This window comes from Triticum urartu, chromosome 7A (assembly GCF_056163025.1).
Source record: "Triticum urartu cultivar PI428250 chromosome 7A, HENAU_Tu73, whole genome shotgun sequence".
In the NCBI taxonomy this organism is placed as follows: Eukaryota; Viridiplantae; Streptophyta; class Magnoliopsida; order Poales; family Poaceae; genus Triticum; species Triticum urartu.
The window spans coordinates 271,061,478-271,133,566 of NC_141879.1; positions in this window are offsets into that span (position 1 = coordinate 271,061,478).

The following is a 72,089-nucleotide window of genomic DNA, read 5'->3' on the forward strand; positions in this document are numbered from 1 at the left end:
ATCCAAAACAGATAATATAATAGCATGGAACAATAAAAAATTATAGATACATTGGAGACGTATCAGTAACTAGTGATGCTCGATGGCGACACAGAATTTGGTAGATGTAACACCCTGGATTTTGCCCTTTTCTTTTTTTGATGATTTTCTTGGATTTCTTGTTTTGAATTGCTTTTTCCATGGCTATGTGGTTCTGAAACGTGGGAAGATCATGTCTTCCTAGGTTTTATAGTGGCTTGCTATCCTCATCATCATCCCAAGATCATCTCATTTTCATCCTTAACCTAATCCATTATTCTTTTTCTTGGGAATATTCCTTTTCTATTAAAGGAATAACCCAATTTGATCTAGGTTGGGAAGAAACCTATCTTTCTATCACTCCATAAATCCCCAAATAATTATCATAATTTTTTGGGTCCTATCTTTCTCAAATATGACAAAATATTTCATTGCCATGTTCATAAATCATCTTCCATTAATTATTTTCCTATTCTACCCGAAATGGAACTTTGTGAAGCAAGTGCTATTTATATTTGCTTGATTGACTCCAAACTTTTTGGAAACCTTTTCCTGTCCAAATAATGGCCTCATGCAAATTTTCATACTCTTTTGCCTAGTAAATATTTCTCAGCAATTTTCCAAAGTTTCTGTCCACGAAGGAACTTTGTGAAAGAAGTATTCTAGGCATGTCCAAATGCGACAAAACTTTGCCACATCCTTCATTTGGTCAAATCATGCCTCTCCACCAAAATTGAGCTCATGTAACTCATCGATATGAGCCCAGCTTCAAATCTTGGTTTCTGGTCAGATTTTCACTTTGTGAAGCAACCATATTTTATATTGCTTCATTTAAGCTGAAAATTTTCTAGGACATTCTTCCATCCGTACAACTTCCTCCACCAAGTTTTGGCTCATTTGATCAATCCATTTGCCCTTTGCAATTTTTCCAAATTTCTATCCGGGGAGATGCTTTATGAAGCAAGTGCTAGTTTAGTTCATCCAAATGGCATTAAACTTTTTGGGCATCTTCATATCTTCAAATTATTGGGCCATGCCCATTTTCAGCTCATTTCACGCACATAAGTGAGTGCTACTTCATCATCTCTTAATCTGGCCATTTTGGCACTTTCTACAGCAAGTACCCTCTAAACCTCTCCTCTTAAGCTAATTTTTGGTAATCAACATCATCTTAGTGCTTGATCACTGTGTGCCAAAGCTCTGAGTCTAACTCTAGACATGTGAACCACAACAGGCATCAAATACCTTGCTGGTCATCTCCAAACCTGCAAGCTGGAGTCACCTCTTGAGCCCCTATGCTTGTTTCTTTCCTCCTACCATTCTCCTTGATGTGACCTATCGTGCAGACATGGTCGGCTGACCCGAGTGCAACCGCGTGCGCCAGTTCATGCGGTGACCACGGGGCTGGCAAACCAAATAGTGCACTTTGACCGACTGCGTCGCTATGTTTGTCTGCTCTCTCCTGCCTCTCGCGTCCAAATCATGTCCTGGAGCTCCCCCGTGATCGTCTGCATCGTTCTGCATCGTTGCCCCGCCCTGAATCGCCGTGGTTTGGTCACTGTCGTCGCGCCCCATGCCACTACGAGCTCATGTCCTCCATTAGAGCGCAGCTCGAGCTCGCTCGTGCGCTCTAGAGGCTTCTCCCGCGCCTATATAAGCTGCCCCGAGGTCCTCCGCTCCTGATCCACTACCCCAAGTTCCTCTACCGACCACCGGAGTGCCTCATCTCACCGTTTCCTCCTCGACTGCAACGGTGGTCGCCGGAGTTCGAGCTACCTCGGCCACCACAGGCCCCCTCTCCTCCTCCCGAGCCCTCCTCCGAGTCCTCCACCTCCCCGCGACTCGCCCCACCTCCTTGCCCCTCGCCAGAGTTGGCCATCCCACCGAGCTCCTCCACCACCGCCCACCTCCTATCCTCCTCCTAGTGCAGCCCACCACCGCTCCTCCACCCCACCCGGTGCCTCCCACCGCCGAGGACGGGACCGCCTTGCCGCCACACACCCGCCGGTGCGCTCGACCGGTTCGGAGCTGGCCTGGGCCGACCGCCCTCCCCTCGCCGGACTTCCCCCTATCCTTCTCTACCTCACGTGAGGAATAGAGGGAGGAGGAATGCGATGCCCCCGATCTGCCCCTCCCTGCCCCTGGGCCCCACGCGCCCCGCCACGTCATGTAAGTGGAAACATATTTTCCAAGAATATGTTTTCTTCTTCTGAAAGCGTATTTCTACTTTTCTTTTATCGAAAGTACGTTTTCACTTCTAGAAAGCGTATTCCGGTCTACTGCAGCCTAGTATACGCTTTCTCTTTCAAAAAACGTATTCAGCCCGAAGGCACTTTCAGTTGTTCCGCCCAGGGACTTGTTTGTAGTAACTTTTATTACAAATTAGTCCCTCTCCTTCATCACCTCGTATGTTCGCGACCGTAACTCCGATCGAGGTGAAACCAATGCCCACTTCTTCGTCTCGTTGAGATCTTTATGTCGGTACCATTTTCACTAGGTGGTCCCACTGTGAAAATGACCAGTTTGCCCTTGCTTCTAATCATCCCCCTCCGAGAGAGAACCGTCCGGTGTTTCATTCCGCGGCTTCGCCACACTTCTTCCCGGAGTCTCCGTCACCCCCAGGCAAGCCACAACAGCCACTTGCATGATAGCGATGTAGTAGCCATGGTTTATACTTGAATATTTAATAAATGTTTGCCCATTAACTGCCTGCTTGTTTGCTACTACTGTCATTGTTTCGGTTATTCTCATGGCTTCATGTTCATCTTCATGCTAAGCTTCGATGTTTCTTGTTATCTTGTACTACTTGCTAGTATCATGGTCACATGTCATGCTTGGTAGTAGTAGTACACGCTGGTAGTAGTGATGTTCAGTCTTATGCATCTTTACTGTATGTTATCCAGTACCGTTGCTATTGTCGGCGTTCAGGGAACGGGGGTCCCCAGACTTGCCCGCCTGCGGCCCGCGGCGTGGCTCAAAGGGGGCCCCAGTGCAGCCCATCTTCACCAACACAAACTCAAGACCCTCGCGAGGGGCCAAGCCTCGCGGGGCGAACGATGCGGAGCTTCCTCAAGCGCGGCCTTGTCAGGAAGGCTCACGAGGAGGCGGAGAGATCAAGGCGGGGTACCTCACGAGGTGCCCATGACGCGAGCCATGACGACCGGGGGCGCCAGGCGGGTGCCAGCCCGCGCAGCATCCTCCCTTCCTCTTTGGTGCAAAGGGGGCAAGCGCAGCCGCCGAGTACCGAGGCATCAGGCAAAGGTTGCCATTTCGGTTCAACGAGACCAAGACCAGGAGGACTACGAGACGGAGGTCACCGTGGAGCCCAAGACGGCGTCATCACCAGAGCTTTGCGCAGGCGAAAACTACTTTTGTCAGGATAGTTGATACTAGCTGTCCCCCTTCAAATTAGCCCGCCAGTGTTGGCTCCCTTCCCGCTCGATATTTGGGAAGAGGACCAAGGCCTCTATAAATAGGACTAGCCACCCACGGAGCAAGGGGGAGAGGAGAGAGGCGAGAGGCAGAGGGCAAAAGAGAGAGAGAGAGAGAAAGGTGACTGAGCTCCTCCCACCAGTTCATCACCCCAGCCAAGAACAGACCCTCGCGAGGCTGTTCTTCCTTGTATTGTCCATCATCATCAGCCCAAGAGGCAATCCACCACACCACACACTGGAGTAGGGTATTACACCACAACGGTGGCCCGAACCAGTATAAACCCTGTGTCTCTTGTGTTGTTCTTCCCATAGTTCAGATCCTAGCAAGGCGGAGGGGTGCAAGTAGGTAGGAGGCGAAATCTCCGCGTACACCCCAGTGTTCAAACCTCAAGGGTCTGCCGGAACCCGAAATTCGACATTTGGCGCGCCAGGTAGGGGTGCGCCGGGATTCGTCTTCCACCGCCCCGTTCTCCTCTGACCATCACGCCCATGTCTGACGCTCGTCGGGCCCGCGCCGAGCGCCGAGCCGCGCTCGCTGCCCGCGTCGCCCAGACGGCCCCTGTCGGCGGGCATCCTCGCCGTTCCCCGTCACCTGCCGTCAACGCTGCCACCGGCCCGGCGGGGGATGAGCAGCAAGCATCGTCCCAGCATCCGTCTGTGCGGCCAGACAGCCGCACCGCGACTCCCTCGCTCACCCCAGCTGGTTCTTCATCCTGTGCGCTCCGCGCGCCCATGGAGGCTCGGGCTGCACTCATCGCAGCAAATGAGCTCCTGCGCTACTGTCCCGTCGACGACATCTACGAAGAATGGCTCGACCGTGTCGCCGAGCTCGTCCGCGCCGCAGGGGGCTCTCCTGCGTCGTCCATTCCGCTGCACCGCACCCTGCCCCGCGTGGGCAGTGAAGCCCCGGTGGCGCCCCGGCCGCCTCCTCCTCGGGAAGGCGCCATGGATCCAAGGCGCGTGCCCCCTGGGCGGAACCCGCTCCGTCAGGCGCCAGCGCAACAAGAGCAGAGCTGTCAAGAAGTCCCTCGCCCGCAGGAAGCTGCCCGGGCGCTCCCTGCTCCAGCACGTCGCGACCATGCTCCTCCTTCCATGCGTCAAGACCCCGCGCTGCTCCTAGCTGCAGCGCGTGGGGACATGCAAGACCAAGTTCCCCATCATCCAAGGCCTCCCGTGGCCACAGCAGGCTGCCGTGCCTTCACCGCCGAGCTACGCAACGTCGCGTGGCCCAGCAAGTTCAAGCCAGACCTGCCTCCTCGCTACGACGGCATGGCTGACCCTGCGGAGTTCCTCCAGCTCTACGAGCTGGGCATCGAAGCTGCCAACGGAGACGAGAAGGTCATGGCGAACTGGTTCCCCATGGCACTCAAGGACGGGGCCCGCACCTGGCTCCTGAACCTGGCTCCATGCACAATCTCCTCCTGGGACGAGATGCGCACCCGCTTCATCGCCAACTTCCAAGGCACTCGCGACCGGCCGCCCGCCGTGAGCGACATGTGCCGCATCAAGCAACAGCCCGGGGAGACCCTGCAGAAGTACATCTAGCGCTTCAACAACGTGCGCCTCAAGATTCCCACGGTGACTGAGGAGGCCATCATCTCGGCCTTCTTCGACGGCGTGCGTGACGTTAAGATGAAGGAGGAGCTGGCGATGCATGAAGACCTGTGCACTTCCTTGGAACTGTTCAACCTGGCAACCAAGTTCGCTAGGGCCGAGGAAGGGCGTCTCTCCCTCCTCGAGCTGCCTGCCGCAGACCCAGAAGAGAAGAAGCCCAAGGCCAAGGATGTGAAGCGCAAAGGGGCTGCCGTGCTCGCGGCAGAACCAGACACCAAGCGGGGCAGAGATCAGCCTGAACCTCCCAAGGGCAGTCGGTACTGTGTGTACCACGACCTCCACACCCACAACACCAACGAATGTCAAGAGCTCTGAGCCGTGCGAGAAGGAAGGATCGGCCGTCGCCCTGACCGCAGTGACCGGGGCTACGGCCGAGGAGGAGGAAGGAACACAGGACGCTGGGAAGACCGTGGCCCGCGCCAAGGGTGGCGTGATCAACCTCGCGAGGATTGCTGGCAAGATCAGCCTCGCGAGGGAGACTGGAGGGATCAGCCTCACGAGGATCGCCCGCAAGGAAACGCAGGCCTCCCACCGCTGCCACCGCAGCCAAGGAGAAACGAAGACCGCCACCAGGACGAGGGGGCTGGGGGCTTCCAGGAGCCACGCGCGATCGCCTGCATCCTGGGCGGGGCACAAGCCCCAGCCTCTCAGCGCATCTTCAAGCAGTTCGCCCGCGAGGTGAACGCAGTCCTCCCCAGGCTCGAAGCCACGCGCCCTCTCAGGTGGTCAGCGCGCGCCATCACGTTCAGCTCAGCAGATCATCTCAAGTGTGCCGCTACAGCCGGAGTCCTCCCGATGCTTTGTTCCCCAATCATCAGCAACGTGGTGGTCACCAAGACCCTCATCGATGGCCGGGCAGGGCTCAATTTCCTGTCCGTGGAAACATTCAACAACCTCCAAGTGCCCTACAGCCAGCTTCAGCCAACCAAGCCTTTCTCCGGTATCACCAACGGCTCCACGGTCCCGATTGGGCAGGTCCGCCTCCCTGTCACCTTCGGGGCACGCGACAACTACCGCACCGAGCTCATCGACTTCGAAGTCGCTCACATTCGCCTACCGTACAAGGACATCCTTGGGTACCCAGCGCTGGCCAAGTTCATGGCCGTAACTCACCACGGCTACAATGTCCTCAAGATGCCAGGAAGCGGCGGAGTCATCACGGTGCCATGCGAAGAGAAGGACGTGGTGTGTTCCCTGGAACGAGCCTTTCAGGCCGCGTCACTGGAAGACCCGGATCGTGGAAGCAGGAGGCCTCCCGAGACCACCCCTAAGAAGAAGAAGACATCATCCGGCCCGACTACTCAGGAGGCAGGCCCCTCTGGGCCCGCGCCTGCCCGGGGGGAACCTCCTTCCATCGCATAGGAAAGCGCACCCGGCGCCCTCCTCAGGCAGGGCTCGGGGGCTCTCCCCTGGAGGGCCACCGACCTAGCCATGTCACGAGGGAGGCGCTTGGGCACCCCATGGAGGCGTGTTTCGAAGCACGTTTCCCTCAAGAAGGAGCAAGGCAAGGAGGTATAGACCCTCAGGAGTTCGTCAGCAAGGCCATTCAGGAGCTACAGGAGTAAAGAGTCATGAAGGGCGGCCGCCGCCTAACAGCAGTGGCTCCCCATCCAGGCGAGGATGGTGGGCTGCGCGTCTGCATCGACATACCAGGGCTCAACCGAGTCGCCTCTCTGGAGCGCCTCTGGCCCTCGCGAGTGGGGCGCTGCGGAGGCCCACCCCACAGCTACGTTCGCATGCCTTACGGCTTGCCGAACGCGGCTTACACGTACCAGCGCCTCATGAGGGGCATCACGGGGGCACAAGAGGCTAGGCGTTCCGCAGCCCTGGCAGGGATGGAGATGGCCCGTGAGGAGCCGCCAGCGCCTCCGGAGCCTCCCGAGGCCCCTGGGCCTGGGGGCTCGTGAGGATCGGCTTCCGCAGCCCGGCGAGTCTGCTACACCAACGCTCCTTCGTCCTCAACATCATCAGGTGACATCTTTCGAGTTTTATTTCCAGCTGGGAGCGCCCCCCAGGGCTGCATTATTCCCAGGCCACGTGGGTCCGTCCCTGCGGCGTGTATCCCTTTTTATTCCATGTTGTTAGCTTACTTTGTTGGGGGCGCCCCTCGGGCCGCATGATCCCCAAGCCGCTCGGGCCAGGCCCAGCGGCATGTATCCCGTTTGCGTTTATTTCCGATTATGCGTTAGGCACACCATGTTTGATTATTTGATGCCGGTCCACGGCACCTCTTCTTCTCCATGCCGACCACTTGCACGTTAAAGGGGGCGTACCTGAGCATCACGACTCAGGGCTCTTACTGGCTCTCCAGCCCTCACCCTCTGGCCTTGTCCATGGCATCGTGACCTGGCATACTAGCGACGGCTGAGACTACCTCGAGGGCCGGGACCCGAGGACGTAGAGTGCCGACATCTAACCAAATTTGCAGGGACACATCACAAGATAAGGCCCAGTGCCAGGCGCAACCCACCTAGAGGTAGGGCCCCGTGAGTCCCGCACTGGCTCACGGGTGCCCAGATACACCTTGCCAGGCCCTACCGTGCCAGCCACGTGTCAGGGCGGGGCTGTACACGCCCCGGGGGCTCCTCCCGGAGGAGGGCCCCTCCCACGTACCAGTGGAAGCACCATGCTCTGTGCTGGCTGACGACACTGCCGAGGAGCGGCTATGCCCGTACACATACGGTAGCGCTATGCTCCGCGCTGGTGATAAACAACTCAGGGTGGCCCCTGAGCCGCACCAACCTCAGGGAGCCCAGAGCTCAGTGTCTAGCCTCATCATAACGCCTCCCCTCGGGAGTGCCGCGCGAGGGGGCTGGGCACGGAGGCTGCGCCTGGGTCACACCCAGACGCACGCCGCTCAACCAGGTCCCCCCGAGCCTGGTTCGTCACGCGTCTCTCCCCGAGCGGAGCCAAGGTGCGAAGGCCGTTTGAGCGTCAAGGGGGACTCCTGAGCATCGCGACTCAGGAGCCTAACTGGTCGCGTAGCCCCTCACTCCATGGCCCCGTCCTGGTTTCCGGTCGGGACCAACGCTGGGTGAGGTATGCGCGCGGCCGGGCTCTGCAGACGTAGAACGGTAGACCCACCCGCATCACACCTCCCTACTTGCTGTTCGTGCGCCAAGGGGGACTCCTGAGCATCGTGACTCAGGAGCCTAACTTGTCACGTGGCCCCTCACTCCTTGGCCCCGTCCTGGTTTCCGGTCGGGACCAACGCTGGGTGAGGCATGCGCGGGGCCGGGCTCTGCCGGCGTAGAACATAAGCAAGTAGGAAGGAAAGGCACAAATTTCAAGGAATTCAAAAGCAAATATTACAGTCCACACTGTTATCTCGATGCCATACGCAAGTTTAAACGCCTCCCCGAGGCATGATACATGTGCAGGAATTAAAGGCAGGACAGGAGCCGCGACAGGGTCACTTGTCGGTGATGGAGCAGCGCGGATTGGGTGCGCCTCATGGAGCGGTGGGGTCGGCAGCGCCTTGCTTCGGCTTGGTGCTGAAGGCCCGGAACTTCCCCAACAGGGCCTCTGCGCGACCCTTCACGGCCTCGGCAGCGGCAGCGGCACGCTCGCCGCTCACTGGCTCCAGCAGGTTGTCGAGGTCGACACCGGGATCGCGAAGGTAGATGTGGGTGAGGACCCGCGTCATTGCTGCAGAAGACAGGACACGCGCCTCGGCCTCGGCCGCGGGGCCAAGGCCAAGGGCGACATCTTCAAGAGCGTAAACCAGGAAGGGAAGCAGCTTGGCGGGGCCGTCCTCGGCGCCAGCCAGTGGGCTCTCCAGGACGCTATCGTAAAGCGTCCTTAGTGAGGAGCGAGCCTTCGCCTCCATCTCCGCGAAGGCCACGCGGTCCTCGGCAAGAACCAGGGCCTCGTCGTCCAGCTTGGCCTTCCTCGCCCCCAACTCCTGCTCCAGCGTGCCTAGGCGGTCACGGTGTTTCTTGAGCTTGACCTCCCTCTCCTTGAGAGCCGCCTCGCGAGCCTTCACGCCTTCTTCCTGCTCTTGGCGAAGGCGGACCTCGTTCGCGAGCTGGTCCCGTAGATCTTGCAGTTCGCCCTCCAGCGCCTTGCAACGACCACGGATGTCGACCACCTCCCCCAGGCCTGCATCATGAGCAGCCTTCGCCTCAAGGACGGCCTGCTTCTCCTCGTCGCACGCCGTCGAGGCCTGGACCAGTGCCGCCCGAATCGAAGCGTCGGAGCGAGCCCATCCTGAAGCCAGCTCTAGGCACCCGGCCACCAAGCGGGGGTCAGCGCCAAGAAGATCCTAACGCAGTCGGTCCAGCTCAGTAACAGCATGATCCAGAACAGCAGAAGGAGTCGGAGAGACAGCAACCGGTGGAGTAGGAGGAGAAGCCGGCAGCGTGGCCACAGCATCCTGAGGTGGAGTCTGCCGCGCCCCGACAGCCGAAGTGGTGGCGGCAGGCAAGAGCACCTCGGGAGCCACTTGGGTCGTGGGGGCTGAGCTCGCCCCAGCTGGCTCAGTAAGGACTCGCGAGGACGACCGGGCAGGAGAAGCCTGTGCGTCGCGGTCACCCTCCTTCGCGGGCAGAAGCGCTGCCACGTATGGAACCTCGGGAGCCCCCTTCGGCTTCTTTGCGGCGGGCGCCAGCCTACCCAAGAGATGCGGACGTCAAGCCTCAGAAGCAGAGCAAGAAATAAAGACAAGGATCGAACGCTTACGGGTCGTCGCCAGTGAGCTCAACCAGCCTCCGGCCAAATTTGAAGCCTGAAAGCCGGCTAGAAGGGTCGACCTCGGGAAGCTTGGAGGCGGAAGGCACATCTGCGGTCCGCCCCGGGGCTGGGGCAGACCCGCGGGAGATCAGCTCGGTCCTGTCCTTCTTAGGGATTGGGGGTGAACTCCCGCCGTCCTGCTTGTCATTGTCCTCGTCTTCGTCTTCATTGTCATCCTCGTCGCCATCGCTCGGAGAGAGGCGGAGAACGCGGGACCGGCGCCGGGGGAGGGGAGCCCTCGACTCTCCGTCAGTCGCCTCGGAATCAGGCCCTTTTTCCCGCTCCCCTCCTTCCTCCTCTTCGCTGGAGTCATCGGAGGGCACGTCCACCGGTTCCTCGGGAGTTTCCATGGGCACGGGCCCATCCCCGTTGAAGACGGGCATGGACTCCACTACCTGCTACCAGTCGTCGCGGAGGAACAAGGGCGTAGGAGCGCCCGCCAAGCTCGCCACATTGCCCCCAACCAGAGATTGGAGGATAGCAGCCAGATCTCCGTCGGCTAAGGCCGCAGGGCTCGGACGGGGCCTCCACGTCAGAAGTAAGTACTGCCGAAGCGGGGCCAGCTGGTGCTCCAGGAATTCCCTCAGCAGCGATGCGCTGGTCAGCTTCGCCGCCGCCATGTTGGCCGGCCTCAGATCCGCGTCCATCTTCTCCAACATCAGCTTCGCGCGGGGGTCCGTGAGCTCCGCTCGACCCCAATCGCTGGAGCTCGTGGGCTGCTCCATGGGCAAGATCAGCCGAGGGTGGATGCGCCCAGCATCCACCAAGACCCACTTGCTCCTGAAGCCCTCAATCCTTTTCCCGGGGTTTGAAATGGCAATGGCGCCGCCGTACGCGACGAAGCTCGCGCACGCGGAAGCAGTACCACGAGAGGTCCGGAGGTGGAAGTAGTGGCACAGCAGGGCCACTAAAGGCTGCACCCCTACGTGAGCCTCGCAGTAATAGGCGAAGATCGCCAGGAGAAGGACAGAGTTGGGGTGGAGATGCAGGGCTTGTAGCTTATAGTGGCGGAGGACAGAGAAGAAGAACTCGGAGAAGGGAGGCACCAAGCCAGCAGCAATGGCACTTACGAAGAGCGGATACAAGGTGCTCCCTTGACCCTCAGGGGTGGCGGAGCCAGCTTTGAACACCTTCGCCCCGTTGACGCCCCGCGCCGTCGCCATCCGGCGCAACTGGGCGAGGCTCGCCTCCGACACATTCGGCGGATCCAGGGCAGACGAGTACCAAGCTACGGCTGGGGGCTGACGAGGCGCCATGGCTTCCTAGGTCACACGGTCGGAGCGGATCTGGAAATTTTGGAGGAAGGAAGGAGAGGCGCAAGAAAGGGGATCTGAGCAGCAACCGGGGAAAGCAAGAAGCAAAGCCTACGTGGATGCCGCTCCTTTATCAACCCGCGCGGTTGCAAGGACGCCCACATCCAACCAACCGCCACACGGCGCCCAAGGCCGCAGGCTGTTAGGGCCCACCGCGCTTCGCTCTTGCCCTTCCGCCTCCCTGCACGGCCAAGTCCGGGCGCGCCTTGGGCCCGGGGGCTACTGTCGGCGTTCTGGGAACGGGGGTCCCCAGACTTGCCCGCCTGCGGCCCGCGGCGTGGCTCAAAGGGGGGCCCAGCGTGGCCCATCTTCACCAACACAAACTCAAGACCCTCGTGAGGGGCCAAGCCTCGCGGGGCGGACGACGCGGAGCTTCCTCAAGCGCGGCCTCGTCAGGAAGGCTCACGAGGAGGCGGAGAGATCAAGGCGGGGTACCTCACGAGGTGCCCGTGATGCGAGCCATGACGACCGGGGGCGCCAGGCGGGTGCCAGCCCGCGCAGCGTCCTCCCTTCCTCTTTCGTGCAAAGGAGGCAAGCGCAGCCACAGAGTACCGAGGAATCAGGCAAAGGTTGCCATTTCGGTGCAACGAGACCAAGACCAGGAGGACTACGAGATGGAGGTCACCGTGGAGCCCAAGACGGCGTCGTCACCAGAGCTTTGCGTAGGCGAAGACTACTTTTGTCCGGATAGTTGATACTAGCTGTCCCCCTTCAAATTAGCCCGCCATTGTTGGCTCCCTTCCCGCTCGATATTTGGGAAGAGGACCAGGGCCTCTATAAATAGGACCAGCCACCCACGGAGCAAGGGGGCGAGGAGAGAGGCGAGAGGCAGAGGGAAAAAGAGAGACAGAGAGAGAGAGAGAGAGAGAGAGAGAGAAAGGTGACTGAGCTCCTCCCAGCAGTTCATCACCCCAGCCAAGAACAGACCCTCGCGAGGATGTTCTTCCTTGTATTGTCCATCATCATCAACCCAAGAGGCAATCCACCACACACTGGAGTAGGGTATTACACCACAACGGTGGCCCGAACCAGTATAAACCCTGTGTCTCTTGTGTTGTTTTTTCCATAGTTCAGATCCTAGAAAGGCGGAGGGGTGCAAGTAGGTAGGAGGCGAAATCTCCGCGCGCACCCCAGTGTTCGAACCTCAAGGGTCTACCAGAACCCGAAATCCGACAGCTATGCATGTTCCTTTGCATCTAGTTGGTTACATGCTTACTTGGTAGTATTCTTGTTATATTCTTGCATGGTATTTATTTCTGATACTAGTGGTCATGCTATGCTCATGTGAAGTGTTATGCTTATGCTCGTTAGTATGCCATGCTCATTTGGTTAAATGCTTCAGTGTTGTATGCTCGATGATTATGTTGCACCTCCATGCTTATGTTGATATCATGCTCATGCATTGTACTTGCATCATGTTATTTTAATATGGCTCAGCTTATTGCATTCAAGTTTAACCGAATAATAATGAACTTGAACAACTGTTGGTTGAGTCATGGTGCCACCAAATCGAGCTGACCAGTGCAACCATGCTTGCCTTTATGGGATGGCCCTAATATGGTCTATTGTCATGCGTCTCGCCGGTGCCTCCAATGAGGGAAGGTTATGGGCATGCGCTACCCTGATCAGGTAGGCGGACATAAACCTTGTGTGCCCGTTGTTGTTGTAAGGATCCTTCTCCCTGTTTGGGACCATTTATGTTTTGCCACGACGGTGGCCGTTAGATGTCACGAGTTGACATCAGGGCTACCCAGGACTTAGCCCAAAGGGGAGTTTGTCAGAGTGGCTGGGAGGCTGTGATGGCAATAGATCGGTTTTTTCGGAATGTCGTTGGTCCACCCGAATGGGAGCACAAGGCCATGAGTTCTGTGGTGTGGGTAAAGTGTACTAACCTCTGCAGAGTGTGTGTTTAAATCTATTGATAGCCGCGCCCGCGGATATGGGCCCAGTTCGTAGTCGGTCACACTATGAGCCAACTATAATAATAACTTGATTAATAATAACCCCGGTTCGATGATGAGAAAGAGATTGGTTGTGATTGAGAGAGGATCACGGAGGTTTCATGGATACCAAAGTTGGTTGATCTTTATGTGATCGCGAGATGATAACGAAGGTATCATGGATACCGATGTTGGTAAGTTGATGCGTGAGGTGGTTACGAGATAACCACCGAGCAAGAGTAAGTTGGTGCATGATAATGTTAACCTGTTGCATGTAGTATCATCATGTTCTCATGCTCATGCCATGCTAATGTTATTCTAGCCGTATCATGTTCAGTTTGTGCATGCCATGTATCATGTTCATGATTGATTTAACCTACTAAGGTCATGCTATTGTTTGTCTTGACAGCTTTTGGTTATTGTGAGCTTGCAAGTACATTCAATTTACTGATTGTTGGGGAATGTAGTAATTTCAAAAAAATCCTACGCGCACGCAAGATCATGGTGATGCATAGCAACGAGAGGGAAGAGTGTTGTCTACGTACCCTCGTAGACCATAAGCGGAAGCGTTATGACAACGCGGTTGATGTAGTCGTACGTCTTCACGATCGACCGATCCTAGCACCGAAGGTACGGCACCTCTGTGATCTGCACACATTCGGCTCGGTGACGTCCCACGAACTCACGATCTAGTAGTGTCGGGGAAGAGCATCGTCAGCACGACGGCGTGATGACGGTGATGATGATGCTACCGGAACAGGGCTTCGCCTAAGCACCATACGATATGACCGAGGTGGATTATGGTGGAGGGGGGCACCGCACACGGCTAAAAGATCAATGATCAACTTGTGTGTCTATGGGGTGCCCCCTCCCCCGTATATAAAGGAGTGGAGGAGGGAGAGGGGGCCGGCCTCCTAGTCGCGCCCCAAGGGGAGTCCTACTCCCACTAGGAGTAGGATTCCCCCTTCCCTAGTTGGATTAGGAGAGAAGGAAGGGGGAGGAAGGAGGAAGGAAAGGGGGGACCGGCCCCCCTCCCAATTTGGATTGGGCTTGGGGGGGCGCCCCCTCCTTTGATCCCTTCTCCTCTCTCCCACTATGGCCCAATAAGGCCCATATACCTCCCGGGGGGTTCCGGTAACCTCCCGGTACATCGGTAAATGCCCGATCTCACCCGGAACCATTCTGATGTCCAAATATAGTCGTCCAATATATCGATCTTTATGTCTCAACCATTTCGAGACTCCTCGTCATGTCTGTGATCATATCTAGGACTCCCAACTACCTTCGGTACATCAAAACACATAAACTCATAATACGATCGTCACCCAACGTTAAGCGTGCGGACCGTATGGGTTCGAGAACTATGTAGACATGACCGAGACACGTCTCCGGTCAAAACAAATAGCGGAACATGGATGCTCACATTGGTTCCTACATATTCTACAAATATCTTTATCAGTCAAACTGCATAACGATATACGTCGTTCCCTTTGTCATCGCTATGTTACTTGCCCGAGATTCAATCGTCGGTATCTCAATACCTAGTTCAATCTCGTTACTAGCAAGTCTCTTTGCTTGTTCCGTAATGCAACATCCCGTAACTGACTCATTAGTCACATTGCTTGCAAGGCTTTATAGTGATGTGCATTACCGAGAGTGCCCAGAGATACCTCTCTGATACACGGAGTGACAAATCCTAATATCGATCTATGGCAACTCAACAAACACCATCGGAGACACCTGTAGAGCATCTTTATATTCACCCAGTTACGTTGTGACGTTTGATAGGACACTAAGTGTTCCTCCGGTATCTGGGAGGTGCATAATCTCATAATCATAGGAACATGTACAAGGTATGGAGAAAGCAATAGCAACAAACTAAACGATCATCGTGCTAAGCTAACAGATGGGTCAAGTCAATCACATCATTCTCTAATGATGTGATCCCGTTCATCAAATGACAACTCTTGTCCATGGCTAGGAAACTTAACCATATTTGATTAATGAGCTAGTCAAGTAGAGGCATACTAGTGACACTTAGTTTGTCTATGTATTCACACATGTACTAAGTTTCCGTTTAACACAATTCTAGCATGAATAATAAACATTTATCATGATATAAAGAAATAAATAATAACTTTATTATTGCCTCTAGGGCATATTTCCTTCAGTCTCCCACTTGCACTAGAGTCAATAATCTAGTTCACATCATGATGCGATTTAACATCAATAGTTCACATCTTTATGTGATTAGTTCACATCTCCATGTGACTAATACCCAAAGGGTTTACTAGAGTCAATAATCTAGTTCACATCGCTATGTGATTAACACCCAAAGAGTGATCATGTTTTTCTTGTGAGAGAAGTTTAGTCTACGGGTCTGCAACAATCAGATCTGTATGTATTTCACAAATTTCTATGTCTACAATGCTCTGCTCGGAGCAACTCCAGCTAATTTCTCCCACTTTCAATGTGTATCCAGATCGAGACTTAGAGTCATCTAGATTGATGAAAAAAGCTTGCATTGACGCAACTCTTTACAACGAACTCTTTTTTATCACCTCCATAACCGAGAAATATTTCCTTAGTCCTCTAAGGATAATTTTGACCGCTATCCAGTGATATACTCCTAGATCAAAATTGTACTCCCTTGCCAAACTTAGGGCAGGGTATACAATAGGTATGGTACATTGAATGGCATACTTTATAGAACGCGTGGCTGAGGCATAGGGAATGACTTGCATTCTCTCTCTATCTTCTGCCGTGGTCAGGTTTTGAGTCTTACTCAACTTCACACCTTGCAACACAGGCAAGAACTCTTTCTTTGACTGTTCCATTTTGAATTACTTCAAAAACTTGTCAAGGTATGTACTCATTGAAAAAACTTATCAGACATCTTGATCTATCTCTATAGATCTTGATGCTCAATATGTAAGCAGCTTCACCGAGGTCTTTCTTTGAAAAAACTCATTTCAAACACTCCTTTATGCTTTCCAGAAAATTCTACATCATTTCCGATCGACAATATGTCATTCACATATACTTATCAGAAGGCTGTAGTGCTCCCACTCACTTTCTTGTAAATACAGGCTTCACCGCAAGTCTATATAAAACTATATGCTTTGATCACACTATGAAAGCGTACATTCCAACTCCGAGATGCTTGCACCAGTCCATAAATGGATCACTGGATCTCACACACTTGTTAGCATCTTTTGGATTGACAAAACCTTCTGGTTGCATCATATACAACTCTTCTTTAAGAAATCCATTAAGGAATGCAGGTTTGACATCCATTTCCCAAATTTCATAAAATGTGCCAATTGCTGACATGATTCGGACAGACTTTTAAGCATCAATACAAGTGAGAAAATCCCATTGTAGTCAACACCTTGAACTTGTCGAAAACATTTTTGCGATAATTCGAGCTTTGTAGATAGTAGCACTACTATTAGTGTTCGTCTTCCTATTGAAGATCCATTTATTCTCTATGGCCTGCCGATCATCGGGCAAGTCAACCAAAGTCCACACTTTGTTCTCATACATGGATCCTATCTCAGATTTCATGGCCTCAAGCCATTTCATGGAATCTCGGCTCATCATCGCTTCCTCATAGCTCGTAGGTTTGTCATGGTCTAGTAACATGATTTCCAGAACAGGATTACCGTACCACTTTGGTGTGAAACGTATTCTAGTTGACCTACAAGGTTCGGTAGTGAATTGATATGAAGTTTCATGATCATTATCATTAACTTCCTCACTAATCGGTGTAGGCATCACTGGAACTGATTTCTGTGATGAACTACTTTCCAATTCGGGAGAAGGTACAATTACCTTATCAAGTTCTACATTCCTCCCACTCACTTCTTTCGAGAGAAACTTCTTTTCTAGAAAGGATCCACTCTTAGCAACAATGATCTTGCCTTTCGGATCTGTGATAGAAGGTGTACCCAAAAATTTCTTTTGTGTATCCTATGAAGACACACTTTTCCGATTTGGGTTTGAGCTTATCAGGCTGAAACTTTTTCACATAAGTTTCACAACCCCAGACTTTAAGAAACGATAGCTTAGGTTTCTAGCCAAACCTTAGTTCATATGGTGTCATCTCAACGGATTAGACAGTGCCCTATTTAACTTGAATGTAGTTGTCTCTAATGCATAACCCCAAAATGATAGTGGTAAATCGGTTAGAGACATCATAGATTGCACTATATCCAATAAAGTACGGTTATGATGTTCGGACACACCATTATGCTGTGGTGTTCTAGGTGGAATGAATTTGTGAAACTATTCCACATTGTTTTAGTTGAAGACCAAACTCGTAACTCAAATATTCGTCTCCGTGATCAGATCGTAGAAACTATATTTTCTTGTTACGATGATTTTCCACTTCACTCTGAAATTCTTTGAACTTTTCAAATGTTTCAGACTTATGTTGCATCAAGTAGATATACCCATATCTGCTCAAATCATCTATGAAGATCAGAAAATAATGACACCCGCCGCGAGCCTCAACACTCATTGGACTACATACATCAGTATGTATTATTTCCAATAAGTCAATTGCTCGCTCCATTGTTCCGGAGAACAGAGTTTTAGTCATCTTGCCCATGAGGCATGGTTCACAAGCATCAAGTGATTCATAATCAAGTGATTCCAAAATCCCATCAGCATGGAGTTTCTTCATGCGCTTTACACCAATATGACCTAAACGACGGTGCCACAAATAAGTTGCACTATCATTATTAACTTTGCATCTTTTGGCTTCAATATTATGAATATGTGTATCACTACGATCGAGATTCAATAAACCATTTATATTGAGTGTATGACCATAGAAGGTATTATTCATGTAAATAGAACAACAATTATTCTTTGACTTAAATGAATAACCGTATTGCAATAAACATGATCCAATCATATTCATGCTCAACGTAAACAGCAAATAACATTTATTTTAGGTTCAACACTAATCCCAAAGGTAAAGGGAGTGTGCGATGGTGATCTTATCAACCTTGGAATCACTTCCAACATACATCATCACCTCGCCCTTAACTAGTCTATGTTTATTTTGTAACTCCCATTTTGAGTTACTACTCTTAGCAACTAAACCAGTATCAAATACCGAGGGGTTGCTATAAACACTAGTAAAGTACACATCAATAACATGTATATTCAACATACCTTTATTCAGTATGCCATCCTTCTTATCCGCCAAGTATCTAGGGCAGTTCCACTTCCAGTGACCATTTCCTTTGCAGTAGAAGTACTCAGTTTCAGGCTTGGGTCTAGCTTTGGGCTTCTTCATGGGAGTGGCAACTTGCTCGCCATTCTTCTTTAAGTTCCCTTTCTTTCCCTTGCCCTTTTACTTGAAACTAGTGGTCTTGTAAACCATCAACACTTGATGCTTTTCTTGATTTCTACCTTCGCTGATTTCAGCATTGCGAAGAGCTTGAGAAGTCATCCCTTGCATATTATAGTTCATCACGAAGTTCCGGCAACTTAGTGATAGTGACTAGAGAACTCTGTCAATCACTATTTTATCTAGAAGATTAACTCCCACTTGATTCAAGCAATTGTAGTACCCAGACAATCTGAGCACATGCTCACTGGTTGAGCTATTCTCCTCCATCTTGTAGGCAAAGTACTGTCAGAGGTCTCATACCTCTCGACAAGGGCATGAGCATGAAATACCAATTTCAACTCTTGGAACATCTCATATGCTCCATGTCGTTCAAAACATTTTTGAAGTCCTGGTTATAAGCCGTAAAGCATGGTGCACTAAACTATCAAGTAGTCATCATACCGAGCTTGACAAACGTTCATAACGTCTGCATCTGCTCCTGCAACAATTCTGTCACCTAGTGGTGCATCAAGGACATAATACTTCTATGTAGCATTGAGGATAATCGTCAGATCACGGAGCTATTCCGCATCATTGCTACTAACATCTTTCAACTTATTTTTCTCTAGGAACATATCAAAAATAAACAGGGAGCTACATCGCAAGCTATTGATCTACAACATAGTTATGCAAATACTATCAGGACAAAGTTCATGATAAATTAAAGTTCAATTAATCATATTACTAAAGAACTCCCACTTAGATAGACATCCCTATAGTCATCTAAATGATCACGTGATCCAAATCAACTAAACCATGTCCGATCATCACGTGAGATGGAGTAGTTTCAATGGTGAACATCACTATGTTGATCATATCTACTATATGATTTAGGCTTGACCTTTCGGTCTCCAGTGTTCCGAGGCCATATCTGCATTTGCTAGGCTCGTCAAGTTTAACCCGAGTATTCCGCTTGTGCAAAACTGGCTTGCACCCGTTGTATGTGAACGTAGAGCTTATCACACCCGATCATCACGTGGTGTCTTGGCACGACAAACTGTCGCAACGGTGCGTACTCAGGGAGAACACTTATACCTTGAAATTTAGTGAGAGATCATCTTATAATGCTACCGCTGAACTAAGCAAAATAAGTGCATAAAGATAAACATCACATGCAATCAAAATATGTGACATGATATGGCCATCATCATCTTGTGCCTTTGATCTCCATCTCCAAAACACCGTCATGATCTCTATCATCACCGACATGACACCATGATCTCCATCATCTTGATCTCTATCAACGTGTCATCACATGGTCATCTCACCAACTATTGCTTTTGCAAATATTGCTATCGCATAGCGCTAAAGTAAAGCAATTATATGGCGCTAGCATCTTATGCAATAAAGAGACAACCATAAGGCTCCTGCCAGTTGCCGATAACTTCAACAAAACATGATCATCTCATACAACAATTTATATCTCATCACGTCTTGACCATATCACATCACAACATGCCCTACAAAAACAAGTTAGACATCCTCTACTTTGTTGTTGCAAGTTTTACGTGGCTGCTACAGTCTTCTAGCAAGAACCGTTCTTACCTACGCATCAAAAACCACAACACAGTATAGTGATTGCTTTTGGATCTTCAGAAAGAACCCTGTTCATTGAATCCGATTCAACTAAAGTTGGAGCAACTAACACCCACCAGCCACCTGTGTGCGAAGCACGTCGGTAGAACTAGTCTCGCGTAAGCATACGCGTAATGTCAGTCTGGAACGCTTCATCCAACAATACCGTCAAATCAAGAATCAACTAGTGACGGCAAGCATACCCACGCCCACAAATCCTTTGTGTTATACTCGTGCATATAACATCTACGCATAAACCTGGCTCTGATGCCACTGTTGGGGAAGGAAGTAATTTCAAAAAATTTCCTACGCACACGCAATATCATGGTGATGCATAGCAACGAGAGAGAAGAGTGTTGTCTATGTACCCTTGTAGACCATAAGCGGAAGCGCTGTGACAGCACGGTTGATGTAGTCGTACGTCTTCATGATCGACCAATCCTAGCACCAAAGGTACGGCACCTCCGCGATCTGCACACGTTCGGCTTGGTTACGTCCCACGAACTCTCGATCCAGTAGAGTGTCAAGGAAGAGCTTCGTCAGCACGACGGCGTGATGACGGTGATGATAATGCTAACGGAACAGGGCTTCGCCTAAGCACCGCTACGATATGACTGAGGTGGATTATGGTGGAGGGGGGCACCACACACGGCTAAAAGATTAATGATCAACTTGTGTGTCTGTGGGGTGCCCCCTCCCCCGTATATAAAGGAGTGGAGGAGGGGAGGGGGCTGGCCCCCTAGGCGCGCCCCAAGGGGAGTCCTACTCCCACCGGGAGTAGGATTCCCCCTTCCCTAGTTGGATTAGGAGAGAAGGAAGGGGGAGGAAGCAGGAAAGAAAGGGGGGGGGCTCCCAATTCGGATTGGGCTTGGGGGGGGGGCGCCCCCTCCTTTGCTCCCTTCTCCTCTCTCCCACTATGGCCCAATAAGGCCCATATACCTCCCGGAGGGTGATACGTCTCCAACGTATCTATAATTTTTGATTGTTCCATGCTATTATATTATCTATTTTCGATGTTTAATGGGCTTTAATATACCTTATTTATATTATTTTTGGGACTAACCTACTAACAAAAGGCCCAGTGCAAATTGCTGTTTTTTGCCTATTTTAGTGTTTCATAGAAAAGGAATATCAAATGGAATGAAACCTTCGGGAGAGTTATTTTTGGAACAAACGTGATCCAAGGGACTTGGAGTGGACGTCAAGAAAGAAGCGAGGAGGCCACGAGGCAGGAGGGCGCGCCCGGGGGGCACCCTCGTAGCTCCACCGACCTACTTCTTCCTCCTATATATATCCATATACCTTGGAAACATCCAGGAGCACCACGAAACCCTATTTCCTCCGCCGCAACCTTCTGTACCTGTGAGATCCCATCTTGGGGCCTTTTTCGGCGCTCCTCCAGAGGTGGAATCGATCACGGAGGGCTTCTACATCAACACCATAGCCTCTCCATTGATGTGTGAGTAGTTAACCATAGACCTTCAGGTCCATAGTTATTAGCTAGATGGCTTCTTCACCCTCTCTTGATCTCAATACAAAGTTCTCCTTGATTCTCTTGGATATCTATTCGATGTAATTCTTTGGATCTCAATTGCTAGTTCAGTAGTTATGAATTTGAGAAATACTTGTTCTAAAGTTTGTGTTTCTCGTAGCATGCACGTATGGTGAACCGTTATGTGATGAAGTCGGAGCATGATTTATTTATTGATTGTCTTCCTTATGAGTGGCGGTCGGGGACGAGCGATGGTCTTTTCCTACCAATCTATCCCCCTAGGAACATGCGCGTAGTACTTTGTTTCGATAACTAATAGACATTTGCAATAAGTATGTGAGTTCTTTATGACTAATGTTGACTCCATGGATTATACGCACTCTCACCCTTCCACTATTGCTAGCCTCTCTAATACCGCGCACCTTTCACCGGTATCATACACCCACCATATACCTTCCTCAAAACAGCCAACATACCTACCTATTATGGCATTTCCATAGCTATTCCGAGATATATTTCCACGCAACTTACCACCGTTCCGTTTGGTATGACATGTTTCATCATTGTCATATTGCTTTGCATGATCATGTAGTTGACATCGTATTTGTGGTAAAGCCACCTTTATAATTCTTTCATACATGTCACTCTTGATTCATTACATATCCCGGTACACCGCCGGAGGCATTCACATAGAGTCATATTTTGTTCTAGTATCGAGTTGTAATTTTTGAGTTGTAAGTAAATAAAAGTGTGATGATCATCATTATTAGAGCATTATCCCATGTGAGGAAAGGATGATGGCGACTATGATTCCCCCACAAGTCGGGAAGAGACTCGAGACGAAAAAAAGGGAAGGGGCCACAAAAAAAGGCCCAAATAAAAAAATAGAGAGAAAAAGAGAGAAGGGAAAATGTTACTATCCTTTTACCACACTTGTGCTTCAAAGTAGCACCATGATCTTCATGATAGAGAGTGCCGGTGTGAAAACCAGCGGATCTCGGGTAGGGGGTCCCGAACTGTGCGTCTAGGCCGGATGGTAACAGGAGGTAGGGGACACGATGTTTTACCCAGGTTCGGGCCCTCTTGATGGAGATAAAACCCTACGCCCTTCTTGATTAATATTGATGATATGGGTAGTACAAGAGTAGATCTACCACGAGATCAGAGAGGCTAAACCCTAGAAGCTAGCCTATGGTATGATTGTATGTTATGGTTGTTGTCCTATGGACTAAAACCCTTCAGTTTATATAGACACCGAAGAGGGTTAGGGTTACACAAGGTCGGTTACAAAGGAAGAGATATCCATATCCGTATTGCCTAGCTTGCCTTCCATGCCAAGTAAAGTCCCATCCGGACACGAGACGAAGTCTTCAATCTTGTATCTTCATAGTCTAACAGTCCGGCCAATGGAGATAGTCCGGCTGTCCGGAGACCCCCTAATCCAGGACTCCCTCAGTAGCCCCTGAACCAGGCTTCAACGACGATGAGTCCGGCGTGCAGTATTGTCTTTGGCATTGCAAGGCGGGTTCCTTCTCCGAATACACCGCAGAAGAATTTGAATACGAGGATAGTGTTCGACCCTGCAAAATAAGTTCCACATTCCACCGCAGAGAGAATAATATTTTTGCAGATCTAATTTGCTAGCTTGTTTTGGCAGCATGACGTTACGTCATGGCCCGGTGATTATTCGAACCGTTTCTTTTAACCAGCCCCGCACATAACGCGAGGCAGTTTTTCGACACGTATTGTCAAAGCAGAGATCGTGTCCCCTTATTACGGGATTCTCATCAATACGGGCGTGGGTAACCCAACCGCACCATCAATTGCGGCACTTGGGGGATAAGCGAGGTTTACCAGGCAAGTGGGGACGCTTAGTTTCGTCCGCCCATATAAAGGGATAAGGATTCACCTTTCTATCCACGCCTTCTTCCTCCCTTACCCATCCGTTTTCGCACACTCGAGCTCTAGCGCCCAAGTCCGCACTTCCCACCTCAACCTTCTCCAATCATGTCTGGAGCAGGAGGCAAGTGGATGGTCTCCTCCTTCACGGAGGGAGACATCAAGAAACCGAGGAGAGCCGGATACCTGCTCGACGACATCGCGCACCGGCTCCCAGATGAGGGGTAGCTCATCCCCAACCCCAAGCCCCATGAGAGGGTAGTATTCCTCACCCATTTCCTCCGCGGACTGGGATTCCCTCTCCATCCCTTCGTCCGAGGGCTCATGTTTTATTACGGCCTGGATTTCCATGATCTGGCCCCGAACTTCATCCTCAACATCTCGGCATTTATCGTCGTGTGTGAGGCCTTCCTCCACATCAAGCCGCACTTAGGCTTATGGCTGAATACCTTCAATGTCAAGCCGAAGGTGGTGGGCGGCCGCCAGGCGGAGTGCGGAGGCGCCATGGTGGCCAAGATGCCCAACGTAACATGGCTCGAGGGCTCCTTTGTGGAAACCATAAAGGGGTGGCAATCGGGGTGGTTCTATATCACCGAGCTGCGCGACCCTGTATGGGCAGCGGTCCCCGAGTTCCGATCTGGCATCCCCACGCGGTTCACCTCCTGGAAAGATAAGGGCCTGTCCTGGGGTAGTTCGAAAGAGCTAACCAGACTCCAAACATGTATTCAAAACATGGTGGACAAGAAGCTCAAGCTTGTCAACATAGTCCAAGTTATGCTCATCCGCCGGATACTCCCGTGCCAACAACGGGAGTTCAACTTGTGGGAGTTCAATCCGGCGCAGCACCGAACTCTGAATAGGCTCTTTGACATGACTCATGAAGACGCCTGGAGGGTGCTGTTCAAAAGTGCTGAGGTCCCCCCCCCTATTACTGAGGATCGCGGATTCAGCGCGAAGCACCAAGCCAGTGCGGTAAGCTGCTTTACCTTTCACAGGATACTTATTTTTTATATATAGATTGACTCTATGCGGGATCTAAACTCCCGTACCTTTGACAGGACTAGCAGAAGATGGCCGGACAGATCGACTGTCCGGCTCCTTTGCCCGAAGGCCCCGCAGACGCTCTTCTGGCGAAGATGTTGACTCCGGCCCCTTATACGGTGCCGGAGAAGACCAAGAAGGCCAAGGGAACCCGAAAGAGTTCCCGACGCCAGGCGTCGTCGGACTCACCGTCCGATGACTCTGCGGTGCACTCTTCCCCTGAAGACGAGGAAGAGGAAGAAGAAGATGCTCCCCCACCGACTAGGGGAGACAAGAAAAGGAAGGTCGCCCCAACTGGGGAGGTCGGAGGGTCCAAGAAGGGAAGGACTCTCCTTCCGGAAGGTTCCACCGCCGCCGATGAAGGCAAAGACGAGTGGTTGCCCAGGGTCAAGCCCCCAGGTAGATCGTAAGTATTCGGATACCAGAGTAACTCATAGGATTCCTTTGTCGCACTGCTTTCCCTAACGCCGAACGCAATTATGCAGGCCGCCACGAGCCAGTATCGATGTATCATCGGACAGCTCCTTGGGATTGTCGGACATGGATAGCGATCCAATCCTGACCGCCACCTCCCCTCATCTCGCCGACGACGCTGAGGTGTTGTCTTAAGAGGCACCGGATCAAGGGGAGACAGTCCCGTAGGCGCCTCAAGGCGACCTTCCGGACTCCGGGAGCCAAGGGGACGGGGCCCGTGAGAGCTTCGAGTTCGGCCCTCAGCCGAACACCACACTGGAACCTCCAGCGGTTCCAGGCTCGGGCAGGCGGCCTCCTTCTAAGAGGGGCAAGACGCCAATGCCGGTGACCTCTGTCCATCCAGAGGCGCCGGACAATCTGCTGGAAGCGCTTCACAGCGCTTCCATCAACGAGGAGCACCGCACTATCATGAGTGCGGTGATCCAGAAGGTTCAGTCCGCCAAGAGCGGATTGATTGAAGCCTGTGCCAGCCTTCTAACAGGCTTCGAGGTAAGTGTTTTAAAATGTAGTAGAAATATTACCACATAGACAGTAGCCCCTGATGCTTTGTATGGTGTTCACGAAGAAAAGCCGAACAGAGGATCAAATAATATCGCAGGAGTCTAATATAAGTGTGTCAATATGCATATGCAGGCTTCGCTGCTGGCGTCCGCCGCACTGACTGCGGAGGTCGCCGTACTGAAGCAGGACCTCGAGGGGTCCAGGAAAGAGCTCGGCCTTGCCAAGAGGCAGCTCGAGGAGAACAAGGGTAAGTAATACCCCGTCTATAGATATGTATATATAAAAGAGGATGCAATTGCAAAATGACAGGATCATCGTATGTTTGCCAGGGGCCACGACCAAGGTGGCAACCCTGAAGCAAGCGCTAACCAAGGCCGAAGATACAACGGCCAAGGAGTGCACCGAGCGAGAGAAGCACGAGGCTCGGGTGGGCGAGGTGCAGCAAGAGCTCCAAGCTCTTGTGGCGAAGCATGAGGCGTTGTAACTTGACTCCAAGATGCGGGAGTCTGAGCTTGCCGCGGCCCTCGAGAGTGTAAAAAGTGCCAAGGCCGAAGCCCAAAAGGCCCTCCAAGAGACCGATGCGATGAAGAAGATAGCGGCGGGTAAGGTTTTCTATATGCAAAGCAAGCATGTAAAAGTAAATTACCGATTACTTACCCGGATCCGGAGCTCTTCAGGAGCATTCGCAGATTTGCCCCGCAGTGTGTCCGATGCCGCACAATTTTACCAGGCCGAGGACAGAAGCTCGATAGAGAAGCTATTCTGGTCTCAGTATGCTGAGGCCGAACACCCGGTGCCAATGAGCGATCAGCTGAAGCAGATGGTCGAGCTACATAAGGCAGCCGATCAGGCCATGAAGAGCTTTATAGTCCGGCAGTGGCCTGGCGACGCCCTTCCGAATAGCTTCTTCGGCCTGGTGAGGCGGCTTGTGGATGCCTGCCCACGGCTGGAGGTCGTCAAGCAATCTGTCTGCATTGAAGGTGCACGCTGGGCTTTCGCCCATGTGAAATTGAAGTGGGCCAAGCTAGACGCCGTGAAGCTGATCAAGGAGGGGCCGCCGGAGGGCAAGGAGCACCACCACCCTGAGATGTACTATGAGGGTGTTCTGCCGGGTGCCCGTCTTATCGCGGATGAGTGTTCAAAAGATGTAATATTTGAATGAGACTTGCTCGTTTTATCCTGTATTTATGAAAACTTGTTTCATATGCGCTATGCAACGCTTGTTTGAATTTAAAATATTACCTTCTGTTTGGCCGTTTATCCAATCTGAGAGATGGCTAGTCCTCGGCTTCTGCCCCCATGCCACGAGTGCTGGGGTGTTCGGGATAAACCTGAGCACTCTTGTTCCCATATTTGGGTCCTTCGAGGGAGGTGCTTAGCACAACGAACAAGGCAACCGGACTAATAATGCTTTATCACTCTCACTTAGCCATAGAATTCTATAATTTTAAATTTTGGCGAAGCCCCTGATATTCAGAAGGCCGAATTCGGGGCGCGATACACGCCTGTAAGCCGGACAGGGCCGGCCCCTCGCCCTAAGCGGCATAAGTCTTTAGGGACTCGAAAAACCTCGCCGAACAGCGACCAGTCTCTCGCCTTATCATGACAGTCAGTTTTAGCTTTCTCTACTGAGGTGCTAAGCCCGGCAGAACCGGGGCACAATCGCAGTAGTTCTCCTAGCGCTACCTTAGCCGATAGAGCGGAACGTAAGGTACCAAAACATAGGAGCAGGGCAAACCCAACATTTGACCAAAGACATGATTCGGAGCTGATGCATATAATGTTATAAGTTCGGGGTGCCGCACTTGTGGAAGTGTTCGGACTTTTCACACCGCATTGTGGGGTACGTAAGCCCCTGGTGTATTGGTCGTACCAGAGTTTATATATATATAACAAAAATGCAATAATAGTCATAATGTCATGCATTGTTTATTGAAAAATTGTGTTAAAGTAGAGTGATACAGATAGTGCGATAAGCGAAGAGTAGGACTATGTCCCTTCCAAGGGCAAGCTGAGGAATGATATTAAATTGAATATTTCACTCGTTACTGTAATCAACCTAGGAATTCCGTGGTATGACGTAGTTGTCTGCCTCCTTGGTTGCTGCATCGTGTGTTCGACAATAGTGCTGCCGGACAGTGCTTCCAGAGATTAAGGTCCTGAAAGAAAAAGAAAAACAACCAAACAGGAAGCCCCTAGTGCGGTTTAGGCCGCGTTTTGGGGCGTGCCGCGGTTGTCCCCCCTTCCCCACCTGTGCCCATGGTATTTTTAATGCGTAATTATGTACACGCGGCATGAATATTGCCGTTGAGCTGGGATTGGGGTGGCCGCCGTATTGCTACACGAGCTCAGATCGCGCCATGCGGTCTATTTGCCGATTGCCCCGAGCGCACTTGAAGGTGTCCGGGCTTTGAAGCGCCAAACTGGTTGATTGCCTTGAGAGGCTATTTTGCGCTTCTGCTGCGAGGGCCGCGGTGTGCTCCTCTGTTCGGAGAGAGCGCTCTGTGTTTCCATTGACTGTAATAACTCCGCGAGGTCCTGGCATCTTGAGCTTGAGGTATCCATAATGCGGTACCGCATTGAATCTCGCGAATGCGGTTCGCCCGAGCAGCGTGTGATAACCACTACGGAACGGGACTATATCAAAGATTAACTCTTCGCTTCGGAAATTATCCGGGGATCCGAAGACCACTTCTAGTGTAATTGAGCCTGTGCAATGGGCCTCTACACCTGGAATGACGCCCTTAAAGGTCGTTTTTGTGGGTTTGATCCTTGAGGGGTCTATACCCATTTTGCACACTATGTCCTGATAAAGCAGGTTCAGGCTACTGCCGCCATCCATAAGGACTCGAGTGAGGTGAAATCCATCAATGATTGGGTCTAGGACCAGTGCGGCGAATCCGCCATGACGGATACTAGTGGGATGGTCCCTGCGATCGAAGGTGATCGGGCAGGAGGACCAAGGGTTGAATTTTGGGGCGACTGGCTCCAGCGCATATACGTCCCTGAGCACACGCTTCCGCTCCCTCTTGGGGATGTGGGTTGCGTATATCATGTTCACTGTCCGCACTTGCGGGGGAAACCTCTTCTGTCCTCTAGTGTGCGGCTGTCGGGGCTCCTCCTCGTCATCGCTATGCAACCCCTTGTCCTTATTTTCGGCAATTAGCTTGGCGGCCTGCTTGAACACCCAACAATCCCTGATGGTGTGATTGGCTGGCTTGTCTGGGGTGCTGTGTATTTGACACGAGCAATCGAGTATACGGTCCAAGCTGGATGGGCCCGGCGTACTTTGTTTGAATGGCTTTTTCCGCTGACCGGGTTTAGAGCCTTTGAATCCGGCATTGACTGATGTATCCTCAGTATTTTTGCTGTTAATGCGGCGCTTATGCTTGTTGCGACGTGACCTGCTATTGCCGTCCTTGGTATCTGAGGTACCATGGTTCTTTGATATGTTATTACTGCGAGCCAGCCAACTGTCTTCTCCCGCACAAAAGCGGGTCATGAGAGTCGTGAGAGCTGCCATACATTTCGGCTTTTCTTGACCAAGGTGCGGGCTAGCCACTCGTATCGGATGTTGTGCTTGAAAGCCGCTAAGGCCTCTGCATCCGGACAGTCGACGATTTGATTTTTCTTTGTAAGGAACCGAGTCCAGAATTGTCTGGCTGACTCTTCTGGCTGCTGAATTATGTGGCTCAAATCATCGGCGTCTGGTGGTCGCACATAAGTGCCCTGAAACTTGTCGAGGAATGCAGCTTCCAGATCTTCCCAACAGCTAATGGAGTCCGCTGGAAAGCTGTTAAGCCAATGCCGCGCTGGTCCTTTAAGCTTTAGTGGGAGGTATTTGATGGCGTTTAAGTCATCGCCGCGGGCCATGTGGATGTGGAGGAGGAAGTCCTCAATCCATACTACAGGATCTGTTGTGCCATCGTATGATTCAATATTTACAGGTTTGAAACCTTCTGGGAATTGATGTTCCATTACTTCGTCTGTGAAGCATAAGGGGTGTGCGGCACCTCTGCATTGGTCTATATCGCGACGCAGCTCGAATGGGTCTTGCCCGCTGTGTTCGGCCCGGCCGGATTTGCTTTTACTGTATCCGGCGTGACGTTTGTCATCTCGCAGAGTGGTGCACCCTCGTGATCCGTAGATCGATCTTGAATGCTTTGCCTTGTCCTCCAATATGTCTCGCAGGTCTGGCGTATCTCCCCATGCCTTTTTATTTGAATGGTGTTGGGGTGGAGGATGAGCTTTTGGCTGGAATGCCTCTCTATCGCGGCCACGAGATGGCCGATCAGCCGTATCATACGCTTCTTCCTCTAGTCGGGGTAGTAACCTGCGCCTTGGGTAACTCTTGGAGGGGCGCTCGAGTTTATATTCCTCGACCGTGAGGACTTCAGTCCATTTTTCAGCTAGCAGATCTTGATCAGCTTGAAGCTGTTGCTGCTTTTTCTTCAGGCTATTTGCCGTGTCCATAAGCCGGCGCTTGAAGTGCTCTTGTTCGATGGGATCCTCTGGTACGGCGGATTCATCGTCGCCGAGGCTTGCCTCGTCTTCGGAGGGGGCATGTGATTGTCATCCTCCTCATCTCCGTCTGCCACTCTCTCAGGAGAGCTGGCTCCTCCATCCTCCTGCTCTAAATCTTGCTGGAGGGGTTTGTTGTTTTCTTCGGCACTATCTGGAGTGTTATTATCTCCTGTGCCGGTATCACCACTTTTGCTTTGGCGGGACTTAGAGCGGCGCCGCTGACGTCGGCGTTTGGGTTGCTTCTTGGAGGGGTCATCCTCCGCTATCCCGTCGCCATTGCCTTCTTTGGGTGTATCCACCATGTATATGTTATATGAAGAGGTGGCTTTCCAGTGCCCTATAGGTGCTGGTTCATGTTCGTCTCCTACATCGTCGTCCATACCATCGATGTCTTCGGAGTCGAAGTTGAGCATGTCGGTTAAATCATCGACAGTGGCTACAAAGTGGGTGGTGGTGGGCGTCGAATTTCTTCGTCGTCCGCATCCCAATCCTGTTGGCCATAATCCGGCGAGGGCTCTCCTGACAAAGAGAGAGAGCTTAGTGAATTCAGAATGTCACCGAAGGGCGAGTGCTGAAAGATATCCACGGCGGTGAATTCCATGATCGGCGCCCAATCGGATTCGATTGGCAGGGGCGCGGATGGTTCGGAGTCCGGAAAAGAGTCCGGCACCTTGGAGTCACGGGCTGCGCAGAGGGTTAGGCTGGTGTTCGGCTCGATTGCCGTTGAGACTGCAGCCCCTGAGGGGGTGTCTAACCACCCGTCCTCGACTGGCGCAGTTGGCTCCGAGCTAAGGGTCGGAGCTGATGCGGGCGCAGCCTCTGGGGTACTGTTCGGCGGCAGAGCTAGGTCATACCCATCGCGAGAGTGCGGCGCGCCCAGCTGTGGCTTGAATCCGTCGAAGATCAAGTCTCCGCGGATGTCGGCCGTATAGTTCAAACTTCCAAATCTGACCTGATGGCCAGGGGCGTAGCTTTCAATCTGCTCCAGATGGCCAAGCGAATTAGCCCGCAGTGCAAAGCCGCCGAATACGAAGATCTGTCCGGGGAGAAAAATCTCACCCTGGACCGCATCGCTATCGATGATAGTAGGAGCCATCAAGCCTAACGGCGACGACACAGAGGAACTCTCAATGAAAGCACCAATGTCGGTGTCAAAACCGGCCGATCTCGGGTAGGGGGTCCCGAACTGTGCGTCTAGGCCGGATGGTAACAGGAGGCAGGGGACACGATGTTTTACCCAGGTTCGGTCCCTCTTGATGGAGGTAAAACCCTACGTCCTGCTTGATTAATATTGATGATATGGGTAGTACAAGAGTAGATCTACCATGAGATCAGAGAGGCTAAACCCTAGAAGTTAGCCTATGGTATGATTGTATGTTATGGTTGTTGTCCTACGGACTAAAACCCTTCGGTTTATATAGACACTGGAGAGGGTTAGGTTTATACAAGGTCGGTTACAAAGGAGGAAATATCCATATCCGTATTGCCTAGCTTGCCTTCCACGCCAAGTAGAGTCCCATCCGGACACGAGACGAAGTCTTCAATCTTGTATCTTCATAGTCTAATAGTCCAACCAATGGAGATAGTCCGGCTGTTCGGAGACCCCCTAATCCAGGACTCCCTCAGAGAGTCTCCTATGTTGTCACTTTCATATACTAGTGGGAATTTTACATTATAGAACTTGGCTTGTATATGCCAATGATGGGCTTCCTCAAAATGCCCTAGGTCTTCGTGAGCAAGCGAGTTGGATGCACACCCACTTAGTTTCTTTTTGAGCTTTCATACACTTATAGCTCTAGTGCATCCATTGCATGGCAATCCCTACTCACTCACATTGATATCTATTAATGGGCATCTCCATAGCCCGTTGATACGCCTAGTTGATGTGAGACTATCTTCTCCTTTTTGTCTTCTCCACAACCACCATTCTATTCCACCTATAGTGCTATGTCCATGGCTCACGCTCATATATTGCGTGAAGATTGAAAAAGTTTGAGAACATCAAAAGTATGAAACAATTGCTTGGCTTGTCATCGGGGTTGTGCATGATTTAAATACTTTGTGTGATGAAGATAGAGCATAGCCGGACTATATGATTTTGTAGGGATAACTTTCTTTGGCCATGATATTTTGAGAAGACATGATTGCTTTGTTAGTATGCTTGAAGAATTATTATTTTTATGTCAATATTAAAGTTTTTTCTTGAATCTTTCAGATCTGAACATTCATGCCACAATAAAGAAAATTACATTAAGAATTATGTTAGGTAGCATTCCACATCAAAAATTCTGTTTTTATCATTTACCTACTCGAGGATGAGCATGAATTAAGCTTGGGGATGCTCGATACGTCTCTAACGTATCTATAATTTTTGATTGTTTCATGCTATTATATTAGATGTTTTGGATGTTTAATGGGCTTTAATATACCTTTTTATATTATTTTTGGGACTAACCTACTAACCAAAGGCCTAGTGCAAATTGCTGTTTTTTGCCTATTTCAGTGTTTCACAGAAAAGGAATATCAAACGGAATGAAACCTTCGGGAGACTTATTTTGGAACAAACATGATCCAGGGGACTTGGAGTGGACGTCAAGAAAGAAGTGAGGAGGCCACAAGGCAGGAGGGTGCGCCCCAGGGGGGCGGGCATGCCCCCCATCTTCGTAAGCCCCTAGCAGCTCCACCGACATACTTCTTCCTCCTATATATATCCATATACCCCGAAAACATCCGGGAGCACCATGAAACCCTATTCCCACCACCGCAACCTTCTGTACCCGTGAGATCCCATCTTGGGGCCTTTTCCGGCACTCCGCTGGAGGGGGAATAATCAATCACGGAGAGCTTCTACATCAACACCATGGCCTCGCGATGATGTGTGAGTAGTTTACCACAGACCTTTGGGTCCATAGTTATTAGATAGATGGCTTCTTCTCTCTCTTTGGATCTCAATACAAAGTTCTCCTTGATTCTCTTGGAGATCTATTCGATGTAATTCTTTTTGCGGTGTGTTTGTCGAGATCCGATGAATTTTTGGGTTTATGATCAAGATTATCTATGAACAATATTTGATTCTTCTCTAGATTCTTTTATGCATGATTTAATATCTTTGCAAGTCTCTTGGAATTATCATTTTGGTTTGGCCTACTAGATTGATCTTTCTTGGAATGGGAGAAGTGCTTAGCTTTGGGTTCAATCTTGCGGTGTCCTTTCCCAGTGACAGCAGGGGCATCAAGGCACGTATTGTATTATTGCCATCGAGGATAAAAAGATGGGGTTTATATCACATTGCTTGAGTTTATCCCTCTACATCATGTCATCTTTCCTAATGCGTTACTCTGTTCTAATGAACTTAATACTCTAGATGCATGCTGGATAGCGGTCGATGTGTGGAGTAATAGTAGCAGACGCAGAATCCTTTCGGTCTACTTGTCGAGGATGTGATGCCTATATACATCATCATGCCTAGATATTCTCATAACTATGCACTTTTCTATCAATTTCTCAACAGTAATTTGTTTACCCACCGTAGAATTTGCTATCTTGAGAGAAACCACTAGTGAAACCTATGTCCCCCGGGTCTATTCTCCATTATATTAATCTCCCGTCAACTAGCTATTTCTGGCACCGTTTATTTTGCAACCTTTATTTTCCAGTCTATATCATAAAAATACCAAAAATATTTATCTTATTATCTCTATCAGATCTCACTTTCGTAAGTGATCGTGAAGGGATTGACAACCCCTTTATCGCGTTGGTTGCGAGGTTCTTGTTTGTTTGTGCAGGTACTAGGCGACTGGCGTGTAATCTCCTACTGGATTAATACCTTGGTTCTCAAAAACCGAGGGAAATACTTACGCTACTTTGCTGCATCACCCTTTCCTCTTCAAGGGAAAACCAACGCATGCTCAAGAGGTAGCAGGGGGTTCCGGTAACCTCCCGGTACATCGGTAAATGCCCGATCTCACCCGAAACCATTCTGATGTCCAAATATAGTCGTCCAATATATCGATCTTTATTTCTTGACCATTTCGGGACTCCTTGTCATGTCCGTGATCATATCCAGGACTCCCAACTACCTTCGGTACATCAAAACACATAAAATCATAATACGATCGTCACCGAACGTTAAGCGTGCGGACCCTACGGGTTCAAGAACTATGTAGACATGACCGAGACACGTCTCCGGTCAATAACCAATAGCGGAACCTAGATGCTCATTTTTGTTCCTACATATTCTATGAAGATATTTATCGGTCAAACCGCATAACGATATATGTCATTCCCTTTGTCATCGGTATGTTACTTGCCCGAGATTCGATCGTCGGTATCTCAATACCTAGTTCAATCTTGTTACCAATAGTCTCTTTACTCATTCCGTAATGCAACATCCCGTAACTGACTCATTAGTCACATTGCTTGCAAGGCTTATAGTGATGTGCATTACCGAGAGGGCCCAGAGATACCTCTCCGATACACGGAGTGACAAATCCTAATCTTGATCTATGGCAACTCAACAAACACCATCGGAGACACCTGTAGAGCATCTTTATAGTCACCCAGTTATGTTGTGATGTTTGATAGCACACTAAGTGTTCCTCCGGTATCCGGGAGTTGCATAATCTCATAGTCATAGGAACATGTATAAGTTATGGAGAAAGCAATAGCAACAAACTAAACGATCATCATGCTAATCTAACGGATGGGTCAAGTCAATCACATCATTCTCTAATGATGTGATCCCGTTCATCAAATGACAACTCTTGTCCATGTCTAGGAAACTTAACCATCTTTGATTAACGAGCTAGTCAAGTAGAGGCATACTAGTGACACTTAGTTTGTCTATGTATTCACACATGTACTAAGTTTCCGGTTAATACAATTCTAGCATGAATAATAAACATTTATCATGATATAAGGAAATGAATAATAACTTTATTATTTCCTTTAGGGCATATTTCCTTCACTGACCTGGCGTGTCATGCCAGTTTGCAGGTCGTGCCTGGTTTGCTTGCTTGTTTGATGTGGTTCCTGTGTTCGCGAGCTAGGATAAATGTTCTAGCCAGAGTCCCTGCGGATTGGAGTCCATCATCATCGTTCGCTGTTCCACTGCCGGTAGAGGTTCTGCTTCCTCGAGTTGTTATGCTTCTTGCTAGAGCAACTGTGGTTGGCGTAGCGTCGTCGTGCCGGTGTTATTCATTGTAGTATCGGAGACCTTGTATTCGTATTCGTGTTGTAATAGAGAGATGATTTGTTCTATGCTAAGCAGGGACGTATTCCATAAGACTTCACCTCAATCTCTGGGCTGGAATACGGGGCATTTTAGTTTCTCTGAGCTGGGGTGCCACAGGGCTTGGTATCAGAGCAGGTATGGCTGTAGAGCATCCTAGTTCGCTGGAACGTTAGAAAACGATAGTATGGGGTCTTATTGTGTCTTTGCTTGCTGCATTTGGTTGTTGCATTTGTTTGCTGCATATAGTCTTATTTCGGTTACCCGTAACCCCTGTTTCGTGCGTAGATGGCGGTCAGCTTCGATGAGTTCAATGCCATCCCCAGAGCTCCCGGTGTTGTTCCTATTGCGTTCAGCCCCACTCCTACACCTCTTAGCTTTGCCACCCTCCTTGGCGACATGTGGCATAGCATTTATCCCCGCGGAGATCCACCCCATTATCAAGTATTCCAGTTTTCTGCCAGAGGAAGAATCCTGGAGTATGTTGCTCATGCTCATCTATCAGCCCCGATTCCTGTTGGTAAGTGCACCTATAGTTTCCACGGTGGTTACGGTGCTACTCCCGAGCATGCCATTCAGCTTGCTTGAAAGGATCGATATGGTTGAATAGAGGGGGGGTGAATAGGCAACTACCAATTTTTAGCTTTTATTTAGCAAATTAAACTTTGCATCAAAGTAGGTTGTCTAGATGTGCAACTAGGTGAGCAACCTATATGATGCAATATCAACAAGCATACAAGCAAGCAAGGGTAGAAACACTAAAGAGCTTGCACAAGTAAAGGTAAGAGATAACCAAGAGTGGATCCGGTGGAGACGAGGATGTGTTACTGAAGTTCCTTCCTTTTGAGGGGAAGTACGTCCCCGTTGGAGCGGTGTGGAGGCACAATGCTCCCCAAGAAGCCACTAGGGCCACCGTATTCTCCTCACGCCCTCACACAATGCGAGATGCCGTGATTCCACTATTGGTGCCCTTGAAGGCGGCGACCGAACCTTTACAAACAAGGTTGGGGAAATCTCCACAACTTAATCGGAGGCTCCCAACAAGACCACGAAGCTTCACCACAATGGAATATGGCTCTGAGGTGACCTCGACCGTCTAGGGTGCTCAAACACCCAAGAGTAACAAGATCCGCTAGGGATGAGTGGGGGAATCGAAAATCCCATGGTGGAAGTGTAGATCGGAGCCTTCTCAACCACTCCCGAGCAAATCAACAAGTTTGATTGGCTAGGGAGATAGATCGGGCAAAATGAAGCTTGGAGTATTTAATGGAGCTTGAGCAATAAATGGAGCTTTGGGGGAGGAAAAGGTAAGTGAGAAGGAGGAAGGGGACTCCCTTTTATAGTGGGGGCAACAATCCCATTGCCCCCCCCACCAACCAGCCCCCATAGGGCGGTACTACCGCTGAGAGGGGGCGGTACTACCGCCAGGCAACGGTACTGCCGCGCCACCCTGCGGTACTACCGTGCTGAGGAGACTTAGTAGGGAACGGACCCCAATAGTGGTACTACCGCGGTGGTAGGGCGGTACTACCGCTCCTGGAACGGTACTACCGCCACTACAACCGTGACTAGTGCCGCAAAACCCGACACGAGAAAAAGACCTCTCGAATCGAGGCGGTAGGAGCCAGACTATCCAGCGGTACTACGGCAGTGGGGTCAAGGGCGGTAGTACCGCTGTGGAGCGGTACTGCCGCTTGTGACCCTTCGGCGGTAGTACCGCAGGCAGTGCGGTACTACCGCTGGGGCGCGCGAGAGAGAGAAGGGATCTCTCAAAAATGCCGAGGACACGGCGGATGTGCCAGGCCCCCAGTGGTACTACTGCTGTGGAGCCATAGCGGTACTACCGCTGCGAAGCGGTACTGCCCCTTGTGGCTTCTCAGCGGTACTACCGCTGGGTGCGCGGTACTGCCGCTTAGACCCAGACAGAACAAGGAAGAGAGGAGAGATCTCTTCAATGGACAGGAAAGGCTCGGAGGGTGAGAAGCTGATGTGTACGTGATGATTCCACCCATCCAAAACCCCAGCGGACCCCCTCTTGAAAGTACGGTGCCCTCTATGCAACTAGTCCACCGAGAAAGAAACGAAAGAGCTACACCGTCTTGAAATACACTCCGAGGGGAAGAAAGCGTCTCGTGCCAGGAGAGAATCTGTGAATTATTCAAAGCACAAGATTAGTCCGCAAACATGTTGTCATCAATCACCAAAACTACCTTGAGAGAGATATGCCGTAATATTGCTGCAATGACGGGAATCACCGGTCTTCGTCATCAAGAGAGCATGGTGCAAGAGAACCGCGCTTATCAGTACTATCCCACCATCGTCGAGAATCCTAAGCGGATCAAGTTCCCGTCTGTCAACCCTCAAGATGACCTGGCTATCCTCGCCATGTCCCGTTACATGACGGACGAGTGTCTTCTTATTTTCGAATTAGTCCGAGATGCCACTCGATCCAGGAGATTGCTTGGTGCCACCCTAGCTCAATCTCCGCTAGCTTCTCCAACCCCTCCGGAGTATCGGAGTTAGCAGTTCCACTCACTACTTGTTGGGGAACGTAGTATTTCAAAACAATTCCTACGATCATGCGTGATCTATCTAGGAGATGCATAGCAACAAGAGGGGGAGAGCATCTTCATACCCTTGAAGATCGCAAAGCGGAAGTGTTTATCAATGCAGTTGATGTAGTCGTACACCTTCACGATTCGTCCCGATCAAGTACCGAACATACGGCACCTCTGCGTTCAGCACATGTTCAGCTTGATGACGTCCTCGCCTTCTTGATCCAGCAAGATGGGCAAAGTAGTAGATGAGTTCCGGCAGCACGACGGCGTGGTGACGGTGTTGGTGAAGAACAATCTCCCCAGGGCTTTGGCAAGCATTATGAAAACTATGACGGAGGATAAACTAGACGGGACGGGGTTGCCGGCACACGGCTTGGTGATTATAAATGTGTCTTGGGTGCTATCCCTGCCCCTCTATTTATAGGTTGAGCCCTGGGGTTGAAACTTGTTGTAAAAGCCTCCTCAAAGTCGGTTTTGCCCAAAAGGCAAGAGTCCTACTTGGACTCCAGGGTTAGACGCCAGGGTTCCCGGCGTCTACCCCCTAGACGCCAGGGTTCCTGGTGTCTAGCCTGTAGTCTCCACAAAACTTCCTTTTACACTTTCCAAAAGCCTCGTGGGCTTTCCCTTTTGGCCCAAATAAAGTGTTCTTGTACCCTAACATTTTGGCAGACATCCGGAACCCCTTCCAGTGAACTCCGGAACCATTCCGGAGACCAAACACCATTATCCCATATATCCATCTTTACCTCCGGACCATTGCGGAGCTCCTCGTCATATCCGTGATCACATCCGGGATTCCGAACAACATTCGGTTACCAACATACAACTCATATAGTACTATATCGTCAACGAACGTTAAGCTTGCGGACCCTACGGGTTCAAGAACTATGTAGACATGACCGAGACACATCTCCCGTCAATAACCAATAGTGGAACCTGGATGCCCATATTGGCTCCTACATATTTTACAAAGATATTTATCGGTCGAACCTTATGACAACATACGTAATTCCCTTTGTCATCGGTATGTTACTTGCCCGAGATTCGATCGTAGTTGTCATCATACCTAGTTTAGTCTAGTTACTAGCAAGTCTCTTTACTCGTTCTGTAATGCATCATCCCACAACTAACTCATTAGTCACATTGCTTGCAAGGCTTATAGTGATGTGCATTACCGAGAGGGCCCAGAGATACCTCTCCGATACACGGAGTGAAAAATCCTAATCTTGATCTATACCAACTCAACAAACACCATCGGATACACCTGTAGAGCATCTTTATAATCACCGAGTTACGTTGTGACGTTTGATAGCACACAAAGTGTTCCTCCGGTATTCGGGAGTTGCAAAATCTCATAGTCAGAGGAATATGTATAAGTTATGAAGAAAGAAATAGCAATAAAACTAAACGATCATAATGCTAAGCTAGCGGATGGGTCTTGTCCATCACATCATTCTCTAATGATGTGACCCCGTTCATCAAATGACAACACATGTCTATGGTCAGGAAACTTAACCATCTTTGATTAATGAGCTAGTCTAGTACAGGCATACTAGGGACACTCTGTTTGTCTATGTATTTACACATGTACTAAGATTCCGGTTAATACAATTCTAGCATGAATAATAAACATATATCATGATATAAGGAAATATAAATAACAACTTTATTATAGCCTCTAGGGCATATTTCCTTCAGTCTCCCACTTGCACTAGAGTCAATAATCTAGATTACACAGTAATGATTCTAACACCCGTGGAGTTTTGGTGATGATCATTTTTTTCCCGTGAGAGAGGCTTAGTCAACGGGTCTGCAACATTCAGATCCGTATGTATCTTCCAAATCTCTATGTCTCCCTCCTTGACTTGATCGCGGATGGAATTGAAGTGTCTCTTGATGTGTTTGGTTCTCTTGTGAAATCTAGATTCCTTATGATTGGAACTATTTGCAAGCATTCGCAACTACTAACGTTCATTAAGGTAAAACCCAACCATAGCATTAAGATATAATGGCCCCCCTTCAATCCCGTATGCATCAATTTCTATGCTAGGTTGAAGCTTCTGTCACTCTTGCCCTCCAATACAATCAACATACAACTAACCCTATGGTGTGATCCACGCGCGCGCTCATATGATGGGAACCAAAGGACAGCAACATAACCACAAGCAAATTAAACCAATCATAGAAATTCATCAATCACGGATAGGACAACGAAAATCTACTCAGACATCATAGGATGGCAACACATCATTGGATAATAATATGAAGCATAAAGCACCATGTTCAAGTAGAGGGTACAGCGGGTTGCGGGAGAGTGGACCGCTGTAGATAGAGGGGGGAACGTGATGGAGATGTTGGTGAAGATGGGGTAGGTGTTGGTGAAGATAGCAGTGATGATGATGGCCCACGGCGGCGTTCCGGCGCCCCTGGAAGCGAGGGGGAGAGAGCCCCCCTCCTTCTTCTTCTTCCTAGATGGGAGAAGGGTTTCCCCTCTGGTCCATGGCCTCCATGGAGGCGGAGGGGTGAGAGCCCCTCCGAGATTGGATTTGTCTCTCTGTCTCTCTCTATTTCTGCGTTCTGGGATTATGCCCTTTCACCGTTTCTTATATATCCGAAGATCCGTAACTCCGATTGGATTGAAACCTTTGCCCAGATTTTTCTCCAAAAAATAGCTTTCTTGCAGCCAAAGAAGAGCAGCAACTGCCTTACGGGGGCCCATGTGGGTTAGGGGTGCGCCCAGGGGGTGGGGCGTGCCCCCCTGCCTCGTGGCTCCCTCGGGCACCGTCTCGCGTTGATTTTCTTCCCATATCTCACAAATATCCCAAAAATATTCTCCGTACGTTTTTATCCCGTTTGGACTCCGTTTGATATGGATATTCTGTGAAACAAAAACATGCAACAAAAAGAACTAACACTGGGCACTGGATCAATATGTTAGTCCCCAAAAATAGTACAAAAAGTTGCCAAAAGTATATGAAAGTTGTATAATATTGGCATGGAACAATAAAAAATTATAGATACAACGGAGACGTATCAGCATCCCCAAGCTTAATTCCTGCTCGTCCTCGAGTAGGTAAATGATAAAAAGATAATTTTTGATGTGGAATGCTACCTAGCATAATCTTGATCATGTATGTAATCATGGCATGAATATTAAGACACGAGTGATTCAAAGAAATAGTCTATCATTTGACATTAAGACAATAATACTTCAAGCATACTAACCAAGCAATTATGTCTTATCAAAATAACATAGCCAAAGAAAGCTCATCCCTACAAAATCATACAGTCTGGCTATGCTCCATCTTCAGCACACAAAGCATTCAAATCATGCACAACCCCGATGACAAGCCGAGCAATTGGTTCATACTTTTGAACGTGCTTCAACCTTTTCAATCCTCACGCAATACATGAGCGCAAGCCGTGGACATAGCACTATGGGTGGAATAGAATATGATGATGGAGGTTTGTGTGAAAAAGACAAAAAAGGAGAAAGTCTCACATCGATGCGGCTAATCGACGGGCTATGGAGATGCCCATCAATTGATGTCAATGTGAGGAGTAGGGATTGCCATGCAATGGATGCACTAAGAGCTATAAGTGTATGAAAGCTCAAACTGGAAACTAAGTGGGTGTGCATCCAACTTGCTTGCTCATGAAGACCTCAGGCGTTTGAGTAAGCCCATCATTGGAATATACAAGCCAAGTTCTATAATGAAAATACCCACTAGTATATAAAAGTGATAACTCAAGAGACTCTCTATATGAAGAACATGGTGCTACTTTGAAGCACAAGTGTGGTAAAAGGATAGTAACATTGCCCCTTCTCTCTTTTTCTCTCATTTTTTTGGCCTTCCTCTTTTTTTGGCCTTTCTCGTTTTTTCCCTTTTTTCGTTCGGAGTCTCATCCCGACTTGCGGGGGAATCATAGTCTCCATCATCCTTTCCTCACTAGGATAATGCTCTAATAATGATGATCATCACACTTTTATTTACTTACAACTCAATATTACAACTCGATGCTAGAACAAAGATATGACTCTATATGAATGCCTCCGGCGATGTACCGGGATGTGAAATGATCTAGCATAGCATTGACATAAAAAAACGGACAAGCCATGAAAACATCATGCTAGCTATGTTACGATCATGCAAAGCAATATGACAATAAATGCTTAAGTCATGTATATGATGATGATGGAAGTTGCATGGCAATATATCTCGGAATGGCTATGGAAATGCCATAATAGGTAGGTATGGTGGCTGTTTTGAGGAAGATATAAGGAGGTTTATGTGTGATAGAGTGTATCGTATCACGGGGTTTGGATGCACCGGGGAAGTTTACACCAACTCTCGAGGTGAGAAAGGGCAATGCATGGTACCGAAGAGGCTAGCAATGATGGAAGGGTGAGAGTGCGTATAATCCATGGATTCAACATTAGTCATAAAGAACTCACATACTTATTGCAAAAGTTTATTAGCCCTCGAAGCAAAGTACTACTACGCATGACCCTAGGGGGATAGATTGGTAGGAAAATACTATCGCTCGTCCCCGACCGCCACTCATAAGGAAGACAATCAATAAATACCTCATGCTCCAACTTCGTTACATAACGGTTCACCATACGTGCATGCTACGGGACTTGCAAAACTCAACACAAGTATTTCTCAATTTCACAATTACTCAACTAGCACGACTCTAATATTACCACCTTTATATCACAAAACTATTGCAAGGAATCAAACATATCATATTCAGTGATCTACAAGTTTTATGTAGGATTTTATGACTAACCATGTGAATGACCAATTCCTGTCATCTCTCTAAATAGATATAAGTGAAGCAAGAGAGTTTAATTCTTTCTACAAAAGATATGCCCACGCTCTAACAAGTATAAGTGAAGCAAAAGAGCATTCTACAAATGGCGGTTTTCTATGTGAAGAGAAACAGGCAATCCAACTTCAAATGATATAAGCGAAGCACATGAAGCATTCTATAAAGCCATACTCAAAAGATTTAAGTGAAGTGCAAAGAGCATTCTATAAATCAACCAAGGACTATCTCATACCAGCATGGTGCATAAAATAAAAATGAAAACTAAATGCAAAATACGCTCCAAGATTGCACATATCGCATGAACGAAATGAATCCGAAAACATACCGATACTTGTTGAAGAAAGATGGGATGCCTTATGGGGTGTCCCCAAGCTTAGATGCTTGAGTCTCCTTGAATATCTACTTGGGGTGCCTCGGGAATCCCCAAGCTTGAGCTCTTGCCTCTCTTCCTTCTTCTCACATCGAGACCTCCTCGATCTTCGAACACTTCATCCACACAAAACTTCAACAGAAACTCGGTAAGATCCGTTAGTATAATAAAGAAAATCACTACTCTAAGTACCGTTGCAAACCAATTCATATTTTTTATTTGCATTGTAGCTACTGTAATATAACTTTTCCATGGCTTAATACACTGATATAAATTGATAGCTTCATCAAAACAAGCAAACTATGCATCAAAAACAGAATCTGTCTAAAACAGAACAGTCTGTAATAATCTGAACATTCACCATACCTCTGGTACTCCAAAAATTCTACCAAAATTAGGAAAAATAAACAATTTTTATAGAAAGACAGTGCAAAAAATTTCAGAACCATTTGACGTTCCTGTAAAAAAATGTAAAATCGCGCACTATAGCCAAAGTTTCTGTCCTGCACCGTACAAACCAACAAGCATCTAAAACATCCTAAAGGCAAACCTTGGCACATTATTTTTATTTTTAAACCTTATAAAAGCACAAAACAGAAATAAATGACTCTCTAAAACTTCCGGGTTGTCTCCCTGGCAGCGCTTTCTTTAAAGCCATTAAGCTTGGCATATAGTGCTCAAGTAATGGATCCACCCGGATCCCAAGGTATATCAAAGCCAATTTTAATTAACAATGATTTGTATTTTAGTAGTGAGCACAAAGTAACATATATCATATAATGGGGAAGTCTAACTCTCTTCCTATGCATCGGCATGTCATAAAAGAACAATTCATGCACACAAAGTATAGGCCAATGCATAGTATAAACAGTTTCTTGCAATTTTTCCGTGTTGGAAACACAAAGAGGTGGAGATATAGTTCCTCTCTCATTATAATTGCAAGTAGGAGCAGCAAGCACATGCATATTATATCTATCAAAATCATCATGTGTAATAGTAAAACGCAACCCATCAATATAATCCTTAATAAGGGTAAACTTCTCTGATATAGTGTAGTTGGGAGGATTCAAAAAGATAATAGGACTATCATGCGTGGGTGCAATAGAATCAATTTCATGTTTAACATAAGTAACTATAGCAAGTTCATCTCCATAAGCATAATTCATATTGGCATCTTGGCCACAAGCACAGCAAGCATCATCAAAAAGGGATATTTCAAGAGAATCGACGGGATCATAACAGTCATCATAGCAATCATCCTTCGGTAAGCACGAAGGGAAATTAAACAATGTATGAGTTGAAGAGTTACTCTCAATAGAAGGTCGGCACAGGTGATCAATCCGCTCTCCCTCCTTTTGTTCTTCGCTCTCCTCCTCATCTTTTTCATCCAATGAGCTCATAGTTTTATCAATTTCTTCTTCCATAGACTCCTGCAAAATATTAGTCTCTTCTTGGACAGCGGAGACTCTCTCAATAAAATCATCAATATCAGAGTTGAATTCATAATTCTCATAGCAATATTTAAGGATGGCTAAATTTTCAGGTCTATAAATTGAATCATCAAAATTTTCACACTCTTTAAACAAAGATTCAATTTCATAAGCACCCATAAAAGCAACAAATTCTTCTATTTGTTCCACATCATAGTAATCATATATACCATTAGCATAATAAGCCAAGGTTTTATCATCATTAAATTTGCACGAAAAGGGAAGGTGTGGAGCCTTCATCCTAGAGCAACAAGTATAATCATATCTCAAGCATAGTTCCCGAGCATACCAATGCAACATATGAATTTGATCCCATAATAGTTTCCCTTTTTGAGTCAAGCGGTAATCCCTAAAGTATTCACGTTGATCCAACGTGTCTCCCACTACATAATTAAATGGGGTTTTCTCAGGATTATCAAAGTAGTACATAATATTTTTCACATAACCAGCATCGATGGTTTTAGGAGGTTCCCCATCTCCATGAGTAGCAGGTACACCTAATTTTTTTTGGTATTTCGTGTTCCATATCCATAACTAAAGATAGAGAACAACTTAGAACAAGAAATAAAAAATTACTTAGTGATAAAGCAATCAAGCACGCACGAGAATATTCACCCCACGCTATGGCTCCCCAGCAACGGTGCCAGAAAAAGGTCTTGATAACTCACAAGTATAGGGTATCAATTGTAGCCTCTTTCGATAAGTAAGAGTGTCAAACCCAATGAGGAGCTAAAGGTAGAACAAATATTCCCTCAAGTTCTATCAACCACTGATACAACTCTACCCACGCTTAACGTCCGCTTTACCTAGAACAAGTATGAAACTAGAAGTACTTTGTAGGTGTTTTTGGATAGGTTTGCAAGATAATAAAGAGCTCGTAAATAAAAAGTAGGGGCTGTTTAGATAAAGAAACAATAAAGTTAGTATAGCGAGTGTGGAAAAGTGGTGGTAGGAGTTGCGAAATTGTCCCTAAGCAATTGACTACTTCACTAGACTGATAACAAGTTTTATGTGGGAGAGGCCACTGCTAGCATGTCATCCCTGACTTGGAATTCTATGCACTTATGATTGGAACTATTAGCAAGCATCCGCAACTACTAACGTTCATTAAGGTAAAACCCAACCACAGCATTAAGATATAATGGCCCCCCTTCAATCCCGTATGCATCAATTTCTATGCTAGGTTGAAGCTTCTATCACTCTTGCCCTCCAATACAATCAACATACAACTAACCCTATGGTGTGATCCACGCGCGCGCTCATATGATGGGAACCAAAGGACAGCAACATAACCACAAGAAAATTAAACCAATCATAGCAATTCATCAACCACCGATAGGACAATGAAAATCTACTCAGACATCATAGGATGGCAACACATCGTTGGATAATAATATGAAGCATAAAGCACCATGTTCAAGTAGAGGGTACAGCGGGTTGCGGGAGAGTGGACTGCTATAGATAGAGGGGGGAAGGTGATGGAGATGTTGGTAAAGATGGCGTAGGTGTTGGTGAAGATAGCAGTGATGATGATGGCCCACGGCGGCGTTCCGGCGCCACCGGAAGCGAGGGGGAGAGAGCCCCCTCCTTCTTCTTCTTCCTTGACCTTCTCCCTAGATGGGAGAAGGGTTTCCCCTCTGGTCCATGGCCTCCATGGAGGCGGAGGGGCGAGAGACCCTCCGAGATTGGATATGTCTCTCTGTCTCTCTCTGTTTCTGCGTTTTGGGATTTTGCCCTTTCACCGTTTCTTATATATCCGAAGATCCGTAACTCCGATTGGATTGAAACCTTCGCCCAGATTTTTCTCCGAAAATTAGCTTTCTTGCGGCCAAAGAAGAGAGGCAACCACCTTACGGGGGTCCCACGAGGGTCAAGGGCGCGCCCCCTGCCTCGTGGCTCCCTCGGGCACCGTTTCGCGTTGATTTTCTTCCCATATCTCACAAATATTCCAAAAATATTCTCCATCCGTTTTTATCCTGTTTCGACTCCGCTTGATATGGATATTCTACGAAACAAAAAACATGCAACAAACAGGAACTGGCACTGGGTACTGGATCAATATGTTAGTCCCCAAAAATAGTATAAAAAGTTGCCAAAAGGATATGAAAGTTGTATAATATTGGCATGGAACAATCAAAAATTATAGATATGACGGAGACATATCATACACCTAGATCGGATATGAACTCCTTCATCCATACTCCTTCATTTGCTGCTTTCGAAGCAGCTATGTACTCCGCTTCACACGTAGATCCCGCCACGATGCTCTGCTTGGAAGTGCACCAACTGATAGCTCCTCCATTCAATATAAATATGTATCCGGTTTCTGACTTAGAGTCATCTGGATCTGTGTCAAAGCTTGCATCGACGTAACCATTTACGACGAGCTCTTTGTCACCTGCATAAATGAGAAACATATCCTTAGTCATTTTCAGGTATTTCAGGATGTTCTTGACCGTTGTCTAGTGATCCACTCCTGGATTACTTTGGTGCCTCTCTGCTAAACTTATAGCAAGGCACACATCACGTCTCGTACACATCATTGCATACATGATTGGACCTATGGCTAAGGCATAGGGAATGACTTTCATTTTATCTCTATCTTCTGCAGTGGTCGGGCATTGAGTCTGACTCAACTTCACACCTTGTAACACAGGCAAGAACCCTTTCTTTGACTGATCCATTTTGAACTTCTTCAAAACTTTATCAAGGTATGTGCTTTCTGAAAGTCCAATTAAGCGTCTTGATCTATCTCTATAGATCTTGATGCCCAATATATAAGCAGGTTCACCGAGGTATTTCATTGAAAAATTCTTATTCAAGTACCCTATTATGCTATCCAGAAATTATGTATTATTTCCAATCAACAATATGTCATCCACATATAATATTAGAAATGCTATAGAGCTCCCACTCACTTTCTTGTAAATACAGGCTTCTCCAAAGTCTGTATAAAACCATATGCTTTGATCACACTATCAAAGCGTATATTCCAATTCCAAGAGGCTTGCACCAGTCCATAAATGGATCGCTGGAGCTTGCAGAATTTGATAGCACCTTTAGGATTGACAAAACCTTCTGGTTGTATCATATACAACTCTTCTTTAAAAATCCGTTAAGGAATGCAGTTTTTGACATCCATTTGCCAAATTTCATAATCATAAAATGCAGCAATTGCTAACATGATTCGGACAGACCTAAGTATCACTACGGGTCAGAAAGTCTCATCGTAGTCAACCCCTTGAACTTGTCGAAAACCTTTCACAACAAGTCGAGCTTTGTAGATAGTAACATTACCGTCAGCATCAGTCTTCTTCTTGAAGATCCATTTATTCTCTATTGTTTGCCGATCATCGGGCAAGTCAACCAAAGTCCACACTTTGTTCTCATACATGGATCCCATCTCAGATTTCATGGCCTCAAGCCATTTCGGGGAATATGGGCTCATCATCACTTCCACATAGTTCGTAGGTTCGTCATGGTCAAGTAACATGACCTCTAGAAGAGGATTACCGTACCACTCTGGTGCGGATCGTACTCTGGTTGACTTACGAGGTTCGGTAGTAACTTGATCAGAAGTTTCATGATCATCATCATTAACTTCCTCACTGATTTGTGTGGGGATCACTGGAACTGCTTTCTGTGATGAATTACTTTCCAATAAGGGAGAAGGTACAATTGCCTCATCATGTTCTACTTTCCTCCCACTCACTTCTTTTAAGAGAAACTCCTTCTCTAGAAAGGATCCATTCTTAGCAACGAATATCTTGCCTTCGGATCTGTGATAGAAGGTGTACCCAACAGTCTCCTTTGGGTATCCTATGAAGACACATTTCCCCGATTTGGGTTCGATCTTATCAGGTTGAAGCTTCTTCACATAATAATCGCAGCCCCAAACTTTAAGAAACAACAGCTTAGGTTTCTTGCCAGACCATAGTTCATATGGTGTCTTCTCAACGGATTTAGATGGTGCTCTGTTTAATGTGAATGCAGCCGTCTCTAAAGCATAACCCCAAAACGATAGCGGTAAATCAGTAAGAGACATCATAGATCGCACCATATCCCATAAAGTATGGTTACGATGTTCGGACACACCATTACGCTGTGGTGTTCCAGGTGGCGTGAGTTGCGAAACTATTCCACATTGTTTCAAATGAAGACCGAACTCGTAACTCAAATATTCACCTCAATGATCAGATCGTAGAAATTTTATTTTCTTGTTACAATGATTTTCCACTTCACTATGAAATTCTTTGAACTTCTCAAATGTTTCGGACTTATGTTTCATCAAGTAGATATACCCATATCTGCTCAAATCATCTGTGTAGGTCAGAAAATGACGGTACCCGCCGCGAGCCTCAACACTCATCGGACTGGATACATCAGTATGTATTATTTCCAATAAGTCAGTTGCTCGCTCCATTGTTCCGGAGAAAGGAGTCTTAGTCATCTTGCCCATAAGGCATGATTCGCAAGCATAAAGTGATTCATAATCAAGTGATTCCAAAAGCCCATCAGCATGGAGTTTCTTCGTGTGCTTTACACCAATATGACCTAAACGGCAGTGCCACAAATAAGTTGCACTATCATTATTAACCTTACATATTTTGGTTTCAATATTCTCAATATGTGTATCACTACAATCAAGATTCTACAAAAATAGACCACTCATCAAGGGTGCATGACCATTAAAGATATTACTCATATAAATAGAACAACCATTATTCTTTGATTTAAATGAATAACCGTCTCGCATCAAACAAGATCTAGATATAATGTTCATGCTCAACGCTGGCACCAAATAACAATTATTTAGGTCTAAAACTAATCCCGACAGTAGATGTAGAGGTAGCGTTTCGACGGCGATCACATCGACTTTGGAACCATTTCCGACGCGCATCATCACCTCGTCCTTAGCCAATCTTCGTTTAATCCATAGCCCGTATTTCGAGTTGCAAATATGAGCAACTGAACCAGTATCAAATACCCAGGCGCTACTACGAGCATTAGTAAGGTACACATCAATAACATGTATATCAAATATACCTTTCACTTTGCCATCATTATCCGCCAAATACTTGGGGTAGTTTCGCTTCCAGTGACCAGTCCCTTTGTAGTAGAAGCACCCAGTATCAGGCTTAGGTCCATACTAGGACTTGTTCACTTGAGCAGCAACTTGCTTGCCATCATCAGGAAGATTAACTCCCAGTAGAGTCAAGTGGTCATGGTACCCAGGCATTCTGAGTATATTTTCACTGACAGAACTATGCTCCTCCATATTGCAGCTATAAAACTTATTGGAGACTTCATATCTCTCAATTCAGGCATTTGCTTGAAATATTAACTTCAACTCTTGGAACATCTCATATGCTCCATGACGCTCAAAACGTCTTTGAAGTCCCGATTCTAAGCCGTAAAGCATGGCACACTGAAATATCGAGTAGTCATCAGCTTTGCTCTGCCAGACGTTCACAACGTCCGGCGTTGCTCCTGTAGCGGGTCTTGCACATAGCGGTGCTTCCAGGATGTAATTCTTGTGTGCAGCATTGAGGATAATCCTCAAGTTACGGACCTAGTCCGTGTAGTTGCTACCATCATCTTTCAACTTAGCTTTCTCTTGGAATGCATTAAAATTCAAGGGAACGGTAGCACGGGCTGGAAAAGGAGCAAATATTAGAGACCTATTCTACACATCTCAGAAATTCCTGAAGCTCCACGGGAATTATTTCCAAAATATATAAAAAATATTGGGTGAAAGAAGTACCAGAGGGGGGCCACCCACCATCCACGAGGGTCGGGGCGCGCCCTACCCCCCTGGGCGTGCCCCCTGCCTCATGGCCCCTGACACGTCCATTTTGCATCATGCTTTTATATCGATATTTATTGCATTATGGGCTGTTATTTCACATTAGGTCACAATACTTATTGATATTCTCTCTTATTTTATAAGGTTTACATAAGGAGGGAGAATGCCGGCAGCTGGAATTCCAGGCTGGAAAAGGAGCAAATATTAGAGACCTATTCTGCACAACTCCAAAAGTCCTGAAACTCCATGGAATACCTCATAATAAATAATGAAAAATCCTCGCCAAAGATGAAGACCAGGGGGCCCACACCCTATCCACGAGGGTGGGGGCGCCCCCCCTAGGGCATGCCCCCTACCTCGTGGGCCCCATGGTGGCTCTCTGATGACCATCTTCTGCTATATGAAGTCTTTCGTCGAGAAAAAAAACAAGAAGCAACCTTTCGGGACGAAACTCCGCCGCCACGAGGCGGAACCTTGGTGGAACCAATCTAGGGCTCCGGCAGAGCTGTTTTGCCGAGGAAACTTCCCTCCCAGAGGGGGAAATCATCGCCATCGTCATCACCAACGCTCCTCTCATCGGGAGAGGGCAATCTCCATCAACATCTTCATCAACAACATCTCATCTCAAAACCCTAGTTCATCTCTTGTATCCAATTCTTGTCTCCAAGCCCGGGATTGGTGCTAGTAGGTTGCTAGTAGTGTTAATTACTCCTTGTAGTTGATGCTAGTTGGTTTAATTGGTGGAAGATCATATGTTCAGATCCTTTATGCATATTATTACCCCTCTGATTATGAACATGAATATGCTTTGTGAGTAGTTACGTTTATTCCTGAGGACAAGGGAGAAGTCTTGCTATTAGCAGTCATGTGAATTCGGTATTCGTTCGATATTTTGATGAGATGTATGTTGTCTAGCCTCTAGTGGTGTTATGTGAACGTCGACTACATAACACTTCACCATTATTTGGGCCTAGAGGAAGGCATTGGGAAGTAATAAGTAGATGATGGGTTGCTAGAGTGACAGAAGCTTAAACCCTAGTTTATGCGTTGCTTCGTAAGGGGCTGATTTGGATCCATATGTTTCATGCTATGGTTAGGTTTACCTTAATACTTTTGTTGTAGTTGCGGATGCTTGCAATAGAGGTTAATCATAAGTGGGCTGCTTGTTAAAGTAAGAACAGCACCCAAGCACCGGTCCACCCACATGTCAAATTATCAAAGCACCGAATGTGAATCATATGAACGTGATGAAAACTAGCTTGACGATATTCCCATGTGTCCCCGGGAGCGCTTTTCCTTATATAAGAGTTTGTCCAGGCTTGTCCTTTGCTACAAAAAGGATTGGGCCACCTTGCTGCACTTTATTTACTTTTGTTACTTGTTCCTCGTTTCAAATTATCTTATCACAAAACTATCTGTTACCATTTATTTCAGTACTTGCAGAGAATACCTTGCTGAAAACCGTTTATCATTTCCTTCTGCTCCTCGTTGGGTTCGACACTCTTACTTATCGAAAGGACTAAGATATATCCCCTATACTTGTGGGTCATGAAGAATCTTTTCTGGCGCCGTTGCCGGGGAGTGAAGCGCCTTTGGTAGGTGGAATTTGGTAAGGAAAAATTTATATAGTGTGCTGAAATTTACTGTCACTTGTTACTATGTAAAGTAATCCTCTGAGGGGCTTGTTCGGGGTATCTTCACCCCGACCAGTAGAGCAAAGAGTTGCTCCTCAACCTACTGAACCTATTGAAAATGAAATTCCTTATGAGTATCCTTCGGGTATGATAGAAAAACTGCTAGCTAATCCTTTTACAGGAGATGGAACAAAGCATCTTGATGAACACCTAATATATGTGGATGAAGTTTGTGGATTATTTAAGCTTGCAGGTATACCCGATGATGTTTCTAAGAAGAAGGTCTTCCCTTTATCGTTGAAGGGAGACGCATTGACATGGTATAGGCTATGTGATGATACGAGATCATGGAACTATAGAAGATTGAAATTGGAATTTCATCAAAAGTATTACCCTATGCATCTTGTTCATCGTGACCGCAATTATATATATAATTTTTGGCCTCGTGAAGGAGAAAGCATCGCTCAAGCTTGGGGGAGGCTTAAATCAATGTTATATTCATGCCCCAATCATGAGCTCCCAAGAGAAACAATTCTTCAAAATTTTATGCTCGGCTTTCTGAAAATAATCGCACCATGCTCGATACTTCTTGTTCTGGCTCTTTTATGATGAACACTATTGGATTTAGATGGGATTTATTGGATAGAATTAAATGCAAATCTGAAGATTTGGATCTCGACGAAGGTAAGGAGTCAGCTATGACACCTAAGTTCGATTGTTTTAAATCTTTTATGGATACCGATATTTTCCGTAAGTTTAGCACTAAATATGGACTTAATTATGAGATAGTAGCTTATTTCTGTGAATCTTTTGCTACTTATGTTGATCTCCCTAAGGAGAAGTGGTTTAAATATCATCCTCCCATAGAAGTAAAAGTAGCTGCACCTATTAAAGTTGAAGAAAAGACTGTCACTTATAATGATCCTATTGTTCCTACTTGTTATGTTGAGAAACCACCTTTCCCTGTTAGGATAAAGGATCATGCTAAAGCTTCAACTGTGGTTTGTAAAAGCAATATTAAAACATATACACCTCCTGAGCAAGTTAAAGTAGAACCTAATATTGCTATTGTTAAAGATCTCTTGTCTGATAATATTGATGGGCATGTTATTCAGTTCTGCGGTGAAACTGCTAGAATTGCTAAACCTTGTGCTAAAGATAAAAATAGACATGTGGTAGGCATATCTGTTATTTCTGTTAAAATAGGAGAACATTGTTATCATGGCTTATGTGATATGGGTGCTAGTGCTAGTGCAATACCTATTGACTTATACAAAGAAATTATGCATGACATTGCACCTGTTGAGTTAGAAGAAATTGATGTCACTATTAAACTTGCTAATAGAGATACTATTTCACCAATGGGAATTGTTAGAGATGTTAAAGTCTTGTGTGGGGAAACTAAATATCCTACTGATTTTCTTATTCTTGGTTCCCCACAAGATAGCTTTTGTCCCATTATATTTGGCAGACCCTTCTTAAATACTGTTAATGCTACCATAGATTGCACAAGGGAAGTTGTTACTGTCGGTTTAGATGATATGACGCATGAATTTAATTTCTCTAAATTTAGTAAACAACACCGTGAAGAAGAATTGTCTAGTAAGGATGAAATTATTGGTCTTGCTTCTATTGCCGTACCTCCTAGTGATCCTTTAGAACAATATTTGCTAGATCATGAGAATGATATGTTTATGAATGAAATAAGGGAAATTGATGAGGTATTCTTTAAACAGAAACCTATTCTGAAACACAATTTTCCTGTTGAAATCCTAGGGGATCCCCCTCCACCTAAGGGTGATCCCGTGTTTGAGCTTAAACCGTTGCCTGATAATCTTAAATATGCTTATCTTGATGAAAAGAAGTTATATCCTGTTATTATTAGTGCTAACCTTTCAGAGCATGAAGAAGAAAGATTATTGAAAACTCTGAAGAAGCACCGTGCTGCTATTGGATATACTCTTGATGATCTTAAGGGCATCAGTCCCACTCTATGTCAACCTAAAATAAATTTGGAAGCAGATGCCAAACCAGTTTGTGATCCTCAACGACGTCTGAATCCTAAAATGAAAGAAGTGGTAAGAAAAGAAATACTAAAGCTTCTAGAGGCAGGTATAATTTATCCCGTTGCTGATAGTCAGTGGGTAAGTCCTGTTCATTGTGTCCCTAAGAAGGGAGGTATTACTGTTGTTCCTAATGATAAAGATGAATTGATTCCACAAAGAATTATTACAGGTTATAGGATGGTAATTGATTTCCGAAAATTAAATAAGGCTACTAAGAAAGATCATTACCCCTTACCTTTTATCGATCAAATGCTAGAAAGGTTATGCAAACATACACACTACTGCTTTCTAGATGGTTATTCTGGTTTCTCTCAAATACCTGTGTCGGCTAACGATCAATCAAAGACTACTTTTGCATGCCCTTTTGGTACTTTCTGCTTATAGACGTATGCCTTTTGGTTTATGTAATGCACCTGCTACCTTTCAAAGATGCATGATGGCTATATTCTCTGACTTTTGTGAAAAGATTTGTGAGGTTATCATGGACGACTTTTCTGTCTATGGATCTTCTTTTGATGATTGCTTGAGCAATCTTGATCGAGTTTTGCAGAGATGTGAAGAAACTAATCTTGTCTTGAATTGGGAAAAGTGCCACTTTATGGTTAATGAAGGTATTATATTGGGGCATAAAGTTTCTGAAAGAGGTATTGAAGTTGATAAAGCCAAGGTTGATGCCATTGAAAAGATGTTGTGTCCCAAGGACATCAAAGGTATAAGAAGTTTCCTTGGTCACGACGGATTTTATAGGAGGTTCATTAAGGACTTCACAAAAATTTCTCGGCCTCTGACTAATTTATTACAAAAAGATATACCATTTGTCTTTGATGAGGATTGTGTAGAAGCATTTGAAATACTTAAGAAAGCATTAGTCTCTGCACCTATTGTTCAGCCACCTGATTGGAATTTACCCTTTGAAATTATGTGTGATGCTAGTGATCATGCTGTAGGTGTTGTTCTAGGGCAAAGAGTTGATAAGAAATTAAATGTTATCCATTATGCTAGTAAGACTCTAGACAATGCTCAAAGAAATTATGCTACTACTGAAAAGGAACTTTTAGCAGTTGTATTTGCTTGTGATAAGTTCAGACCTTATATTGTTGATTCTAAAGTAACTATCCACACTGATCACGCTGCTATTAAATATCTTATGGAGAAGAAAGATGCTAAACCTAGACTTATTAGATGGGTTCTCTTGCTACAAGAATTTGATTTGCATATTGTTGATAGAAGAGGAGCTGAGAACCCCGTTGCAGACAACTTATCTAGGTTAGAGAATGTTCTTGATGACCCACTACCTATTGATGATAGCTTTCCTGATGAACAATTAAATGTCATAAGTACTTCTCGTAGTACTCCTTGGTATGTTGATTATGCTAATTACATTGTTGCTAAATTCATACCACCTAGCTTCACATACCAACAAAAGAAAATGTTCTTCTATGATTTTAGACATTACTTTTGGGATGACCCACATCTTTATAAAGAAGGAGTAGATGGTGTTATTAGACGTTGTGTACCTGAGCATGAACAGGAACAGATCCTACGCAAGTGCCACTCCGAAACTTATGGTGGACACCACGCGGGAGATAGAACTACACATAAGGTATTGCAATCCGGTTTTTATTGGCCTACTCTCTTCAAGGATGCCCGTAAGTTTGTCCTATCTTGTGATGAATGTCAAAGAATTGGTAATATTAGTAGACGTCAAGAAATGCCTATGAATTATTCACTTGTTCTTGAACCGTTTGATGTTTGGGGCTTTGATTATATGGGACCTTTTCCTGCCTCTAATGGATATACACATATTTTAGTTGTTGTTGATTATGTTACTAACTAGGTAGAAGCTATTCCAACTAGTAGTGTTGATCATAACACTTCTATTAAACTGCTTAAAGAAGTTATTTTCCGAGGTTTGGAGTCCCTGGATATTTAATGACTGATGGTGGTTCACATTTTATTCATGGTGCTTTCCGTAAAATGCTTGCTAAATATGACGTCAATCATAGAATTGCATCTCCGTATGACCCATAGTCTAGTGGTCAAGTAGAATTGAGTAATAGAGAACTCAAATTAATTTTGCAAAAGACTGTCAATCGGTCTAGAAAGAATTGGTTCAACAAACTTGATGATGCATTATGGGCCTATAGAACTGCACATAAAAATCCTATGGGTATGTCTCCGTATAAAATGGTATATGGAAAAGCATGTCACTTACCTCTCGAACTAGAACATAAGGCATATTGGGCTATTAAAGAGCTCAATTATGATTTCAAACTTGCCAGTGAAAAGAGGTTATTTGATATTAGCTCTCTTGATGAATGGAGAACCCAAGCTTATGAAAATGCGAAGTTGTTTAAAGAAAAGGTTAAAAGATGGCATGACAAAAGGATACAAAAGCGTGAGTTTAATGTAGGTGATTATGTATTGCTATACAACTCTGTTTAAGATTTTTTGCAGGGAAACTTCTCTCTAAATGGGAAGGCCCCTATGGTATCGAGGAGGTATATCGTTCCGGTGCCAAAAAAATCAACAACTTCGAAGACACAAATCCAAAGGTGGTAAACGATCAAAGAATCAAACATTATATCTCAGGTAATCCCATAAATGTTGGAACAAATATTATTGAAACCGTAACCCCGGAGGAATACATAAGGGGCACTTTCCAGAACGTTTCAGACTCCGAAAAGGAATATGTATGTGGTACGGTAAGTAAACCGATTCCAAAACAGTTTTTAAGGCAATATTTCTCCGTTTTGGAATATTTAGAAAAATAGAAAATTAAGTAGCAGTTCGGGAAGGACACGAGGGCCCCACAAGGGTGGAGGGCGCGCCCCTACCTCGTGAGCACCTCATGTGCCTTCCGGACTCCGTTTTCTTGCACGATACATATTTTGGTCGGTAAAAATTCACTATATATTCTCCCAAAGGTTTTGACTCCCGTATCACGCAAATATTCTCTGTTCTTGTTTCGAGCTGTTTTTCTGACAGATCTAGATTATCATGACGTTCCCAAGTGCTTCCAAGGACAAGTTCTTCGAGAAGGTCATCAACCCTTACCTCGCGGAGGTGCTGCGACACCCTCAAACCATTGAGATGCGTGATGGGTCGCTGCACATATGCGATGCTGAGGGACTAAAGGGAACCGAAAGCATGGAGACGAGGCTTGAAGCAATGGAGCAACAAGTTTTCAAGTGCCAGGGGATGGTGGAGCGTGGAATCAATGCTAGCCACACGATGCTTGTGGAGTTCACTAAAAACTACAAGCCGGATGCCAAGAACACCAAGGAGGCCATCTTCAAGCTACATGAGAAGATTGAGAACCTCCAAGCCCAAATCTATGACCTGCAAAACCAAAACTATGAGTATGAATATAGATTCAAAAGAATGAGTTTGGCTGCAGGTTCGAGGATTCCGGAGACTTGATCATCCTTCTATGATGGTGAACCTATGCCTTGGAAGATGGATGACAAGCCCGCATCATCAACATCACCTCCATCTTCACCAACCAAGGAGATATAATAACATGGGTATGGGCACTCCCCTTGGAAACTGCTAAGCTTGGGGGAGGTGCCCCAGTATCGTATCACAATCACAACTCCTATCTTTACCGTTTTCCTTAGTTCGATCCTATTAGTAGTATTTTGATCTAGTAGAATAAAGTTTATGGCATGATCTAGTTTTGAGTTTTGCCTTATGATCTCTCTATGTAATCGAGTCCATGAGCTATATAATAAAGATCAGTGTTGAGTCAAGGGGTTGATTTTCTTGCTATGATCTTGGGTGAATAAAAGAAAAGAGAAAAAGAATAATAAGAAACAAAAGTTCGTATTGATCTTATTGATAGTAATGACTTCACATAAAAAGAGTGTGACGATTAAAAGTTGTTGGGAGTTGGCAGACATAGCTTTGGTCATCGTTGCAATTAAAAGGAAGTAATAAGGAAAGCGAGGTTTCACATATAAATATACTATTATTGACATATTTTATGACTGGGAGCACTCATCAAAATATGACATGTTAAAGAGTTGATGTTGGACAAGGAAGACAACATAATGGGTTATGTTTTCTTATATCTGAGATAAAGTATGTTGTCATGGATCATCCAACATGTTGAGCTTGCCTTTCCCCCTCATGCTAGCCAAACTCTCAGCACCAAGTAGAGATACTACTTGTGCTTCCAAATACCCTTAAACCAGTTTTGCCATGAGAGTCCACCATATCTACCTATGGATTGAGTAAGATCCTTCAAGTAAGTTGTCATCGGTGCAAAGCAATAAAAATTGCTCTAAATATGTATGATTAGTGGGGGAGAAATAAGCTTTATATGATCTTGGGATGTGGAAGTAATAAAAGCGACGGACTGCATAATAAAGGTTCATATCACAAGGGGCAATATAAAGTGACGTTCTTTCGCATTAAGATTTTGTGCATCCAACCATAAAAGCGCATGGCAACCTCTGCTTCCCTCTGCGAAGGGCCTATCTTTTATTATTATCTTCTACCTTATGAAAGTGTCATGGTGATCTTCACCTTTCCTTTTTCATTTTATCCTTTGGCAAGCCCAGCATGTTGGAAAGAACCTGATATATATATCTAATTGGATGTAGGGGGGCATGAGTTATTATTGCTGACATTACCCTCGAGGTAAAAGGTTGTGGGGTGAAACTATAAGCCCCTATCTTTCTCTATGTCCGATTAAAACTCCATAACCACAAGTATTGCGTGAGTGTTAGCAATTATGAAGGACTAGATTATAGTTGAGTATGTGGACTTGCTTTTTAGCTCTGACATAGACTTTTCTGATGTTATGATAAATTGCGATTGCTTCAATGACTGAGGTTATAGTTTGTTGGTTCTCAATAAGGTTTCTGATTCATACTTTTGCGTTGTGAATAGATCATCACTTGAACATAAGTAATCATATGACAATATCTATATATGTTGCTGTTATGAGAATAATCATGACGCCTCCATGTCCGTATTTTATTTTTATCGACGCCTCTACCTCTAAACATGGGGACATATTTATTGTTATCGGCTTTCGCTTGAGGACAAGCGAGGTCTAAGCTTGGGGGAGTTGATACGTCCATTTTGCATCATCCTTTTATATCGATATTTATTGCATTATGGGCTGTTATTTCACATTACGTCACAATACTTATGGCTATTCTCTCTTATTGTATAAGGTTTACATAAGGAGGGAGAATGCCGGCAGCTGGAATTCTGGGCTGGAAAAGGAGCAAATATTAGAGACCTATGCTGCACAACTCCAAAAGTCCTGAAACTCCATGGAATACCTTATAATAAATAATGAAAAATCCTCGCCAAAGATGAAGACCAGGGGGCCCACACCCTGTCCATGAGGGTGGGGGGTGGCCCCCCTATGGCGCGCCCCCTATCTCATGGGCCCCCTGGTGGCTCTCCGATGACCAGCTTCTGCTATATGAAGTCTTTTGTCGAGAAAAAAACAAGAAGCAACCTTTCAGGACAAAACTCCGCCACCACGAGGCGGAACCTTGGCGGAACCAATCTAGGGCTCCGCCAGAGCTGTTCTGCCGGGGAAACTTCCCTCCCGGAGGGGGAAATCATCGCCATCGTCATCACCAATGCTCCTCTCATCGGGAGAGGGCAATCTCCATCAACATCTTCATCAGCACCATCTCATCTCAAAATCCTAATTCATCTCTTGTATCCAATTCTTGTCTCCAAGTTCGGGATTGGTGCTAGTAGGTTGCTAGTAGTGTTAATTACTCCTTGTAGTTGATGCTAGTTGGTTTAATTGGTGGAAGATCATATGTTCAGATCCTTTATGCATATTATTACCCCTCTGATTATGAACATGAATATGCTTTGTGAGTAGTTACGTTTGTTCCTGAGGACAAGGGAGAAGCCTTGCTATTAGTAGTCATGTGAATTTGGTATTCGTTCGATATTTTGATGAGATGTATGTTGTCTAGCCTCTAGTGGTGTTATGTGAACGTCGACTAGATGACACTTCACCATTATTTGGGCCTAGAGGAAGGCATTGGGAAGTAATAAGTAGATGATGGGTTGCTAGAGTGACAGAAGCTTAAACCCTAGTTTATGCGTTGCTTCGTAAGGGGCTGATTTGGATCCATATGTTTCATGCTATGGTTAGGTTTAACTTAATAATTTTGTTGTAGTTGCGCATGCTTGCAATAGAGGTTAATCATAAGTGGGATGCTTGTTCAAGTAAGAACAGCACCCAGGCACCGGTCCACCCACATGTCAAATTATCAAAGTGCCGAACGCGAATCATATGAACGTGATGAAAACTAGCTTGACGATATTCCCATGTGTCCTCGGGAGCGCTTTTCCTTATATAAGAGTTTGTCCAGGCTTGTCCTTTGCTACAAAAAGGATTGGGCCACCTTGCTGCACTGTATTTACTTTTGTTACTTGTTGCTCATTACAAATTATCTTATCACAAAACTATCTGTTATCACTTATTTCAGTACTTGCAGAGAATACCTTGCTGAAAAACGTTTATCATTTCCTTTTGCTCCTCGTTGGGTTCGACACTCTTACTTATCGAAAGGACTACGATAGATCCCCTATACTTGTGGGTCATCAGCCCCCCTGGTGGCCCTCCGATGCCCATATTTGGCTATATGGAGTCTTTCATTGAGGAAAAAATCATAAGCAAGATCACGGGACGAAACTCCGCCGCCACGAGGCGGAACCTTGGCGGAACCAATCTAGGGCTCCGTTGGAGCTATTTTGCCGCGGAAACTTCCCTCCGGGAGGGGGAAATCATCACCGTCGTCATCATGAATGATCCTGTCATCGGGAGGGGGTCAATCTCCATCAACATCTTCACCAGCACCATCTCATCTAAAACCCTAGTTCGTCTCTTGTATCCAATCTTTGTATCCAAACCTCAGATTGGTACCTGTGGGTTGCTAGTAGTGTTGATTACTCCTTGTAGTTGATGCTAGTTGGTTTACTTGGTGGAAGATCATATTTTCAGATCCATTATGCATATTAATACCCCTCTGATTATGAACATGAATATGCTTTGTGAGTAGTTACGTTTGTTCCTGAGGACATGGGGGAAGTCTTGCTATAAGTAGTCATGTGAATTTGGTATTCGTTCGATATTTTGATGAGATGTATGTTGTCATCCCTCTAGTGGTGTCATGTGAACGTCGACTACATGACACTTCACCATTGTTTGGGCCTAGAGGGAGGCATTGGGAAGTAATAAGTAGATGATGGGTTGCTAGAGTGACAGAAGCTTAAACCCTAGTTTATGCGTTGCTTCGTAAGGGGCTGATTTGGATCCACATGTTTCATGCTATGGTTAGGTTTACCTTAATACTTCTGTTCTAGTTGCGGATGCGTGCAATATTGGTTAATCATAAGTGGGATGCTTGTCCAAGTAAGGGCAGTACCCAAGCACCGGTCCACCCACATATCAAATTATCAAAGTACCAAACGCGAATCATATGAGCGTGATGGAAACTAGCTTGACGATAATTCCCATGTGTCCTCGGGAGCGCTTTCCTTTATATAAGAGTTTCTCCGGGCTTGTCCTTTGCTACAAAAAAGGATTGGGACATCTTGCTGCACCTTGTTTACTTTTATTACTTGCTACCCATTACAAATTACCTTATCACAAAACTATCTGTTACCGATAATTTCAGTGCTTGCAGAGAATACCTTGCTGAAAACTGCTTATCATTTCCTTTTGCTCATTGTTGGGTTCGACACTCTTACTTATCGAAAAGGCTATGATAGACCCCCTACACTTGTGGGTCATCAATGCAGCCGCGGGGAGAACCACGGGGCGGCGACGCTGCGGCCCGACGGGGCAACGCAGTGGCAGCCCGATGCTCAATCGGTGGAGAGGCGCGTTGTACTCGAAGATGATCTTCACAGGACCTGCGAAGGCATGCACAATCAACGGGCCTGGTCGATCATGAGGTGCGGATGAAGTGGATCGCGAGCACTCAGATGATCAGTCCAATTGCTCATGAGGCGGAAGATGCACAGATGATAGCAGAAGGCCAGACACCATATGCCGGCGAAGCAGCATGACCAAGCCCAGCGTCCACGATTGCAAACACGCTAGCGCGATCATGCATGGAGCGGAGCATGGAGCGGCGACATGCATCTCGGGTTCAGATCGAGACATCCACGTCCCATCCACTACTTGTGTACAGTGTATGTAGATGCACAACACATGTGCGTGCATGTAAGGATCACGTGCAAAGTAGCTGGATGTGGATGGCGGACGGAGCACCCAGCCACACGCGTGGAGTCGTCCGGCGGTTGATGAAACGGGGCAAACGAGTTGATGTAGGATTCTTGATCTGATCGAGGCTACGATTATTGGCGGAGTGACGTGCTAACGGAGGTGCGGACGGCGGCCGTTCCGTGCCGCCGTGTGCCGCGCGAGGCCGCCAAGTCAAAGAAGACGCCGGTGTAGTCGATGCCAAAGTCGGAGTAGAGGCATGGAGGTCGACATCAGTGGTGGGCAACACAAATACATCGTAGATCGGAAAAACCGAAAGAAACGCTGATCAAGACGACTGGCGATAGAGAGAAAAACGCGGAGCAAGGGCTCGGGAAAAAGATTCTTTAGGGCAGCCGGTCAACACGACCAGCGGACGAACCCTAGGTACGGGCGGCGAGGCCCCCGGCGGCGGTCATGGAGGCCGACCGCCCAAGGGGCGGCATGCGTGTGCGGAAGCGGTGGCGGCTAGGGTTTAGAACCCAGAAACTCATACCATGTTAGAAGGAACAGAGGGATTGGTGGAATAGTTCGTTATTCATTGTATTGCTTGAGCCTCGTGGGCATATGTATAGGAGTACAATCATCTACTTGGAGTACAAGATAAGCCGGAACAAATCCTAGTCTATCTCGTCTTTCCTAATAAACATTATACTCAACACTCCACCCCACCCCGGTGCCTCCCACCGCCGGGGATGGGACCGCCTCGCTGCCCCACACCCGCCGGTGCGATCGACGGGGCCGGAGTTGGCCTGGGCCAGCCGCCCTCCCCTCGTCGGTTGAGGGAGTCCTGGATTAGGGGGTGTTCGGATAGCCGGACTATACCTTCAGCCGGACTCCTGGACTATGAAGATACAAGATTGAAGACTCCGTCCCGTGTCCGGAAGGGACTTTCCTTGGCGTGGAAGGCAAGCTTAGCGATACGGATATGAAGATCTCCTACCATTGTAACCGACTTTGTGTAACCCTAACCCTCTCCGGTGTCTATATAAACCGGAGGGTTTTAGTCCGTAGGACAACATACACATCAACAATCATACCATAGGCTAGCTTCTAGGGTTTAGCCTCCTCGATCTCGTGGTAGATCTACTCTTGTACTACCCATATCATCAATATTAATCAAGCAGGACGTAGAGTTTTACCTCCATCGAGAGGGCCTGAACCTGGGTAAAACTTCGTGTCCCTTGCCTCCTGTTACCATCCGGCCTAGACGCACAGTTCGGGACCCCCTACCCGAGATCCGCCGGTTTTGACATCGACATTGGTGCTTTCATTGAGAGTTCCTCTGTGTCGTCGCCGTCAGGCTCGATGGCTCCTACGATCATCGATAGCGATGCAGTCTAGGGTGAGACCTTCCTCCCCGGATAGATCTTCGTCTTCGGCGGCTTCGCACTGCGGGCCAATTCACTTGGCCGTCTGGAGCAGATCGAAAGCTACGCCCCTGTCCGTCAGGTCAGATTTGGAAGTTTTAACTACACGGCTGACATCCGCGGGGACTTGATCTTCGACGGATTCGAGCCACGGCCGAGCGCGCCGCACTGTCACGACGAGCATGATCTAGCTCTGCCGTCGAACAGTGCCCTGGAGGCCGCACCCGCATCGGCTCCGACCCTTAATTCAGAGCCAACTGCGCCGATCGAGGACGGGCGGTTGGACGCCACCTCGGGGGCTACGACCCCAACGGCGATTGAGCCAAGCACCAGCCCCGTGCTCGTTGCTTTTTATTTTACCAGAATTGGAGCCAGGCTCTATAAAGGTAGATGAACAGCCATTTGATCTCCATCAAAGTCCGCATTGAAACCCTTACACACTAATGTTTAATTCAACAAGCTGTAGAAAAAATTCCTGGAGGACCTTATGAAAATTTAGAACATCACCTACATTCAACCCTCCCTTTTTTCCATTAGCAAGAACTTGTTTCAATTGCATATCATAAGGAATTCAAAGAACTGCTTGAAATACAGTATCGGGAAGCACAGCTTGGGGAACTTCAATATCGACGGGCTTGCTAGCTAAATGGCAATTGGCACATCCTAAATTAATAAAATAAAGAAGTGAATTTTCAAATTTTCAAATTTTAAATAAGGAATAAATCATGTATACATCTAAACAACCTTTTCTTAAATCTAAGCAACCCATTAGTAAATCCAAGCTGAGTACTAGAAGAAAAGAACCTAGGCCTAACAAAATTAAGTGAATACCCAAAATAGTAGTCATTTTATTTCTATCTTTCCAGACATAACCAAAGAATGGAAAAGATTCCTCAAGAGTCTCGGGTCCCTGCGCCTAACATAAAGCTTGTGACTGGTAGTAAAACATCTATTTTTATTTTGAGATAGAGTTTGATCCTCAACTATTTCTCGCGATATCTTCTTACGAAGTTTTGTTAGGGCATTGGGAGACTCGTGACTCCAAGGAGCCGGACTCCTCTCCGGACACCGAACCCTCCGCGCCCCTGCCGATCGAATCCGATTGGGCACCGATCATGGAATTCACTGCCGCGGACATCTTTCAGCACTCGCCTTTCGGTGATATCCTGAAGTCACTGAAGTCTCTCTCTCTTTATCAGGAGAGCCCTGGCCGGACTACGGTCAGCAAGGTTGGGGTACGGACGATGAAGAAATTCAAATCCCACCCACCACCCACTTTGTAGCCACTGTCGACGACTTAACCGACATGCTCGACTTCGACTCCGAAGATATCGACGGTATGGACGCTGATGAAGGAGATGATGAAGAACCAGCGCCTACTAGGCCCTGGAAAGCCACCTCGTCATATGACATATACATGGTGGACACCCCAAAAGAGGGAGATGGCGATGGAACAGCGGACGATGACCCCTCCAAGAAACAACCTAAGCGCCGGCGTCAGCGACGCCGCTCAAAATCCCGCCAAAACAAACAAGGTGATTCCGGCATGGGAGATAATAATACTCCGGAAAGCGCCAAAGAAAACCCCCTCCGTCAAGATGTAGCATAGGAGGATGGAGAAACCAGCCCTCATGAGAGAGCGGCAGACAGAGAGGTCGAGGACGATAATTATATGCCTCCCTCCGAAGACGAGGCAAGCCTCGACGACGACGAATTCGTCGTGCCAGAGGATCCCGTCGAGCAAAAGCGTTTTCAACGCCGGCTTATGGCCATGGCAAGAAGCCTCAAGAAAAAACAGCAACATCTTAGAGCTGATCAAGATTTGCTAGTCGACAGATGGACTGAAGTCCTTGCGGCCGAAGAGCATAAACTCGAATGCCCCTCCAAGAGCTACCCAAAGCGCAGGTTGCTACCCCGATTAGAGGAGGAAGCACTTGATGCGGCCGACCGGCCACCTCGTGGTCGCGACAGAGAGGCCTCTCAGCCCTCCACTCAAGCCGCACCCCATACCAAGGCACGGGAATATGCGCCGGACTTACGAGACATGTTGGAGGACAAGGCAAGGCAAACAAGATCGATCTATGGTTCGCGTGGGCGCCCCACGGCTCGAGACGGTAACCGTCACGCCGGCCACAAATTTGGCGGGGCAGAACACAGTAGACAAGGCTCATTGGAGCTACGTCACGATATAGCCCAGTACAGAGGCGCCGCACACCCACTCTGCTTTACAAACGAAATAATGGATCATCAAATCCCAGAGGGTTTCAAACCCGTAAACATCGAATCATATGATGGCACAACAGACCCTACGGTATGGATCGAGGATTGTCTCCTTCATATCCACATGGCCCGCGGCGATGATTTCCACGCCATCAAATACCTCCCACTCAAGCTTAAAGGACCAGCTCGGCATTGGCTTAACAGCTTGCCAACAGGATCAATCAGTTCTTGGGAGGACCTGGAAGCCACATTCCTCGACAATTTCCAGGGCACTTATCTGCGACCCCCAGACGCCGATGACCTAAGTCACGTAATTCAGCAGCCAGAGGAATCGGCCAGGCAATTCTGGACACAGTTCCTAACAAAGAAAAATCAAATAGTCGACTGTCCGGACGCTGAGGCCCTAGCAGCCTTCAAGCACAATATCTGTGACGAGTGGCTGGCCTGGCACCTTGGATAGGAAAAGCCGAAATCTATGGCAGCACTGACGACACTCATGACCCGCTTTTGCGTGGGAGAAGACAACTGGCTTGCTCGTAGCAACAATATGACCAAAAACCCTAGTAATTCGGACACCAGGGACAGTAGTGGCAGGTCGCGTCGCAACAAGCAGAAGCGCCGCATTAACGGCGACAATGCTGAGGATACGGCAGTTAATGCTGGATTCAGAGGCTCTAAATCCGGTCAGCGGAAAAAGCCATTCAAAAGGAATCCTAGGGGCCCGTCCAGTTTGGACCGAATACTCGACCGCTTGTGCTAGATACATGGCTCCCCCGAAAAGCCGGCCAATCACACTAACAGGGATTGTTGGGTGTTCAAGCAGGCAGGCAAGTTAAACGCCGAAAATGAAGACAAGGGGCTGCATAGCGATGACGACGAGGAGCCCCGGCCGCCGAGCAACAGTGGACAGAAGGGTTTTCCCCCACAAGTGCGGACGGTGAACATGATATACGCAACCCACGTCCCCAAAAGGGAGCGGAAGCGTGCGTTAAGGGACGTATACGCGGTAGAGCCAGTCGCCCCAAAGTTCAACCCATGGTCCTCCTGCCCGATCAACTTTGATCGAAGGGACCATCCCACTAGCATCCGTCATGGCGGATTCGCTGCATTGGTTCTAGACCCAATTATTGACGGATTTCATCTCACTAGAGTCCTTATGGACGGCGGCAGCAGCCTGAACCTGCTTTACCAGGATACAGTGCGGAAAATGGGCATAGATCCCTCGAGGATTAAGCCCACCAAAACGACCTTTAAAGGCATAATACCAGGTGTAGAGGCCAACTGTACAGGCTCAGTCACACTTGAAGTGGTCTTCGGATCTCCGGATAATTTCCGAAGCGAAGAGTTAATCTTCGACATAGTCCCGTTTCGCAGTGGTTATCACGCACTGCTCGGGCGAACCGCATTCGCTAAGTTCAATGCGGTACCACATTACGCATACCTTCAGCTCAAGATGCCAGGCCCTCGAGGAGTAATTACGGTCAATGGAAACACCGAACGCTCCCTCCGAACGGAGGAGCACACGGCGGCCCTTACAGCGGAAGTACAAAGCAGCCTCTCCAGGCAGTTCTCCAGTCCGGCCACTAAACGACCGGACACCGTCAAGCGCGCCCGGCGTAACCTACAACAAGACCGCCTGGCACGATCCGAGCAGGCGTAGCAATGCGGCCCCAACCCCAACCCTCGCAAAAAGGCGACGCCAGTACTTCGCGTCCATAACTACGCCCTAGAGATACCATGGGTACAGGGGGAGGGGCACCATCACGGCACGCCCAAAAATACGGCTTAAACCGTACCAGGGGCTGCCGATTTTTTTAATTATTTTTCTCTTACTTTCAGGACTCCATCCTTTGGAAGGCCTGTTCGGCAGTTCAATTACCGCACAAACGATGCAAGAAGCAGGGAAGCAGACAAGCCACACTGCAGTACGGAACTCCCAGGTGGTCTCTATCACGAGCAGTATACCTGTTCCGCATACTATTCTGCAGCTTGCCCCTGGAACGGACATGTTAACTAGTCCAACCTTCCACTTATCGCATTATTTGTATCGTTCTGCTTTGATCGCAGCCCTTTTTAATAACCAATGCATAGCTTTCGTCTATTTCTGCATTACCTTTTTTCTTTTTATGTATGTTCCTTAACGACATGTTGCACCCGTACACATTGGTACGGCCAAAATACGCTAGGGGCTTTAGTACCCCTCAATATGGTGTGAGAAGTCCGAACACTTTAACAAGTGCAGCACCCCGAACTTATAGCATTATATGCATCGGCTCCGAATCATGTCTTGGGTCAATAGTTGGGTTTGCCCGGCTCCTATGTTTTGGTGCCTTACATTCCGCTATATCGGCTAAGGTAGTACTAGGAGAACCACTGCGAATGTGCCCCAGTTGAGCTGGGTCGAGCACCTCAGTGGAGAAAGCTAAAACTGACTGTCATGATGAAGCGAGAGCCGGTCGCTGTTCGAGAGGTTTTTCGAGTCCCTAAAGACTTATGCCGCTTAGGGCGAGGAGCCAGCTCTGTCCAGCCAAGGCGTGGATAGCGCCCCGAACTCGGTCTTCCGAATACCAGGGGTTTCGCCGAAATTTAAAATTATAGAATTCTATGGCTAAGTGAGAGTGTTCACGCATTATAGTCCGATTGCCTTGTTCGTTGGGCTGAGCGCCTCCCTCGAAGGACCCAAACATGGGAAAAAGAGCGCTCAGGTTTATCCCCGAACACCCCAGCACTAGCGGCACGGGGGCAGAAGCCGATGACTCGCCATCTCTCAGAATTGATAAATAGCCGCACGGAAGGTAATATTTTAAATTCCAACAGCATTGCTTAGCGCATATAAACAAGTTTTCAGCGCATAGGACAAAACGAGCAAGTCTCACTCACACATTACATCCCTAGAACATTCATCCGCCACAAGGCGGCCACCCTTCAGAACATCCTAATAGTAATTCTCGGGCTTGCGATGCTCTTTCCCCGGCAGTGGCCCGTCCTTCACCAGCTTCTCAGCATCCAGCTTGCCCCAGTGCACCTTAGCACGGGCAAGGGCCCTACGGGCACCTTCAATGCAGACGGAGCGCTTGATGACTTCGAGCCTTGGATAGGCCTCCACCAACCGCCGCACTAGCCCGAAATAGCTCCCAGGCAGAGCCCCTCCAGGCCACAACCGAACAATGAGGCCCTTCATGGCCTGTTCGGCCGCCTTGTGGACCTCGACCAGTTGCTTCAGCTGGTCGCTCAGGGGCACGGGGTGTCCGGCCTCAGTATACTGAGACCAGAACACCTTCTCTATCGAGCTGCCCTCCTCGGCTCGGTAGAATGCGGCGGCATCAGATACACTCCGGGGAAGATCTGCGAACGCTCCTGGAGAGCTCCGGATTCGGGTAAGTAACAAGTAACTCACATTTATGTGTTTGCTTTGCATAAAGAATGCCTTACCCGCCGCTATCTTGTTCACCTCATCCAACTCCTGGAGGGTCTTCTAGGATTCGGCCTTGGCAGACTTGGCATTTTCAATAGTAACCGCGAGCTCGGACGCTCGCGTCTTTGAGTCAAGCTCCAAACTCTCATGTTTTTCCATGAGAGCCTGGAGCTCTTGCCGCACCTTGCCAACCTCGGCCTCATACTTCTCCCGCTCGGTGCGCTCCGAGGCCGCCCTCTTCTTGGCCTCGACCAGCGCCTGCTTAAGGGTCACCACTTCAGACGTGGCCCCTAAAATAGCCACGATAATCCTGTCATTCTTTGCAATTGCACCTTTTTATATATGTTTACATAGTATTTCCTAGCTTCATTGTCCTCGAGCTGCTTCTTGGCACGCTCGAGCTTTTGCTCGGACCGCTCGAGGTTCTGCTTTAGCGTGTCCACTTTCGCAGTCAGTGCGGCGGACGCAAGCAGGGAAGCCTGCATATGCATATTGACTTATTTTTGTTAGACTCCTGCGAATTCTATTTGATCCTCTATTCGACTTTTCTTCCCGAACGCCAAACAGAGCATCAGGGGCTACTGTCTATGCGGTACTATTATTTACACATTCTTTACTTACCTCAAAGCCTGTCAAAAGGCTAGTACAAGCTTCAGTCAGTCCGCTCTTGGCGGACTGAACTTTCTGGACCACCGCACTCATAATAGCGCGGTGCTCCTCATCGATGGAGGCGCCTTGGAGCGCCTCCAACATATTTTCCGGCGCCTCCGGTTGGACGGGGGCCGCCGGCACGGTGGACTTGCTCCTCTTGGAAGGAGGTCCCCCGCCGGACTCTGGAACCTTTGAAGGTTCTGGAGCGGTGTCCGGCCTAGAGCCGGCTTGGAGCCCTGAGGGGTTTCATCCCCTTTACTCCTGGAGTCCGGGTGGTCGCCTTGCGACGCCTCCAGGACCACCTCCTCCCAGCTTGGAACCTGCTGGGACAACACTTCGGTGTCGTCCGTAGGGCGGGGGGAGGAAGCCGTCGGAAGCGAGTTCACATCCGACGAATCCAGTGAGCCGCTCGACGACGCGTCGAGCCGGTCTTTGGGTGGGCTGCATAAACATATTCGACGTAAGGGAAAGCTGTGCAATAAACGAATACTATGAATTACTCTGGTATCCGGATACTTACGATTTTGCCAGGGGCTTGGCCCTGGGCTGCCACTCCTCTCTGCCATCGGCGTCGGTGGAGTAGTCCGGAGGAAGGGTTTTCCCTTCTTGGACCCTCCGGCCTCCCCATAGAGGGCGGCCTTCCTTTTCTTCTCTCCTCCCGCTGGAAGGGGAGAGCTCTCCTCTTCTTCCTCTTCGTCTTCACGGGAGGAATGCGCCTCGGAACCATCGGATGATGGATCCGACACCTCCTGGCGCCGGGCACTCTTTCGAGTCCCCACGGCCTTTTTCGCGGCCTTCTTCTCCGGCACCACATAGGGTGCCGGAACCAGCAGCTTCGCCAAGCGAGCGTCTGCTGGGCCTTCGGGCAAAGGAGCCGGACAGTTGATCTGTCCGGACGTCACCTGCCAATCCTGTTAAAGGCAAGGGAGCTTAGATCCCACATGGAGTCAAACTATGAAAAACTGATACCCTGTAAAAGGAAAAAAACAGCTTACCGCGAGAGCGTGACGCTGCGCACTGAATCCGCGATCTTCGGTAGCGGATGCGGGAGCCTCGATGCCTTTGAAAAGCACCTTCCAGGCACCTTCGTATGTCGTGTCGAAGAGCCTGTTCAGAGTTTGGTGCCGCGCCGGGTCGAACTCCCACAGGTTGAAAGCCCGTTGTTAACACGGGAGGATCAGGCGGATGAGCATAACCTGGACTACGTTGACAAGTTTGAGCTTCTTGTCCGCTAGGGTTTGGATGCATGTTTGGAGTCCGGTCAGCTCTCCTTTTTTACCCCAGGACAGGCCCGTCTCCTTCCAGAAGGTGAGCCGCGTAGGGGGTCCAGATCGGAACTCGGGGGGAGCGACCCATTCGGTGTCGCACGGCTCGGTGATGTAAAACCACCCCGATTGCCACCCCTTCAGGGTCTCCACAAAGGAGCCCTCGAGCCACAGGACGTTGGCCATCTTGCCCACCATGGCGCCTCCGCACTCTGCCTGGTTGCCGCGCACCACCTTCGGCTTGACGTTGAAAGTCTTGAGCCATAGGCCGAAATGGGGGCGGATGCGGAGGAAGGCCTCGCACATGACGATAAACGCCGAGATGTTGAGGATGAAGTTCGGGGCCAGATCGTTGAAATCCAGGCCGTAGTAGAACATGAGCCCTGGAAAAATGGGTGGAGAGGGAAGCCCAGTCCGCGGAGGAAATGGGGGAGGAACACCACCCTCTCATGGGGCCTAGGGGTGGGGATGAGCTGCCCCTTTTCGGGGAGCCGGTACGCGATATCGTTAGACATGTATCCGGCCTTCCTCAGCTTTTTGATATGTCCCTCCGTGACGGAGGAGACCATCCACTTGCCTCCCGCTCCGGACATGGCTGGAGAAGGTTGAGGTGGGGAGTGCGGACTTGGGCGTTGGAGCTCGAGTGCGCAAGAATGGATAGGCGAAGGAGGAAGAAGGCGTAGGTGAAAAGGTGGATCCTTATCCCCTTATATGGGAGGACGCAACTACATGTCCCCACCAGCCTGGTAAAACTCGCTTATCTCCAAGCGCCGTAATCAATGGCGCGGTTGGGTTACCCACGCCCGTATTGATGAGAATCCTGGGATAAGGGGACACGATCTCTGCTTTACCAAGACGTGCCAAGGAAACCGCCTCGCATAACGCGCTGAGGTGGGATAATGAAACGACTTGGATAAAGGCTTGGCCGTGGTGTGTCACGCTATGGAATACGTCAGTAGAT